This window comes from Sinohyriopsis cumingii, chromosome 4 (assembly GCF_028554795.1).
Source record: "Sinohyriopsis cumingii isolate HCF-2022 chromosome 4, ASM2855479v2, whole genome shotgun sequence".
NCBI lineage: Eukaryota > Metazoa > Mollusca > Bivalvia > Unionida > Unionidae > Sinohyriopsis > Sinohyriopsis cumingii.
The window spans coordinates 45,003,544-45,075,632 of record NC_142964.1 but is presented as its reverse complement, the minus strand read 5'-3'; the positions used below and the strand labels follow the sequence as shown (position 1 = coordinate 45,075,632).

The 72,089-nt window shown below is 39.0% G+C and overlaps 1 pseudogene across 1 annotated transcript; it reads right to left on the bottom strand.

The window, feature by feature from the left end:
- Positions 1–43,162: 43,162 nt before the first annotated feature.
- On the bottom strand, positions 43,163–68,887 carry LOC149801075 (uncharacterized; annotated as a pseudogene). The gene is made up of 5 exons (XR_016420806.1): positions 68,608–68,887; positions 54,182–54,282; positions 53,018–53,198; positions 46,288–46,411; positions 43,163–43,347 (listed from the first exon to the last, which is right to left on the bottom strand). The product of XR_016420806.1 is annotated as an uncharacterized LOC149801075 (transcript).
- Between the last annotated feature and the right edge of the window lie 3,202 nt (positions 68,888–72,089).

The window sequence follows — 72,089 nt, the reverse complement described above, 5'->3', positions numbered from 1 at the left end:
TGCGACAGCAGATAATAGAAAAAGCAATTTCTGTAAAATACATTGACCGTGTTGTACGTCAGAATAGCCTCGTTACAAGCTAACTGCCGGAGTTTCGCTAACACTTGTCATGCCTGTTTAAGCAGAGGTGGTTCACACTTATGTTCATTCGATTCGTGACCAGCAGGGTATTGGTTATTTCCCACCATCGGATTAGCCCAGTTAGAGAACAACGGTCTTTCTTTTAGCTAGACTCTTTACAGTAGGTTCCTCTGTATGCTACCTCCAAAGTGTTGATGTGCCATGACGAGCAACCGCAGAGAGAGAGAGAGAGAGAGAGAGAGCGATTTTGACTTTTGGTTTCATTCAATGAAATGGGTGTAATAATGCCATTGTTGTATCGGTTAAATTCGTCATTCTAACTAGCGAGATACATCTACCTTAACGCTTATCATGTTTGGTCATATTTACTTGCTTCACTACTAAGATCTATTATTTCTAAAAGCAACGTTAGTTTACATGACCAGAATTAATCATAGCCTTATAATTTTAAGTCATTTACTAGATCCGTGGTCTTCCCTATAAATAAATAAATATTTACTGGCGTTTTCTGACTCGCAATGCAACCAGTCAAACGTTTAACATAAAATAATATTAATTGTTAGATTTGTCATTAAAGTCCGACACAGACTGGTTTGCTCTCTGCGAGAACGTGTGGCAAATTACACACGAATAAGGCAATATCGTTTACTGATAACCTTTAAAACATAACTGACATAATATATATCTGGTTGTTGTGATTCTTTCTATATTTCGTTTTAGCGTTCAACAAAATCTATTTTGATGATCTTCAGTATTCTTTATAATAACGGAATTATCGCACGATAGTAGCAAACAGAGCTTTACAATTACATCGTAAAGGCGACAAAAGATTTAAAAAGAAATGAAATCAATGGAATTTTAAAGGAAATAGATGCATTTAAATGGTATCCACATTTCATGACTTTATATCAGATTCCAAAGTTAAATTTCTTGACAGTGTTTTAATTTAACTGTAATCTTCAGCATACAATTTATCCTTTTCATCGTTGAATCCCAACCCCAACCCCTCTCACACTGTAAGAAAATAATAACCAAAATCTTTGATAATGAATGTTAAACAAGATACAAAGGTACCAGATTCCTAACTGATTATAGAACAATTTAAAGTGAATGTAAGTAAATCAAAAGTCTTATTTTCAGAAAGAGTATAAGAATTTATAAAACAAATTGTCTATAGAATGCGAGTATTTTATTTCGGATGGCATCCTGGTTCTTATCTGGCAACTTTCAATTTTTAGAAAGCTACAAGTAAAACAATAATAACAGTGAAAACAAAACTAGCAGAGAATTTTCTATCTTCAAATTTGCACTGCAGTTTCAGATTTTCGCGACTCTACCCTACTCCACCAGTTGCTAGTTAAGTCAATAAAAAGACAAATGAATAATGAAATATCTGGGCCTACGATTTCCGCTCACAGACAGAATATCGTCTATACAGTGTATGAAAAATACTTCAGATGCTTGTTTTCATTCATTAGAGTCATATCGATACTGGAACCTAAATCAGCAAACTCTGAAACTGATTTCTTTTCCTTTTTAGAGTGTGTACCACAAATACACGTGTAACAAACTGATTCATCAATGCTCGTATATTTACAACGCTGTAGACAACTGCAACTGTTTTAAGTAAGCTCCACAGGGCAGGTCTGAAGCAAACCTAGGCAATAATCGTGTCCAGCACCGGTTTGTCATGGTGTCAAATAAGTTAGTCATGTGTCATCTCTGTCGTGGATTTCGGGTATACTGGCATCATCATATGGGAAATATTTTCCGAAATTATTACAACGCCTTGCCATGCGACTCTGCATTGCATTCATCTGGTAAATCTCTCGACTCCGTTAAAAAAAAATTGACCTCAGCAGTATGTCAGTTTGGTGTCATCAAACCAAAATGTCTATTAGTGTCTCTTAAACGAAGTGATTGACAATAGGAACAAGGCAGCGCCTATAACCTAACATGGATCCACTTCCAAATAAATTGGTTTAGACGTGCCTATTGTCAAAATTAAAAACTTCTTGACATCTACATTGATCAACATCTCAGCCGAAATGCACACATCGATCACCTATTTGCAATGGTAGTCAAAATAAAAACTGTCTTATAATTACTGTCGAGATTTCTACCTGCCCAGTCACTTGAATGTTTTTTCGGGACATATATTATCACTAATAGACTAAGGCTGTATCATATGGGGAAAACATCTAATTATAGTCTGTCCAGAATTGAAAAACGCCAGGAACGGGTAGCCAGTGTAATATTGAAACATCCTATTATGACTACTGTACTTCGAATGTTTGGTCTTCAAGTCTGCCATAGCTACTCATTAGTAAACGTATTCTCTATTTTAAGGAATAAAAACATATGGCTTTAAACGATCTTTCTTAAGATTATTTCTCGAACCTAATTAAATTAGGATCATCAAATACTGAACGTAATCTCAGATCTACAACTAACAGCGATCTCCAGATTCCGTGGTCGAAAATCAATACAATAGGTCATCCACTTAGCACATAATGTATGAAATTCCTTCCAGAGGATACTTCAATCCAATTCGTCACAACAAAACAATGTAAAAGGACCAAGTATTGGAACTATTGTGTTATCCGCTTAGCAATTAGTGCCTTTTCCCTAATGGAATATTGCATTGTCGAAGAGTATAGACGCTAACTGTAGAGTAACATTTTCATGCCGAAGTAAATATATTTAGATCTGTACAAGTTCTGCCTAGTGTGTGGAGCCAAAAAATCGCTAAAGCATCGTGTACGTTTTTACCATACTATACTGACCTATCCTTCTATCCTTTGAGTTACGTGCTCCTTAGTAACTAGTATTAGTATGTGACTTGACGGCTATGAGCGCAATTTCCATCGTTTCCATCTAGCAACCTTTATTTCACTGTGCTAACCATAGCATGGTGATTTTTGGGTGTCCTACCAGCAACCCCTGATAGATTTTTAATGATAATGTCCGTTGCCCGTGAAAACGCTTATAAAAACATTATTTGTATTGCTTGCTAAAAACAAATTGCTTGTAGTTTGGAATTTAGTATCGTACAGCCGTCAAGTCACACACTACTAAAAAAAGAAAAATTACAAACGCGTTTTAACAAGAGTATAACGACTTTATCAACATATGACCTTTCAAAGATAAAATTAAAATATCATTAATATTCCTTAAATATAATATTCTTTAAAACTAGATAATATCCCTACCAACAGCATTATTTAGAAAGAGTTAAAAATCAATTTTGATTGTTCGCCATGAGCTCAATTTCAGAATTTTCCATCCTGAATTATAAGATTTGATTGAAAACACTTTTAGTTTTATAATGACGCAATGCAAATGTATTTATACCGTCAGTACAAATCTTTTGTCATCAAAGTTAACAAGACCTTGATGTAATATTTTATCTGTTCTGATTTGATGTTTGTCAGATCTTATTGCAGTCATCTATACAATATGGTGTATTTCTTCACCGAATGAAACCTGCCTGAATAAATCATGGGTGAAATTCTTCTTAACTACCACCTTTTTAATACCTTTAGCCTTCATCATGCTCTTTTTAGTGTTTAAGGATAGTACAGAGTACATCTTGCTAGGTAATCCAACAAATTCAATAATAGGTTCGAAACAGAATTCATCTTTCATCTTACCGATTACTTTTTTGTTTGTTGGGTCATGAAATCCTGTTTCTTTAGCAACATCTGTTAAATCTAATTCTTCTGTTACTGTAAATATCCTGAGAGACGTCATTGTTTACACAATCAGACCTATCAATTTCATAAGCGAGAGAATCAGTATCAGTAAACAACATTCTTGCACTTGGCCACTTGTTCTTTACAAACCACTTTGAGATTTTACGTACTGATTCACCGATGTAGATTGGTTTATCGAGAACGAAATTTGTTTCATGCTTATAGACCATTTCAAGGTATTTATTCATGTGTGTCATCTTGATAAATCTTTCTGAAGCAACCTGCTTATAACGACGTTTAATGCGCGTGTGAATCAGCTGATTTTTTCAGGACGAGTCGGCTAGATCATTGAGGCATTCGGGTCTATCACGAACACGTAAGTGGATTTGGCGTTGACCACACCAGATAAGCCCCATACCGTGACGCAAAGGTCTGGAGACTTGGTTCCTCCTTGTAGTTTGAGATAAGTCACTTCTGTAGAGATGTCGGACAGAATCAGGACTCCATTTCCAAAGAGGTGTTACTGCCACCAGTACTTTTAGAACAAAGCAAAGTTTGGAATATAATCCCTCAGAAGAGAGTGTTTAGAATAGGCTATACCGCCCCTTTCCGAAGTAGGTTGTCTATTTCCTGCCGTAATGTGTTGCCTTTGAGTGGATCAGAATGGACGTTGGTGAATAAGGAAACTCTGGACACAGATGTAGGATTGTGAAACGTGATGCAGAGTGCCTCGTGAACTACTTGCCTAGTCCAGGTATCGTTGTGGCAAGTTTTGTCCCATTCGACAGCGCAGGAAAGAAGTTCTCCTCCTACGGGGATGACTTTAAATGGCGGTCTTGAGACGGCGACATTTTTCAGGGGATCAGGCTGTCGACGGTAGTAACGCTGAGTCGAACAAAAGACTCCACTTTGTGTGTGGGGGGGTTGTGCTTTAGTTTGCGATGGCTGTGGCTGACGCTGAGTGGATCTCTGGTAGAACTGTTTTTCCGGACGTTTGTGTCCTATGGGTGGCTCATGGATCCCTTTCCTGATTTCCCGTATATCCCTGTAACGGCGCTGTGGTGGCGGATTAGGAAAATCTGTTTCTTTGGTGGCCTATTACGAACCTCTTCAACCTGGCCGTTAAACAAAGGTTGGACAATAAAGATTGTGCGCGCAGTCTGACTTTGTAGTCGTCATTTAGGAATGTGGAGGTCGCGAGTACATAGCCTCGTTCAGCCAATTGTAGACTGGCAGCTGAGGTAAGGAAATTGACAAGGTGTGTTGTGCTTCCCTATTTAAAACACGGGTCATTCATGATACCGACACCCAAGCATGCCTGTAGAATATGTAGTGGGAGGAAAGATGTTATGTTCCGCTTGTTAGAAAATTATCATAGAGACAAAGTTACCACCACAATAATCCTCTCTTAGACACTCCTCTGATTTGGAGTGACCCCTCGGACAGCAGAACTCTAGAATTATGAACAACAACAACAATATTACTTAACTTTACCCACTGTCAGTTCCATGGATGTGTTTCCCAACAACACTGTGCTGTTTCACGGCCAAATTACCTTAGGCCTTCTAATCGGATCACGGAGCCCTTTTGAGAAGTGGCTTTGGTGGAAATCATTCGTACTACACAAGTCCTAAATGTCCTTTCATATCAAACATTTTTTTTTGCGGGCGATGTTCATGACCAGCAAGTGAAAACGTGCTTGGAAACCAATGTAACATATGAGAATAAAACATAACTCACAAACTAAGCAGACCAGGTATAGAATTATAATTCCTCCAGGCTATTATTTTAGTGGTCAACATTTGGTGAGCACGTTTGCTACCAGGTTCAATGCACTCTTTGGTAAGGCTTTAAAGAGTGTCAGAAAAAATGTCACCATTGAGCACCATAAAGCGGTTCCTCGCATGATGCTGAACTATTTGGAAAGCAAAGTGGTGTCCATTTTATTTTGTCTTGAATTGTTTGACATTTTGGGTGGGGACATGGAGATAAGGATGACAATGATCAAGAAAAAAGAATCACCAGTCTTTTTCGACGACGTTATTTGTACCAAGTTATTTGGTTCCCCAGTAGAACTGAACCAAGGACTCAATTTAAATTTTGTGTGCTCCGATGTAGTGGCGTACAACGTGGTGGGACACGCCTCCATGCCGTTACTGCGTGTCATTCCTTTCAATGTGGATTCTGCAAAGAACGCTATAAAATGAGATCAGGGACAAAATATTCCACCACCAAAGGTTAAGTCACGGTGAAACTCAATTTTCGAAAACTATTCTCTAACGACTCGTAAATCATGTATCCAGCGTACGGACGAGTTATTCGACAGCGAGGACATAGTTTAAGAGATATGTTGTTATCGGCTTTTAATTCAGCGGCTCCTGTTTTGAAACCGATGGTGACACAAGGATTGCACGCCTTAAAAGATGCTGCATTGACGCACTGCAAAGAATTTCTCCAAAATCTCATCATCGACAATAACAAGTAGAGAAGCTTTCTTGAGAGCAGGCAAAAATGTCTTGCTTCAAAGACATTTTCGGCCGACGAGAAACTACTAAAAATGCCTTGGACACTGCCGAGTCAGGCATCGCTGCTTCCATGACTCCACAGCAAGGACAATTGCAGAAAGAGACGACGAAGATACAATTCCAGAGGACTTCACACTCCTAGAGCTAAAAATGCTAACTAAAGAAGAACCGTCCGAGATTTAGACGTTTTTGATTATTAAAAAATCACACAGACAACAAGAAAGAAAGAAAGAAAGAAAGAAAGAAAGAAAGAAAGAAAGAAAGAAAGAAAAAGATACACTGAGAGTCTTCCGCCTGTTCCAAGTCGGAACTGGATATGTTAGCCATGCCACCCACCATGACGACGATGCAAGAGTCCCAATGGGTAGAATTTCATCCCGTCTTCTCTTTGAATGATCTATCTCCCATCGAATTTGAAATCAAAGGAAAGCTCGAAGATTGCATCTATCTGAATATCAGTTACTTGTATTTGAAAGTCAAAGTGATCAAAATGGACAACAACGATCAAGAAGCCAGAAACGTTGCCAAAAACACTCATCTGGATGCTTGCGTGGTATGGAAACCTGACACAGCGGGTGAAAACACGTTTAATGACACAGTCCTGACAGCAGATGACCATCCTCACAATGTGGGATTTAATGACCATCGAAAGTAAATCCTGCAAGGACGTAGTTTAGAACTGTCGGATCCTTTGCATTGGACATGTGATTGCAAGAAAAGTATTTGCTGAACGGAATGTATTCCGCCTGAGACTGAGACTGAGACTGAATCGTAGCAGTGCCGCTTTTCGCTTGATGGTCCATGCCAACGAATACAAAACCATCATCCAAGAAGCCAGGCTCTACGTACGTCATGTGGAAGTGTTCGCGGCCGTCTTTTTAGTGCGTACGCATGGAGGCGAGATAGGGGTAACCCAAAAGCATACGCTTGCATATAGGGGAGGGGTCTACTGATGAAGTACGTACGCACGGGAAACGGTGTGGTGATGGTGGTTGAAACCTCGATAATAATTTGTCTAATACGTAACCTGTTCGTTTGAATTTTAGCGAACACTAGAGAAACTGTTTAAAGTTATGCAGCTTATTTTTTTGATGCAGCCAGACATTCAACGTCGGTGAACTGTTTTATTAAACAAGTTAATACTATTATTATGGTTTCTGCGTAGATTAAAAAGACTGTTCTATATGATTGGGGGTGCGTCAAGCGTACATACGCAGGTGGGGTGTAAAAATTACTCATATGTACAGTGAGGGGGGACGGGTCACGCTTTGCCAGATTTTTGCGTACGTATTAAATTTATGGACTGTTGCCTAAAGTGGGAGGAGCCCCGAGTGGCCGTGTGGTCTAAAGTGCTCTCCGTTACGGATAACTGACATCTCACCTCTGTCTGCGTAGGTTCGAGTCTCGGATTCAGTTGTTGTTGTTATAGGGTTTAACACCATTTTTCAGCGCAAGATAGGCTATACATGGCGGCCAGTATTAATGGTGGAGGAAGAACCCAGGAAAACCCAGGAAAGAACCACCGACCCACGAGAAGCTACCGGCAAGTTTTCTCACATATCCACATTGGCCGAGCCCGAGATTCCAACCCACGCAGACAGAGGGGAGATGGCAGTGATCAGTAACGGATAGCGCTTTAGACCACTCGGCCACTCGGGGCCCCCTCGGATTCAATCAATGTAGGTATGCGAGAAAGCTTGCCAGTAGCTTCTCGTGGGTTGATGGTTCTTTACGGGTTTTTTCCCGGGTTCTTCTTCCACCATTAATACGTGCCGCCATATATAAGCTATCATGTGCTGAAAAGTGGCATTAAATATATACAACAACAACAATAACAACAACAACCTAAAGTGGGAAAAGACATCAGTCACACAGAACGACTGCCAAGTGTCTGATACGACGAATGAAACTGAAAGCTTTCACATTCCCGCTGAACAGCGATCCATGATCGAAGATTATCTGTTTCAAAGACAATTACCCAAGCGTTTGATCATTGGCGATAATTCAGCCTTCAACGGACCTCAATCAAAAACCAATCGAGTTTAAGCATTAAAATGTGACCAATATAGAATTCGGTCGCGATGGCAAGACACTATGTACCAGACCCTTTGTACCTAAATTTGATGACAAGAATTATTTGAGATCGTACTTATCCCTGTACGAAGCCACCGGACAGTTTGGGACCAAAACCAGCCACGGCACTGCGTGCGATGATTATGCAGGAGGTTATCTTTTGTGGGCTTTTGAGTTCACTCCAGACCAAGGCAGCGACGAGGGACATTTCCACCCTATAAAATCGGGCCAGATTCGTGTGGAACTTCAGTCTGCAAATCCTCTACCCCCAGATAATAAGGTGAACGTCATCTTGCATTCAGAATTCGACAATATGATAGAAATTAACAGTTTGAGAGAAGTCATTCTTGACTATTAGAAACTATTGAAGCCTATAATCCCTCATTTGAATAGTGGAGAGTCTTTGAAAATGGAATGGGAGGATACCGTGGAAGTAGAACCCCAAGACAAAGACGAAGAGGACACAGTGATGAAGTCCAGATGGCCAGAACAACAACAAGAATTAGTTTCCTGTTTTGCCAAACACCTGGCAGAAACAATTACGGAATTCATCAAGGAAGATTGCTATGAATGTCAAAACAATCATCCCAGTCAAATTCAAAACGATAAATGTCTGATGCTGTGTCAAGAAGACAAATTTGATGAGTATCTGGACAAAGCTTGGAGTCTCATCCCGGAAGAAGACGTCTTGCATCAGTGGTATAAAGACCTTCGTGATCATTCCTCTCCTCCATTGATTGCTCTAGAAATCCATCACATCGAAGCTTTCTTGGCTCAAAGTGTGGAGACGAAGCGAAGAAACGGTTACTTGTCAGAGATTTCCAAGCAAAAAGTTCGGATTGAATTGATGACCTATTACCTCTGAAAAAACAAGATAGATCTACCTTCATTCGGGAGGCTCGGAATCAGACCAAAACAGAAAATGCAGACCCTTCATTACCGAGCAATTCAAGTGCCAAGGGCGTAAGCAAAGCAAGTTACATAAATGCGCCCCCACACGAGGTATTCTCACATGCCACCATTATTCACTACCTAAAGGACCTCATGGTGGGAATCACAGACATCTCTCAAAATTATCATGACATTTGCATTCCATTCTACGAATTACTATCTGATTTATTGTAAAAACACCTCTAAACCAAACGCTAATCTGACCTTTATAATCTACAAAAATACATTAACTATAACATCAAGAATGGATAAAACGAGGAAAAAGAATTTAATAATCTGGAAATGGTATAGCCAGGCATTAAGTATCAATAAACAACTAAATTAATTGCATATTTAACATCGTTATCTCGTTCAATATACTCCTTTATCATGTTTATTTGGAAAAGTTTTTTTTTCGCCTCCCAGGATTATTTATGATGTAATTTAAATAATTTAGTTTCCTGTCAACTGTGCAGGGACCAAAATACTTGACCTTAAGAGGGTTATGTGGCGGGGGCAAAAGAGCCAGGACTCTATCACCAGGTTGAAAACCTCTTTCCTGCAAGTTTCTATTATATTTTGAGTTCACTTTTGATTGAATAGAGTGCATATTTGCCCTTGAGGCCTCACAAGCCTTTGACAACTTGTACTTAAAATTGGAAACATAATGAAGAAGATTGATTTCAGTATCTTCATTAAAAAGAAGTTTCTTTTTCCACAACTTCAATGGTCCACGTATTGTATGTCCACAACCAAATCAAAAGTTACTGATTCTTGAACCGATTCCCTAACAGCAAACAACAGTAATGGAATGCGTTCATCCCAATATTTACCCGTATCAAAACAATATGACCGAATCATATTTTTCAAACTCTGATGAAATCTTTATAATGCCCCTTGGCTCTCAGGGTGATAAGCAGAAGATTTGAATTGTTGAATGCCTAATTCGTATATAACTTACAGGAAAACTCCATACATGCAATGTGAGCCTTGATCAGGCTGGACAGATTTGGGAAAGTCAAATTGATTAAAAAAATAAAAACTTTATCAAAGCTTTTACTATTGTTATAGATTTAGTATTCCCTAAAGGAATTGCCTCTGGAAACCTTCTTGACGCACACATAATGGTCAACAGGTATTGTAAACCCGACTTAGTCTTACGTAAGAGACCAATACAACCTACCATAATTCTACTAAATGGTTCGCCAAAGAAAGGAATAGGTTCCAGATCAGTCTTTGGGTATCTTCTGATTGGGTTTGTCTACCATTTGACAAGTATGACAAGATCTACAGTATTTTCAAAACATCACTTTTGATTTTCGGTCAGTAGAAGTGAATCACGATCTTGTTTTAAGACTTATTAATCATTAAATCACCAGGAAAAATAGTTTCATGGGCCAGACTAAGTATTACCTGTCTGTAAGGTTGTGGAACTACAATTTGATGTTTGGCTGACCACTCATTACAGCATTTATCTCGGGAGGTCTCCATTTTTTTATACATAATTCCATTTTTAATGAAATAACAGACAGGAACTTCAGTGGCTTCCATTTCACTAATGCCCCTTCGAAACAAATAAGAGATCTCATGATCTCTTTCCAGTTCGACAAGGTTGTGGTTAATCCACTTGTAACTGACAAGCCTTGCTTGGATCAGAAAGTCGATTCAAATGAAAATGAATTCCCTGATTTATTCCCAGCTTGTGCAGTTACACTGGACAACAAATTTTTACAAAAGTCATGTTACTGAAATAAAATTAGTCAATTCTTATCAATTTTTATGTGCTGAACACGAATATGACAGTCAAATTGCAAAATTGGCTCTAGTTTTTTTGTAATCTGCAAGAAATTAATGTTTACATAACGAAATGCATTCCAATAGTAAAAGGTCAACTGTAATAGCCTACCTATAAAAAATCAAGTCATTGACTACATCTTAGATTTCTTCGCCTGTCTCTTGTACAGCTGTTCGGGAGCATCTCTGAGGAGTGTCCAGCAGTAGTCAGCCAGCATTGTAGTGGACCATTTTCCCTGGTATCTTTGTTCCATTGTTGCGATATCTTGATGAAAACGTTCGCCGTGTTCATCACTAACAATACCACAGTTGCTAGGAAAGAAATCCAAATGGGAATGAAGGAAGTGAATCTTTAGAGACATATTGCAGCCAAGTTTCTTATACTTCATCAACATGTCTTCTACTAGTTCCTTATAGTTTTCTGCCCTAACATTTCCGAGGAAGTTTGTAGAAACTAGGCGAAAAGCATTCCATGCTTGTTTCGCGTCACCTTCCAGCAAGTTGTTGAACCGGTCATCTTTGAAAAGCTCTCGAATCTGAGGACCCACAAAAACTCCCTCTTTAATCTTTGCTTCGCTGAGTCGAGGGAATTTTTCATGCAGGTATCGGAATGCTGGCAAAGTCCGGTCAATGGCTTTCACGAAGTTCTTCATCAAACCTAGTTTGATGTGAAGGGGTGGTAGCAAGATTTTCTGAGCCTCAACCAGAGCTGGGTGTTGGATATTCTTCTCTCCAATGGCTACATTCTGCCTGTGAGTCCATTCCTTCCTCATGTAGTGCATTTCCCTTGCTCGGCTATCCCACTCGCATAAGAAACACATGTATTTTGTATATCCTTGCTGCAGTCCCATTAAAAGGGCAACTACCTTCAAATCACCACAGAGGTGCCAGCTGTACTTGTTATACTCAATGGAATTCAGTAGCTGCCTTAAGTTATCGTATGTCTCTTTCATGTGGACAGCATACGCTACTGGAATAGATGGAAGAATGTTTCCATTGTGCAAAAGCACAGCCTTGAGACTCAGTTTCGAAGAGTCCACAAATAGTCTCCATTCTTGTGGGTCATGAGTGATTTTTAAAGCATTCATGAGGCCCTCAATATCGGAACAGAATATCAGATTACTTTCCTTTCTGAAGAAAGGCTCCAATTGCTGGTGGCGCTTTCGATATGCAGTAATTGTGACATCTTCTTCTAGAAGATTCCATTGTTGGAGTCTTGATCCTAGCAATTCTGCCTTGTTCTTTGATAAGTCCAAATCACGAATCAGGTCATTTAGTTCTTCCTGTGTTATTCTGTGTGGGGTTGATGATGCACCACAGTGAAAATCTGGATCACTGCATGCTGATGGACCAGGAGAAGAACAGGTCGACTCACCTTTGTCTTCGTCAGATGAATCAAGAGAATATTCTGCTGGAGGTTCTGGAATAGGAAGTCCCTCACCATGTGGAACTGGTCTCAATGCAGACGGAATGTTTGGGTAGACTATTCTCGACTTCTTTCGCTTCGTTATTCCGCCGGAAAGAGGAGGAACCAAGCAGAAGTAACAGTCATTTAGGTGGTTGCTTGGCTCTCTCCACACCATTGGGACTGCAAACGGCATTGATGACCTTTTGCAATTCAACCACTGTGAAAGCTGTGTTGTACATGTAGCACAGCATATATGCGGAGCCCAAGGCTTGTCTTGGTCACCAACCTTGCATCCGAAGTAAAGATGATATGCCTTCTTCACTTGAGAATTGATACTTTTCTTCTGGTTGGCAAATGTCACTTCCCCACAAATATAGCAAAAATTGTCCGCGGTATTAACACACTTTCGAGGCATTACTGTTCTTTATTGTACGTAAATGGATAAAATAATAAGTTTTATGTAACAGTAGCTTGAACTGTCTCGCACAACGTCTAAAATATTTTAAATGCTGAACCTATCTGATTGGGCTTTATATAGTACACTGCTTACGTCAGCTTCAGCAGCCGCCTGGCATTAGTATAATAGGCCTACACATGTATAGTACACTGCTGACGTCAACTTACTTCAGCAGCCGCATGGCATTAGTATTGCACTGCATCAGAAAATGATGCAATCAACTGTGGATGATGTGAGCATGATGGTATTATGCAATGTTACATCATTATTCCGGATGTTGCTGCAGTCCTACTGGAGAAATTTACACAGTGAAACATAGAAAATGAGGTATATGAATATCTTCAAAACGAGAGCCAATACAAATTTTTCACGGTTATATTCGTGTTCGGCACACCAAAATACTACAGATTAGGGCCTTTTCAAGTCAGTAATGATTTCACTGTTGACCAGTGTTATCAGAGCTATGACAAAGAAAGCTCTTGAGAAGAATGTTGATCAGGAACGTATTCCTTTAGCTGATACATGTATTGATAAGGTTTTTGATGAGGTCACTTTCACCCCTTGTTTGGATCAATAAAAAGTTATTTATCACAGTCATCCTCGTTTAACTACTCATTCACTTTATTCTAATCAGGTTGACAAACGACAATCACTTGCATTGCCCTTGTCAGTCTCTTAGTCAGTACGTCTGTCCTGTGACATTTGCGTGTAGATTAGTCTCGTACTATTAACACATGTCAAGGGTTCTCTTTATCTACCTGATGGGTTGGTTATTTGCATTCTATACGATAGCGAAACTTAATTTCTATATAATGTAATAAAATGATTTTCAGGATGCGCCACCTCGGTGACTTGAGAAACGAACACGTTGTTCAACAAGACCGTAGGAAGTTATGTGAAGAAAGCGCGCGATAAGGATTTATTTAACCTCATTAACTTCATCATCCGGGTCCTGAAAGTGTGCCTTATATTGACAATATTATTTATTTTGCAACGTTTAACTGACATATCTGTGATCGAAGGTGAGACTTTGGTACAACATTTGAATAATGAGACAGCAGATAACAGAAAAAAGCAATTTCTGTAAAATATACATTGTACGTCAGAATAGTCTCGTTACAAGCTAACTGTCGTATTTTCGCTAACTCTGGTGATGCCTTCTTAAGCAGAGGTGGTTCACACTTACATTCATTCGACTCGTGACCAGCAGGGTATTGGTTATTTCCAACATCGGATCAGCCTGGTTAGGGAACAACGGCCTTTCTTTTAGCAAGACTCTTTACAATACGTTCCTCTGTATGCTACCTTCAAAGTGTTGATGTGCCATGACGAGCACACGCAGAGGGAGAGAGAGAGAGAGACACAGAGAGAGCAATTTTGAATGTTGGTTTCATTCATTGAAATGGTTGTATGAATGCCATTGTTGTATCGGTTAAATTCGTCATTGAACCTAACGAAATACATCTACCTTAACGCTTATCATGCCTGGTCATATTTACTTGCTTCACTATATCAAGATCTCTTATTTCTAAAAGCAACTTTAGTTTGCATGACTAGAATTAATCATAGCTTTATCATTGTAAGTCATTTACTAGATGTGTGGTCTTCTTTATAAATAAATATTTACTGGAGTTTTCTGACTTGCAATCCAACCAGTCAAATTTTAAAAAAAATATACTATTAATTGTTAGGGATGTCATTAAAGTCCGACACGGATTATTTTGCTCTCAGCGAGAACATGTGGCAAATTACACACAAATAAGGCAATATCGTTTACTGATAACCGTCAAAACATAACTGACTGGTTGTTGTGATTCTTTCTTTATTCCGTTTTAGCGTTCAACAAAATCTATATTGACGTTCTTCGGGATTCTTTATAGTAATGGAATTATCGCACATTAGTAGCAAAGACAGCTTTACAATTACATCGTAAAGGCGACAAAATACTTTTAAAAAAATGAAGTCAATAAAAAGTTAAAGGAAATAAATGTATTTAAATGGTATCCATATTTCATGACTTTACATCATATTCCAAAGTTAATTTGTTTGACAGTCTTTGATTTTAATTGCGGGTCAAAAGTATAATCTTCAGCAGACTTTTTATCCTCTTCACCGTTGAAACTCAACCCCAACCCCTCTTACATTCTAAGAAGAGAATGACCGAAATCTTTGGTAATGAATGTTAAGCAAGATGCATAGTTACCTGATTCCTAACTGATTATGGAACAATTTAAAGTGAATGTAAGCGAAGCAGAAGTGTTACTTTCAGACACGATTATAATAATTTATCAGACACATTGTCTATAGAATGCGAGTATATTATTTATTCGGATGGTATCCTGGTCCTAATCAGGCAACATGACAATTTTCGGAAAGCTACAAGGTAAATAGTAATAACAGTGAAAACAAAAGTAGCAGAGAATTTTCAATCTTCAAATTTACACTGCAGTTTCAGATTTTCGCGTCTCTACCCTACTCCACCAGTTGCGAGTTAAGTCAATAAAGAGACAAATGGAAAATTAAATATCTGGGCCTAGGATTTCCGCTCAAGGACAGACTATGGTGAATGCTGATTCCGATAATATGGTGATTTCAACCATTTATTACACAGTGATCAGTGTCTAACGTCATGAACCTATCAAATGAGTCGGCACAAGTGGGCTTAAGATTCATCATGCAAATTCAAATTGAGAGTCTAAATATATATTATTGAGCCATAATCTCAGTGATCTGCCGTTTCTGGCCTGTAGGTGAAACCACTAGGTCTTGCACAATGGTGTAATTTCTAAGGCCATACATTATGATGTTTCAGTTCATGGTCACAACACGAAATTTGTTTGTGAAAGAACATTTCTTAACACTTTTTATAGTCTCGTATCTATTACTTAAGTATATGGAGTGAATCCACCTCAGCTATCATGCAGATAAATACAGGTTTAGGAATAGCCTGACACGTGTTTATTTTAAATACACTACTGACGATATCACAGGAAAACAAATTGTTTCATTTACATTTGATTCAAGAAATTTAAACTATCTATTCATTCGAATAATACTACTTTCGCTGTGCACTATTTTTGTTTCTAGTTTCTTCTCACTCGTACATATTTGATTCTTTTTCCTTGATATTTTCATCGCTATATCACAAATGAAATCCGCAGTTTTTCATATAAATCATTAACTTTGCTAAATTTTCCATTTTTGGGATGAAAAGACGTATATATTTCAAACAACTCACCACTTCACCAACTAGCGATCTTTATAAATCAATGCATCTCCATTTATTTTGCTTGCAGCATTAAAGGCTGATCAAACGTCTATTGAGTAGTGGAGCCTGGCTTTAGAGTAGGAAGACAAAGCAACCAAGTGCGATTCGGTCAGTTCCAGAAGGGTCACTTATTCCAGTCAGTTCAATTGCATCTATTTCCAATACGATGCAGCATAACTTTTGCTCATTGTTTTGTTGGTTTTTTTTTTCTTCAAGGTAAGGCCCAAAAATGTAAGCCATTATTGATGAATGTGAACTTGTAACCAATGCGATCGATTTTTGTAACAAACTCAAAACACATGAAGGATATATAGAAACAACTAAATAGCTGTAGTTTATCCAAAAACCTTACAAGCTAAAATATAGAAACAATGAAATGGATTTCGTACATGGACATATTTCACACTGCCTGCTCGCATGATCCAAAATCTCACATCCTATAATTTCCTCGACAACGGAATAAGATTATCACTTGATATAACCAACTTACTTAGGGAAAAGGTTGTTGATAATAGTTGCGTTACAGATAATTCATAATTAGGCTGCAAATATTGTCTTATAAAAATAATGTTTGAATTCCTGTTTCGAAGAAGATACGTAGTCTTTATATCTATTTTAGTAAGGTAGTTCTTAATAAAAGATCACTCATTTATTTTATATATATATCCAGCATGTTCTCATACGGTCATTCCTGCAAATCAATAAAAAAATGTTTACTGTTGGATTTTTCAGCAGTCATCGTATAGATGTAACTGAAAACTTGTTAAAGCGACGTTAAAAACCTAAATCACACACAAACACACACATTCACAAATGGGCGACGGGACCGACTTTCGTATGACACATGATTGAATGACGTAAATTAAGAAGGGTCAAGACTAGAACTGAAAGCCTACATCCGTAATACCTTGTCAGTTGCCGATAGTCCAACTCCTGGTTTCTTGAACTTCTAGTTTAAGGATAAATTTGTATTTTCCCTTCTAGCGGACAAACGTATTTAGCTCCACCTACATCGATTGTGCTTGAGGAATGCATTACGGGAGAAAACTGTCAGGTTTTGAATATATATTCTGTTTGCTGTTTGTGCAGATGCCCTGGCGTTCATTTTGCCTTCAATAAGACGCGTCAAACGATGGTCATCGTTACTGTATATGTGTCCTTAGGCGCAATGACAAACGGATAGGTATGACATTTGCTCGTGCCTAAAGAAAGTCAATTTCCACGTGAACATGCAGACAGAAAATTGATTAACACTGGGAGTCAATATTTTCCACCGCTTTCTATTACCTGAGTGGATAATAAGCAATTTAATGGACGCACAGAATACACAAATTGAAAATTGTATTGTCTCTCCTATGGAAGTGTGTCAATTGTTTGAGTGGCGTAAGTAATACAAGTATTTCTAAATGACCTCTATTCAAACTTTGATTCGTTATTCAAATTATGTTTTTAAGTCGAACATGATTGAGGATATGTTTTCACCTTTAATCTCATGTTATCATATTAGACAAATCATCGTGTCAACATCAGTTTAATAGAAACTAGTTGAACGCGGCGTAATGAAACATTGTATAAATTGAAGAATCGAAAATATATTTGAAACTTTTAAGGGCGAAATTTGATTTGAATATTGTAGAAGAAAGGATATTGGATACGAGGTCATATTTCAATGCAGATGTGGGCGCATATTCCTTACTGCATGTAGAATACTTGTCAATCTCACTCTTCTCTTTCATCTCAACAATGACAACAGTTTTAATGACATCTACAATATCAACATCATCTCAAGCAAAGATAAATCAAAGCAATAACCGCAAGAAGGAGTATAATGGCCACCTTCCCCTCTCCTCAATCATCCTATCCTTTTTTCTTCTATTCAGAAAACTGTGATAAATAACTCTTCTCTGATGACTGGAGGAGTTATTTCATGGAAAATAACTCACTATAAAAATACTTCTTGACCAGGGGGACGGTCGACGAAATACTTGGGGGCTCAGTCTCTCTGCTGCTAGCTATGTAAATATTTTAGGATTTCTAGTTAAAAATTGTATCCAACCCAACTCGATACCGTGTCCGAGGATCATGTAAATTTATCGTCACAAATCCGTATGGTTTTCGTTGAGCATGACTAAAGAAATTTCTGAATCTATTTATGTCCATGTCACCGCCGCACCAAGTCCGATGAATATTTTGTAACGTGTGTGCGTCAACTCCGTTAAACACTGCAAGAATGTTACAGTTATCTCCGATCACTTTCGGAATTTGTGTATACCGTTGAGTTACATAAATCACATCAACGTTTTTGTGCCTGCCGCGGGAAAATATCCTGGCAGGGTTTGATTGTTTGTCCAGCATGATATCATCGTACACGACTAAATTATTAATACTCCCATCAATATCATCGATACTATGTGCTTCATTGATATCAGTTATAAATTCAATAACATCTTCTTCACTTATCGATTTTGCACTTTCGTTAAAATCTTTTAATACCTGATAACATCGCTGATCGTCCACTGATGGAGCTATCAAATATAATTTATCCCACTTCATCCACTTCATTATTTAATTAAGTAACAACTGCGTCTTACCCGACCCAGATGGGCCTATAATAATCATTCGAATTGAATTTGGTAGCACTGAGTTATGTTTGATTGGCTCTCGTCGCTTTGACGCAGAAAAGTCAGTGATCTCCATTAGATATATCATAAAATAAATATGAATTTATATTGTGTAAAATGCCAAGCACATACCCCAACTGCGGATATGACAACAATTACAACAAAAAATAATCGACAAGCGCTTGCAGGCAAGTGTGAACGATGCGGTATGGCGAAGTTTAGATTTATTAAAAAAAAAACGGAGGTGATATCGCAGCCAAGTTAGGAAAATTACCAGGAACACCGTGGGCTAAATACCCAGAAGAAAAACATATACCAGGATATAATTACTGTGGTCCAGGAACCCGACTTGATATCAGACTTGATGCTCAGGATCAACCAAACCCAGGTGAGTATCCGATAAACGCTATTGATAAGGCGTGTCATGCTCATGATGTAGCTTACCGAATCAAGGATTTACAACAGCGCCATCTCGCGGATGTGAAATTAATTCACGCGTTAAATGCCATCCCTGATAAATCTCTCAAGGAGAGGTTAGCATCCTGGTTAATAAAATCCGCAATGAAATCTAAGCTTGTATTAGGCGCTGGTAATTAATTATAATGGAGTCGATTTATTATTCCCCAAGCGGATACTGGAGAGGTAACGCGGCAATTAGTAAACTCGCTTAAGCAGCAAAAGTTACAAAAGTTACTGCTAAAAATTGGTTATCCCGACAGGCAATATGGCAAATTTATTTACCGCGTCCTAAACAAATTCACTTCGCGCATTTCGATGTTAGTGTGCCAAATGAGGTTCATCAAGCTGATATCTTATTTCTGCCACATGATACTATCCGAAGACGCACATACAAGTACGCGTTAACCATAGTTGATGTTGCCACTAGATACAAAGATGCTGAACCGTTAACGACTAAAACAGCATCTGAGGTTGCTTCTGCGTTTGAAAGAATTTATCGCCGAGGACCCGGACCACAAGGTGGTCTGCGGTGGCCAAATTTATTACAAGTTGATCCTGGCAAAGAATTTCAAGGTGCAGTATCATCGTTGATGAAGCAACATAACGTCACCATCAAACGAGGACACACTGAAATTCATCGTGATCAAGCAATTGTTGAGCGGTTCAATCGAACACTTGCTGAGCGGTTATTTGGATATCAATACGCGAAGGAATTTATTCAAGATACGAGATCGCGCGAATGGGTTGCAAGATTACCAAGCGTGATAACTGCGCTAAATAATGAAATTACCCGAACCACCAACATGAAACCCGCCATCGCGATCACGAAAAAAAAAATATACCCGTACGACGTGATTCTTCAGCACAGCCGATACTGGGTAATGTCACAGTTAGATATTTATATGAACCAGGTGAACTTGAAGGTGGTAAACGAAGAGCAACTGATCCCATCTGGAGTGTTACCACAGACAAGATATCCACCGTGACAAGATCCACTGGCAGACCAGCAATCTATAGATTAGATTCAACTGCTCCTCAACGCGGATTCACACGTGAACAACTTCAGGTAATTCCCGAGGACACATAATTACCACCCAAATCACTGAAGTGATTTCGATCACTTAACTAGCGCTGGCGCCTCTACGTCGATTACACTCAAGACAGGTCAACATGATATTATCACGTGTATGACCGCGACTGTTATCTTTTCTATCTACGGTAAATTGTCTTGAATTTTTATTCGAATACTGCCATAGCATTATACAATTACAACTCGCACAGTGATTATTCTGCTGTTGTTTCAACGCGTTAATAAATTCAACATCAAGATCAAAATCGCGATTATTTTTTTGTTGTCACTCTGTTTGTAACCGGCTAATTTTTTTCTTATTACATCACCATCGCTGTTGTTTTCATTATTAATTTTATCAGCGTTTGATTCATCCAAGATAATTCTTCGCAGTTGAGACATTCTTCTGACTCTGGACACAGCCAACTAAACTAAGTTTGACCATTCGATTCGATCATCAACGATCCAGACAGTTGTATCTGAAATAGTCAGTCCTTGAGATGAATGAATTGTCATTGCGTATCCTAGCCTCCACGGGGATTTATTCATTTTTAGTGCGTCTTTGACAGCATCGATGTCAACTAGCACAATATCATTCAGTACTAAATTCTGTTTCTCTGTCTTTCCTGGAATATCAACATCTATATTCTGTAACCGCGTATCAGCTGGTCTATAAATTAACGGCGTTGGCAGCATTGGAAACTTTTTTTGTTGCAACTGAAATAGATGTTGTTGAAGTGTGTCTCTATCTTTCTACTTGCCACTATCAAATCGTCTGGTTTCCACACGCGTAAAAAGTCACTTATTGAAGTTTCAGGAATCGTCTCGCGCATAATTTCACATTGAATTTTATTCGGTTGTAGCCTGATTAGTGTTTTAAATTCTTTCAACGTTGCATCAAGTGCTCGGTAATCATCAGACACTTCTTCGTAATAATCAACAAAACTCCTCAGCCAATCATGAGGAGATGCGCCGACAAACGGAGGTGGTTGACCGTGATCGCCGCACATAACGACTGCAGCATTTTTCGTCAGCAGTCATTCAAGAAATGTTTTTAACGTTTCCAGCGGTACCGTACATATCTCATCCCAAATTATTATATCACTGATATATTTTGTGCCCAACGCTCAGGAGTCCACGTACCGCCGCTGTATTTGAAACAGCTGTGATAAGTACAAGAACTGACTCCTCGCTGTTTCATCTCTCTGGCAAGCCTGTGTGTATGCGGTAGCACAATTATATCCGATTTTCCACGAAATAATTCAATCGCTCGAGTTGTTTTACCAGACCTACCCGGCCCGTTTAAATAAACGGTTTTGTGTCTAGTGATTGGATCATACACAGATGGTGCGGAAGATATTTCTGGCATCTCGGATTTATAATAATCATCCTCGATTGCAACATCAGCGGATTCACAATACTCGTGTAACGTCTCGGCTTTTATTCTCCACGAACTCCATTCATCTCCGCCGCAGAATTTCATTATATCGGTCAGTGATTCTGAATATTTTTTATCGATATAAAATGAATCCGTGGCAACCCTAACTGCGGTGTCAGGAAATCGATTTACCATCGATAACAAATTTATAGAAACATAAGCCAGCATTGAAGATCTTAGATGTGTCTATTGAGGCGATTCTCCGTCGATATAACTTACAATTGTGCCCAACTTTTTCCCGTCGGACAAGAACACATCCTCTCGATTACAAAATATATTTCTTGCAACAGCGTCAGCAATTATAAAATCCAATTCAGCATCATCGATAATCAACCGCGAGTGATGCATTTTATGATCAAATGCTGCACCCTGAGTAAATTTACCGATTATTCTTCGTCCAAGATCTTTCGCTGTTTTTTCACTATTGCTGAGTTTGATCTTGAGAATTTTAGGAGCCTCACTGACGATGACATCCATCCGGGTATTTGGACACTCTCGTGCATACTCGCCGATAACTTCATCGAGAGTAATACGCTCCGGTGTTGGTAACCAAACTGAGGTCTGCGGTTGATATGATATGATTGCTTCACTGACAGTCAACGATACCAGTATTCGGCTGTCAAGCATATATCGCAATAACACTATTGGTACCCAGCGCTTTTCACTGAAGTGTCTGCCAAACCAAACATAACAAATCTGATGAAGCCCTTTAGCAAATTCAAACGAAGTCACACGAGCAAATTCTGTCAAATCAAAATCGGGTAAAACGCCGTTACGGCGACTCGTGTCATCGAGTTCGTGGGATGTCCGAATCGCTTAAAGTATTCGCTGCACTCGCCGTTTCCGAGAAAGCTTCCTGGGTAGCAGGCAATCATATCCACGGAAATCATATCCCGGTGGTTATACCGGGTATTCTATAACCCGCCGTGTCCATACTCGACACAACTTAATTGCATATCCGAGAGAAACTGACTTCGGGTTGGTCTCCACGAATTTCTTTCTCTGGCGGCGTGAGCGGCAACACTTGGAACTGTAAAACAATTAACCAATGACTGATCAGTGTTTTCTTTGGAAATGCTAGCATTTCTCACATATTGTTCTGCGAGTTTTTTCATTTATTGTTGCAACGATTCCATCCGGTATAATTCCCCGTTGGGTCTCACAAATTGATCATACTCGGAATCTTCGGAACTTTTAAATAACCACACTGACACAGGGTCAGTTTTACTCAGCGTGTAAATAACATCAAATATGTTTCCGGAATAAAGTTTGACAACACGATCTCGTGGAAATATTGTAACTGCATCAGTCCAGGCATGAGAGTTATGATCAATAATTTCAATCGGTGATCCTGACTTTTTATAATGCTTCGAACTATATAATATTTCTTCGGTTAGTGTTTTTACTGTTATTGAACATTTTAATTTACTTGATAGCACAGCAACATCATTTATTGATGCCCCAGTATCTTTGACTTGCTCAGCCCATGATGATATTTTTTCACGTCGCAAATCGGTTAAACCGTTTCCTCGTTTTGCGTTTTTAAAATGTTCCATTACTCGCTCAGCTACACAATTTAACGTAGTCATTGATGACGTCTTCATCGGAGCGAGTTAATCAATTTTTGTTTTTTTTAACAGGATATATTCCGTAAACGACCGCAGTTACAGGATACGCTCGAGCATAATAAGGAATATCAATTCCAACAAGCATTCCTGGTCTGGAATTTCTACTTAACAAAACGGTTTTCCCGTTGGCAAGAACAGGGTCAAGTTTGTCACGGATAATCCACTCATCGGAATTTGTTTGCACAATAAATTTTATTCTGAAAACATATCTCTTAGTACGTCCATCTCTTTCATATCCATCAAACAGATAATCAGTAATTGTTTTTGCTCGGTCATCAGTCATTGTATCATCGATGATAACCTCATCGTTGCGGGTAATTTTAAATGACGACCATACATGAGATGCGCCCTTGTCGCGAAATTCTCTTTTACCCTTGTTGATAATATTAAATAGATCAGCTAGATACCGTCGTCGTGGATCTGGGTTTAACCTGTCAAGATCGAATCTCCCAGCGCCAACTGCGGATAATCTTGAAAACTCTTCCATATTATATTTAAGACAAATATTTAAATAAGAAATATTATATATATATACAATGAATAACTGCAAGTGGTTAAAAGTTGGATCTGTAACAGTCTGTGGTAAGCCCTGCAGGAAGGAATTCTGCGGTGAACATATACAAAGCATCAAACGAGGAAGCACAGGACCTATACCATGCCTGCGAAGTGGCATTGGTGTCAGGGGTAAAACACAATTATGTGCGGGATGCGGGGGGAAACGATACCGGGAACTCAAGCGCTATTACAATAAAAAAAATAACGGAGATGCGTTGAAATCCGAAAGTGATTATATAACTAGGTTTTCAGACAAATTATAAATTAGACAAATATATTATATATATGATGAGCCAAGAATTTGTTCCACATCCAACCATCAAGAATTACGAAGCATCACGTGAGGGAATAGTCAGAAATAGCAGATTGAAAAAACCAGTTGGTGTTGTTAATAATGCTGGTTATCTCCAATTTAATGCTGGAGGTAAAAACTATTTTAATCACAGGTTTGTGTTCGAGTGTTTCCGCGGAGAGATCAAAAAAGGTCTTGTAATTGATCACAAAGATAATAATAAACTTAATAACTCTCTTCAGAATTTTCAAGCCATTACTCCAAGTGAGAATTCTGCACGAGGTAACGCTGGTAAATTTGCAAAAATTTCCAGAGCTGTAAGATCTCTCAATAAAAATACTAATAAGCAAAATATATTTCGCTCAATGTACTCAGCTGCGAAGTATTTTGGTATTAAACCGTGTTCGGTTCATCGTGTTGCAGAAAATATTATCAAATCAACTTTTTCAAGTAAACTTGATAGTTGGATTATATTTTCTTATGTAGATAACTCTACAGCGACTGCGTGAAAAGTCAATGATATAATTATTTCCCCGCTGTCACCAGCGCGCTATAACACTTTACAGGTAACAGCAGACGATTTTCTGTACAAGGAAGTAAATAACTTCCCCTTATTTTATCCGTGACAGCGCAAGAATGATTTTATCCTTGACGCTGTCAGGAATAAACGCGTATTTATCTTTTTTTTTTCACAGATAATATCTTTATTTTATTACACTTGTTCGGGTTTATGGTTCATCTGTATTTTTCACACGATCATATTTAAGAAAATACGTTTTAAACAAATCACGCTGAGCTATTTCTGAACTTTCGGGTATCAGTCGGTTTATATACGATATCGTCCTAATACTGTATTGGGGTTTCGAAACCCAACGAAGTTGCACAACTTTCTCCGTTCAGGGGTGACCTTTTACCCCAAACGGGATTGATTTCGGGGGGTGGGTGTGCAACTTGTTGGACTTAGAATATAACCCCGCATCTGTCTGTGTTGTCTATATGTTTGTACCGTCCCTATTGTAAATATTATAAATACAACTGCTGTAAATATGCTTCTACTGCTGTAAATATACTTCTACTGTAAATATTGTAAATAATATATGTTTGTACCGTCCTAGGATAAGTTATATAATTGTAAATACAACTGCTGTAAATATTGTAAATACAACTGTAAATATGCTTCTACTGTAAATATTGTAAATATTTGTGCCGTCTTAAGATAAGTTAGAATTAAATTATATGTTTGTACCGTCCCTAGGATAAGTTACATGTTATGTGTTGTCCCTATATGAGCCTTGCTAGCATATCAAATGGTAAGCTAGGGGGTTCACAAATGGGAAATGTCCCGCCGTTTGCAAACACACCTTCTGGGTTTTCTAGACTGTTATTTGGCAGTTTAGGAGCTCATATGCGGGTAGTGTTTCCGCTCCTGAGTTTGGTAGGTTATCATGTGATAAGCTAGAAGCTCAAGGAGATGTGATGTTTTTTTTATTTTAAATATATAAAAATATATATAAATATGAATCGAGAAAATATCAATAATGTGATTGATGCTATTAAAAAATTAGAAAAACAAGGATTTAATTTAACACTAAATGTTGAAACTATTCTGTCAGATTTTGAATCATTATACGAAGCTAAATGCGTAGGGCGTTATATTCTTCCTGCTCAATATCGATTCATAAAGATGATCCAAAATAATTTGTATAAATCACTGGCCAGCGTAGCGGAGACACAAATAAATGAATTTGTTCCACAGTCTCGTGCAATAGAAAAGATCAGGCTGGCACTGGCAGCCGAGTATGAAACAAAGAAGATAATAAATAATCGGGTCAGGAAATTAAAGCATTGTATGTCCGCTGACGCTGTCAATGATGAAATCAAGGATGACTTTGTCACGAATGACGAAGTCATTCACGAGGAAGTAAATACCTCACCTTGATTGCATTTTACTTGGAAGTGAAATCGAAAGTAAAAAAAAAAGTAATATTTTTTTTTACTGTGTAAATTATGCAATTGTTCGATTTCGTTGGTTTTCATAGCAAAATACTCCTATGAATCCGTGACTTTGGTCTGTTTCTCTGGTTTTTACTAGCAAATACCCCTATGAAATCAGCAACTTGGACAATTTTGTTGATTTTCATAGCAAAATACCCTATGAAAATCAGCGAAATTGTCAGTGATAAAAAAATATATATATAAAGTAAAATATTTTTAAAGAATTTCTGGGAAAATCCTAAGGGTGGAAATATCGAAGATATTTCTACTGCAGCATTTTATCGAGATGATCCCGTGAAATGCACGAGTGAACATAATTGAGGATTTGGTCTACGTCACAATTAATCATCGTGATATTGTTTTCGCGGAATTGCTTCAGCTGAAAATCTGTCAGTAAAAAATCATCATTGCCGTACTTATCGATGATTATTTTAACATAACCCGGTAAATGGTTTCCGGTAAATAATTTTCGGATGAATTCTTCAAGCGCGCTTTTGTCATGTATGAAACATTTCACATGCTGATACATTTGCTATGTCATTCGCGTTCATTTAATATAATTTATTGCGACAGTGCTGTCATTGATGATGATGTTACCAACAGTGCCATCATCGTTGTCACTGTCACTGTCAATAAAATCACTGTCAGAGACATCCTCATCACTAACAATAAAATCACTGTCAGAGAGATCTTCATCATCATCATCGTACTTCCGGAAATTCGAAGACTTTTTGGACATTATTATGATATGATATTATTAATTGAAAGTCTACGATTTGAAAATCGTTTCACGATGAAAGTCCTTAGGACTTGAAAATCGTTTCACGATTTCACCAGCAAATTAATGCTAATAGTTCCATTTCTCAAGTCCAAAAGTCTACCCTGTTGGTCAGTGACTTTAAAATTCATCCTTGTCAGCGTTGGATTCAAACACTGCAGAAATACTGGATTGATTGGCTCTTGTACAATCAAAAATCCAGGTGGTTCTTTAGGAGTAAATGAGTATAGTATAAACCCTTGCTGGGCTTGATTTGATATTGTTGTGTCTATGTTGTAACTGCCATCAATTGCGTCACATACAAGATTGACCGCGACGACATCAGTGATATTTACGATTCCCGGAGAAATATGTCTGCCATCACCGGTTGTGAAATTATTGTGTCTGAGGATAACGGGTTCTGGTAGTGTTTTTTTCCATTGTGCAAGCATGTCACCGAAGTATTCATTGACGATATCAGTGACGTATTTTCGTAAGATGACCGGGGAAACATATCCTGGTAATTTATAATTCGGTAGTTCAGCTTCGCTCAGGGAGTACTTATTTAGAAATTTTTGTTTATCGGGGGATATACTGTTAATTACTGCCTGAACCACTTGCTGGTTAATATATTCCATATCTGAGGCAAGGTGATTTAATATCTCAATTTGTTTAATAATTTCACTGCATGAACCTGTCACCGAGGATATATGTTCTTGGAAGTGTTGCCGTAGATACCCTCGGTGCGCTCCATGCACCACATTAATAACTTTCAAGTATTCATTAATATCGTTTAGATAAATACTAACTCCAGCACGCACCCACCCTGATTCCATTTCACGAGTAAAATTAAACACAATATCGACACCGCCTATGACAGGAAAAATCTTACCTTGTAAATTATCCCTGCGTATCTCATCAAGACGTTCTTTGTATGACGGTGTAATTCCGTGATATGACTGCGCGTCAGTGATATAATCAGACTTTTTAGGTTCTGGTGGTATCGGTGGTGTCGGTGGTTTTGATTCAGGCCATCCTAATACTGTTCTGATTGAACTGTTATAAATGTCTACGGCGTAACCCGGTGTTGAGATTTTGATGACCGTGGACAGCGTTGGCTCGTGTGCGGTTATTGATATTTTTGCTTCCTTGGTGGTGATACGCTTCATTTGACGCTGTATTTCCTTGTTGATTTCTTCTATCTGATAACTCCCAGTGGGAAGTGTGATAGTATTCCAATCTGGTGTGCCGTCAGGTTTATTCTGATATGAAAATACAAATGAGTTATCTGGCAATTGTCCGTGAAATGATGTCGACCTGATGTTGGGCCAACTGTGATATACTCGTAATTGTGCCAACGCGATTTCTTTTACTGGAATTGCAGTTGGAAAATTAATATTAAACTCTGGCTGCGTCGAAGATATTGTTATCATTGATGTTTTTACCGGAGCTGTATTCGCGGCTATCTCTTGAAGTATCTCCGTCATTATTTATCTTCATCGTTTTCAAATTAAAATTCCTTGTGCGCTCGTAATCGTTGTATGCGCTGGACATCAGCGTGAATTCGGAATCGGATATAACTGTATCGTCAAGGCTGGATGATATCAACGAGGACAATTTCAAGTAGGTGCTCGTGGCCTCGTTGTTTAACTTTTCATATTCGCGTAATTTTGTTAGCGTGCACGAGGATATTTTTTGCAATTATATTAGCAACTCCTGCAATCGTCGTTGATGCTGAAATTGTGATTGTAATCGCGATTGCAGTTGTCACTGGTGTCAGCGCTGATAATAGCACCCCAGTAGATGCAACTACCGCGGATACCGAATACACTATTGTGTCTAATACAGTTACACGCCGTTTGTATTTTTTTTATTTTTCTTGCGCATTTGGCAATAGTGTTTTTTAACTCTGACTGCCATTCGCGTACCTGATCATATCTATATTGCTGAGCATCTAATGTTGTCGTTGACGCTGATTTCATTTTATTAATTTACGCGGTAACCAATTGAGGCGTTTCTGCGACGAATTCCAAACACCACCAGTAAGATGTTGCGGTTAATTTCTTGTCTGCGGCTTCCAGTATAAATATTTCTTCGGTTCCGCTGTTTAATATAATAGTCACAACCCCGGAATATTTATCAGTGGAATGTCTCCAGGGATATGTTGTGAATATTTCAAACTTAGCGGCGGAAAACACAGACAACCTGTACACGCCAGTGGCTGTTGCTGTATATTTGATAGTATTATTTTGTCGGGACCATGTTGCGAATCCCGATGATACCGTGTATACGATGTTGGTGATATGCCCCGGGGTAACTCCATTGGGGACTTTAATCAAACTGGTTTTGGCAACAATCTCAGGAATTCCCACTACGATATCCTGCTGTTCTTTTGTGATCGTGTTAATGTTATTTTCTATTATCTGAATTTGATCTGAAAAAACTTTTATCTGTTCTGACTACACCTAACCGGGTATTAATCTTGTTGATATCGTTGGCGTTATTAGTAAGATTTGGTATGATTTCAGAAAGTGTCATGTCGATGACTGGAGGAACCCCAAAGAACTTATCCACGGCATCATCGGTTTTTGCGAAGTTTCTTCGAAGTCTTGTAAACGCGGTTACATGAACATCATACTCTGCCCGCAACGTGGTTAGTTTACCGTCAACGGCGCTAGTGCTTGCGTCTACATATTGTTTGTTTGCGGCATCTCCGGGACCTTCCGGATCTCTTAACACAGTTATTCTATTTCCGTTCATGCTGAGTTCTCCTGTCATTGTATCACCGGTCTTCGCTACACGTCCTTCTGCAGCTTTCCGTGCATCATCTCGCAGCATCGCAATTGATATCAACGAATCTCTGATTCTGCCGTTGTCAGTGAATACAACGATGTTATCCGTGACAGCTCCAAGGACCCTGCGAATTATGTCATTGAACTTAATGTTGCTGGTTCTTAATTTTCCGTGCCGGTCTTGAAAAATTACAACCTCATCTGGGTCTATTCCGGTTAACGTTAAAAGATTATCAATTTCATCTTTGGTCGCATACTTTGATAAATCGATATCTTTTTTTTCTTCCTTGGTTCTGCTTGATCTTCCGTAAATATCAACCATTATTAGTTATGGGGTTGTTTAAATTTGGAAATCACATCTGTGATTTCAACATGTATTCATGCACGACTTTGTGAGGAGAACTCGCTGATTTCGAGATTGCATCAAGAACATTTAATGCTTCACGACCGCATATCGGAGGATCAGTTAGTGTTTGTGTTGGCAGCGTTGAGTACCAAACCTTACCTGACCCTGTCTTTGACGAGGGGATGTTTTTTGTGTATCTGAGGAATTCAACTGGCGGTGCTAGCCCGTACGAATCGAAATAGATAATTCCACGTGGATCGATCGCGTAAGCAACCCAGTGAGTTCCTGGACCGTTTTTGTTGTCGAGATTAATAATACCGGTTTCTGGATTATTCGGTCGTGCTGGTAATTGATCTCGCATAAAGACGCCTCTGAAGTTCTTTACGCGTAATTGTTTAACAGCATCAAGTAAATCAAAATTTGACATCGGTGTAAAAACGCTAGCGTTGAAAACACTTAAAACCTTTTTGGGTACCATGATGGCGGAGTTCCTGGGAGTCTTAGCCCTGATCCGCGAGTCCCATTTTTTTTGTATCCTCGCCCTGTGGCTTTCTTTACTGCCATTCCAGCAGCGGTTCCAACAGCCCCTAACGCGGCGGCTTTTGCGACTGCGGGAGCATCAGCAGCTATCAGTGCTGGTATCGCGGCGAGAAGAGGAAATATACCTCCTGTTTTAACCATAACTTTGACCGCGACTGGAGGGAGAGCAAGTCGAACTCCAGTCGTTGCCTGCGCTGCTTTATTGAAATGTTTTAGTTGGGTTTTAGTTAATGACAGTTTGTTTGGACCACCCGCTAGCTGATCGTGTTTTAGTGTTATTGTTGTCCCACATGTGCTCGCGTTCTTCGATTGTAATTTCTTCACCTGACCAGGAGTCAGAGTGACATTAACATGACTGTATGACATTTTATTTAATATGAGATTGATCTAATTGTTTACACATTGCTGCTAGCAATGTTACATATTTTCTGAAAATGTTACATATTTTCCACTGGGGCATCAACGACTCTCATTCGTCCACCAGCACCTTCAAGTAGCATTGTTTTATCAGAGAGTATGACCGCGATTGCTCTGTAAGGGTTACCTGAGTTTACATTAGCTCTGAAGTGTAAATCAACAACAGATTGTTTAGCTAAATCAAGATGCTCCAGCGAAAAGTAATAAATCGAATACATACTCGTAAAATCCAACTGTGATATTTGCAAACCAGTATCAATATTTTGATCACGTCCCGTAAATGTCATCAAACGGTGATATACACGTGCTACATTATTGGTGTCAAAATTCAATATTATATCCTCGGATGGTTCTTGATGTCCGTTTATTCGCAAGGATACTGCAGTGATACCAAGTTGATCAAATATCATATGAGAACGTTCTTGATTGTTTACTCGTAAATTAAGTTGAAACGCAACAAAGACATGTCTTGGTGCCGCAACACCTTGCTGTGATGATATATGCCACGTGAATAGCCCATCAACATAATTTTGATTAACGTCAGTGGTTGTTGTTAGCCACGACAGTATTGATTTACCACCTTGATCCATGAAAGAAATTAACCGCTGATCTTCAGCGAGTGACGGAGTCATCACCGGCATCCACAGAGCAAGTCTTTTTATATTTACTTTACCGTCAGCAACGCCAGCTGCTCGCCAGATAGCATCATTGTCATCACCTTTTCTCACAAGAACAACTGTGTGTTTGGCTCCAAAAATGGCCCTTCTGACATTTCTGCAAAATCCAAAGATGTGAGACAGTGGAATCGCACATGAAAATTCTCTATTATCACCTTTCAACATTAATTTTCGTGTTCCAAACCCTAAGTTGTATTCAGTGTTGGGAAAGGGTAAATTTTCCACATCGGCATTAGCATTTCTGCCATTGTTTTGTGGTCGCCTTACGATGCTAGGTCTTCCATCAGGAAAGTTAGAATTGTCTTTGGCGAACATCATAGTTGGGCCAGCTGATCTAGTGTAATCATCTGAATATCTTGCCAGCCCAATAATTGTCGTAGCAACATCAACATTCTCTTGAATTGACTCAATTTCTTTGCCGTCTATGAGATATCTGGCGCTGGAAAATAGTGCCATGATGCCATTATTTACAAAGCCAACTTGGACATCAGCTGCATATGGTGTATTAAGAGCAACATTTGTTACGATTTCACCTGTGACTTCAATGAATGCTTCCGCGGGCAAGAAATATCTACTTGTATCCTGCACTTATAATTCAATTCTGCCCCGTTGATTTGGTTCTCGTGCTTCATAAGAATAGTACTGATAATCGCGCACAGACTCATCCTTGAGTACTGGTGCATCCATATCGAAAGCTGGATCAGACACGCGTTTAAACATTTTATAGTAAATCATAGTCATCTAAAACGAAAACCACTTCCTGATATCATACTTGTATTTATTGGTTGATCCAGTATCTCTGATAGTTTTTTATTTGCAGCTTGATTTATTACTTTACTGACATCTGCAGGCATCTCTGTGGTGGCTGGTAATTTAACTGGTCTGCGTAATCGCGCTAATCTTTCCTTGATTGCAGTAAATGCCTTACTGGCAATATTACCGATAGCACCAGGAGCTTTATCTTTAATAACATCAATAGCTTTCATTGATAGTTGTTTTGCAATCGGCGCTGCCTTGGGTGCTAGTCTTCTGAATAAACCTTGAATAACATCACCTAGTCCATCCCCGTAAATTGCTCTATAAACAGGTAGTCGTGAATTTATTACCCTGACCACGACGGGTCCACGGTGAGCGTTATGTATGATCATTATTATTTATTTTTTTATCCAACTCGACGATTTCAGTCAATGATTTCATCGATAAGTTCTCGATACGCGTGAACATCCATGATACCACCCTGAAATAATCGCTTACAGATATCAGCTGCTTCATTAATTATTTCCGGTGAGTTATTTCCAGCTCGTCTGCCTCCGATGAGAACTTCTAACCGCGATACATCATTGAGAACACTATCAGGACAAGTCATCTGACTTTCCAAACCACTACCGGTTACACCCGGGTCAGGTGATGGTTGTCTTCGTGGTCGAGATCGCTCCTTCGCTGGTGTTGAAATACCCTTTTTCATTTCATTAACTCGCTCAACAAAATCATCATATTCGCGCCTATATTTTTTGCTGATCTGTGAAATACCTTTATACTCACGAAATACTTTAGCGTGCCACTCGTGTTCTGGAGTTTTTTGAAATTCTGGCTTGAGAAGCTGATGACGCATTTGATATCCCGCTGCAGCGACCTTAACAGGATCGGCTATAACTTCTGCATAACCCTGCTGAGCAAAATATTTAGTTTTTAATTCTGGTTTAGATAAATTCTCGACAATCTTTTTAACGTCTTCGATTTCAGCACGTGTTTTGTTAGCAGACACCATTGCTTCGCTGATCTGTTTTGGTAATTCCGCGATAACTCGCTGTGATGCTGTTGTGGCTTCAGCGATCTTTTTGGTTGGTTCAACGATCGGTTTAAATAACTGTTCTGTACCCTCTCTAAATTCAACTTGTGCTTGCTGTCGTTGTTGAAGTTTTTCTCTAAAACTATCACGGACAGGAAGAAATTTTTTAATTGCTTCTAATCGCTCTCGCGCTAATCTAACACTATATGCTTCTCCGATATTTGCCATTATTATTGATTTTATAATTTTTTAATTCACAGAAATCCTTTAGGATTAAAAATATTTACATAGCTAGCAGCAGAGAGACTGAGTCCCCAAGTGTTTCGTCGACCGTCCCCCTGGTCAAGAAGTATTTTTATAGTGAGTTATTTTCCATGAAATAACTCTTCTAGCCATCAGAGAAGAGTTATTTATCATAGTTTTCTGAATAGAGGGTTTATTTTGTGAAATAAGATCCTCTATCAAGAGTGTTCTCGATAGAGGGTTCTGTTTGGCCGAATACTTGGTGGGCTCAGTCTCTCTGCTGCTAATATTGTACAGTAAAGATACCTGTGAGATAACACAGCGAGATGATTTTGACTTTATTCATTCATTTATCATCATTTCGTTATTTAGCCTTTTAAAATAAATCTCAAATAAAGAAATCTACAAATATTCCGATTACTTGCAAATTTCACGTAAATTTCCTGTATAAGACTATTATGTAGACTTGGAATCACTATATCCACGTGTAAGTACCACGGAAGAACTGATGATGAATCGCGTCTGTAACTCTCCCAGACAGCTTAAATAACTGAAGTCGGACTCGCACTTCCATCGTAAGATCAACAGATGCTGGATGATTTCGAAACCGTGACTTCGAGACAGTCGCTGAGTAAAGAGTATCTTCTCTTGAAGAGAAACTATTCGTGTCATCGTGCCGAATATGTGTCTCGAGGTGGTAAGATGGTTAGACTGGTCCTTCCACAAGTCTGTAAAAGTCGAGTTCGACTTACTGGAAGCCGGGCTGTTAGTAATTGAACCCGTAATACTGATGTTTTGGACCTTCGCGATTCCTAGTATATTACCTAGGACGGTCGCAGCGGAAATAGTTCGTCCGTGTGGGGAAGATATCACTTGGATAATCAGTTGGGACTGGTTATGGGATGTTTGTTCCATGTAACCTGTCCCTAAATGTGTTGAATGAGCGAGAGCTTGACTGTTTGTTAGCTCTATCCTTCGATGTTCCGCAATAAGGATCAAGTCGAACCCCACAAAGGCAAGTTAGAAGGAGTTGCCCAAAATGCCGAGTTTTTTGGTGGTGACATGGGTGCGGTAGCTGTTTCATAGGGTGTTAATATCCGGCGCTTCGTGGCTGAAGGGTATATTGATTTATCTCCCTTCTCAGCCACAAACTTTTCACACTGAGGTAAGGTCGGCATACAGGCCACTTGTATCTTCGTCCTAATCTGTGTGTTTTTGCGTTGTCATACTCTTAAGGCAAAATAGAGCAAAATGTATAAAACTAGCCCTACACCTGACTTTTAGAACGCAATGTCCGTGCAGAGCTAAATCTTTAAAAAAAGTTGACCAAGAAATCGAAAACAGAGTCGAATAAAGCAATGAAGCATACGGGCAAAATGTAATGACAATACCACCTGTTAAGGGGAGAAGTTATAAACCTGAACATATGATGTCTGAATACAGTGTCGGAACAAAGCTATACAAAATGATGGTTACTAGAAAAGGGTGATAGCAGACGATCTCAATTGCAAGGCTACCTAGGGGAAGATCTAGGGCGGCAAGCACGGGTAGAATCATTGAAGCATGACGTTCCAAGGCTAAGAATGCCGTGGTAAATGGGGAAATCCTAGGCATGAACCAGAAATGAAGGAATTATACAGATACATGATGTACACCGAACCTATCTTGTGAAGTGGCATAGGCTACCCATGTGTGTGTTTAAGATTTGTAACGTAGCTTTAACGCTTTTTCAGTTATATAGCTACGATATCTGCAGTGTTGCAGTTTATAGTGATGTCCCACCCAGTCACATTATCCTGACACCTGGCCGACCAGTCCTTACACCAACCTCTTAATGCTGAACGCCAAGCGATGAAGATGTTAGTAATATTTTTATATGTCTTTGGTATGACTCGATCAGGGATCGAACCCACCATCTCCCGCATCCGATGCGGGAGCTCTAACCACTAGGCTACAGGAGCGGAATCTTTAAATATGATGGAATGCTTATGCAGATAATCGTGACTCAAGTGTCGCCTCTAGAAACAGGCATGAACAGGGAACGGTCGAATAAACTGTGTATTGAAAATGTACTTTCGTAAGCAATATAGAAATGTGCACAAGTGTATAAATTGCACACAAAAACCCTTCACATCAAGGGAAACTGAGGCACCGTTATAGACATGTACAAAGTAGGTTCACCAATATCAGCTTTCTCACATAATACTTTTGTTAAAAGGGTGCTAACAGTTTTCTGCCGACCCATGTGGTTGTCGGGCAGAGTGATCTCTCCTTACCTATAAGAGTAGGCAGCAATGAGTAAGAATATACCAGTTACTACTTGAGTGGAAGGCACGCTCCCTAAGGATGTCCCAGCTAAGATGCTGAGAGGGTGAATGTGTATCATAGTGAATGTATATCATGACTGGGTAAGTATTTTCCAAGAAACATCTTACTAAATCAAAAATTGGATTTGTCTTCGCATACATTACCCAATCATATTACCTTAGGAGAATAGGTAAGAGGTGGCAGGAAAGACATCACCTTTCCCCTGAGATACCATCTGAGATCCCATAAGTTACTGAGACAGCTTCTAAGTCCATCTCTCAGGGCGCGGAGTTAGATAGGGGAAACAAATTTTAACCGCACATGAAGCGGAAGTCGAGAAGCCGGGTCTTTAAGAAGCTGTCGAACGATATGGAAGTATGACCCGTAGAGATGCGGCGATAGATTCAGCCAGATCGAACTGGGCCTTTTGAGATGAGAGATCTCGAAGATAAAAGCAAGGGAATGTGGACACCGATCTGCAACCGACAGCCTGAATGCTGTCGGTTAGAGAGTTTCGTTCAAATGCTAGGCTGGTAGCAACTGCCCTAACTTCATGAGCCGAGATGCGTAAAACATTCATTTAAACTGAGGTCATTTCCGTATGCTCTGAGCGAATAATCCACTTGATACAAGATAAGATAGTTTTAGCTCATATAAAGTTTTGTGCTGATTTCAGAGGGAGAGAAAGGCGTGATCTACATCGACACCAAGGCTCTATTTAAGGTACCACTTCAAGAATCTGACTGTGTCTTGCAAGTGACCTTCAGGTGGTGTGTCAAGGAGAGACAGAGGTCTCAGAACAAAAGTTTGGTTCCCGTGCAAGGGAAACAGTTTCTGGCGTTCAACGAGGAAGTCGTCATGAGTAAGATCCATCGTACAGGAACGGTAGGTAATTGGGGTCTGTGGACAGGGCATGTGTTTCCCTAATTCTGCCTGCCGTCTCTAAGGCCAAAAGAAAGCAGGTCTTGTAAGAAAGGTGCGTCAAAGATGCGTGTGAAATTGGTTGAATGTGGGTCTTGTTCTTCCGGGTTAATACCCAAGATAAGTTCCACTTGGGACAGAAGGTCAACGCTTTAGGCCCTGTATGCGCAAAGTTTCCGAGTAAATCGGATATGTCCTTGTTTAGTCCAATATATTTGCGCCCACGATGACGAATGGAGCCAGCTATCTTAGAGCGGTAGCCTTTGATCGTACACTGATAATTTTCATTCTTCAGAGAGCCAGAGGAAGAAATCAGCTAAATGTGTTATTGACGCCTGGAGAGGTAAAATATGTTCGTTTGCGTAACACTGGGTGAAAATATGCAGTGTGCCTTCATACGCTTTCAAAGTGGAAGGCCGTCGTTCCTGAGCGATTCTCTTCACGAGTGGTTCCGAGAATTGTTAAGTCTGAGGGCGTGTTTGACACGATTCAGACGTGCAGGTTCGGGAGTTCTGGACAGTGATGAATCACTGTCGTCGTGGTTGTTTGAGAAAATGAGGAAATACCATAATCTGCTGTGGGATTTCTAATGCAAGATTGAGGAGATCGTCGATTCACGACTTCTCCCATCAAAGTGGTCCGATGAGGATGAGACGACATGCTGATTCCTTATCTTTCTGTATCACTTCTGGAATCAGCGGTGTTGGAGGATACCCGTATGCGCTCCGGTTGTTACAATCCAAATATTGAGCGTCTATTTCCCAATCTTTTGGATCCAAGACGGGAGAGACAACGTTTGATTTTCCACCTTGTCGCAAATAAATCCATCGATGTTCGGTCTCACCGGGCACAGATCTGGGTGAAAACCGAGAGATGAAGAGAACATTCCGTCTGAATCAGTTGATTGTGTCAGGACAACTAGTCGGCTAGAACGTTGAAGCGTTCCGGTCTATAATGAACATGTATGTGAATTTGTTGTTGAACACACCAGTTTAGAAGGCCCGATACCATCATGCAAAGGTCTGGGGATTTGGTTCCTCCTTGAGATAAGTCACTTCTTTAGAAATATCTGACAGAATCATGACTCCCTTGCCAAAGAGGTGTTACTGCCACCAGTGAAAACGTTCACAATGGCCATCATTTCAATTAGATTGATGTGCAAAAGTTTTTCGTGAGGAGACCATGCACCGCTCGAGTCCCGAAATGATAGAAGGTAGGCTCCTCAGCCCTCAATGCTGCGTCGGTACAAATTGTAATCTCGGGCGGTAGTAAGTGCAGAGGTATACCTGCCGTAAGCCAATAAAGGTTGCCCCAAACATACAGATGGTGCCCAAGCTGTGAGCAGATGGGCAAAGGTTGGTCCAGTGTGCAAAATATGGATCTCCATTGAGAAAGAAGAAGCGTTTGTAATGTGTGCATAAAAAGGCAACCTAGGACAAGGCGGTCCGCTGAAGCATTGAATAAACCTAGGAGACGAAGAGATTCCCGTGCTTATAGGGTTGTCCTTAAAAGTAAAGAAGCCACCATGTTGCGGACTTTCAATGCCCAATCCTGAGGGAGACGAACCACGTTTTCCTGTGTATGGAACTCCATACCTAGATGAACAAAATGTTGAGAGGGTACTAGGTCGGGTTTGTCCTCGTTCATGAGAAAACCCAAATAGGTAAGTGATATGACAAAGGTTTTCGTGTATTGATGTAAAATAAACCTCACCTGATTTGTTGTAGTCGTTTATGCAACTTGATGTTGCAGCCGTTGCAATGGTCCGGAAAGGTGCCATGACTTGATTCATGAGACGAGTGAAAACCCAGGGGAAGAGATTGAGACCGAATGATAGGGCCCTGAATTGGTATACCACGACGATGTAGGTTAACAGCAGGAACTTCCTGAAAGCCTAGTAAATAGGAACACTGAATCCAGCATCTGTTAAGTCTACACTAATGGCAAAGTCTCTATCTTGGAGAGCATTTAGAATGCACTGTTGTGTTTTCATTGAGAACCAATGAGCGTGAATGAAGCAATTAAAGAGCTGTGGTCGATGAGGAGGCACAGAGTGCCGTTTGCTTTTGGAACCAAAAAAGTCTAGAATAGAATCCCTCAGAAAGAGAGTGTTTCGAACTAGTTCTACCAACCTTTTCGAAGGAGGTTGTCTATTTCCTGCTGTAATGTGTTGCCTTTGAGTGGATATGATTGGACGTTGTTGAATGACAAAACTCTGGACAGAGGTGGAGGATTGTGAAACCTGATGCAGAGTCCCTCGTGAACCAATTGCCTAGACCTGGTATCGTTTTGGCAAAGTTTGTCTCATTCGGCAGCGAATAAAAGAAGTTCTCTTCCTACGGGGATGGCAGTAAGGGGCAAACTTGAGACGGTGTCATTTTGCAGGGGAGTAGATTGTCGAGGGGAGAAACGCTGAAATGAACGAGAAGCTCCTCTCTATTTTATTAGCTTTAGTTTGCCATATCAGCGGATCACGCTGTGTGGATCTCTTGTAGGACTGTTTTTCCGGAGCTTTGTGTCCTATGGGTGACTCATGGATTTCTTTCCTGATTTTCCGTATTATCCATCTTTTCGTTACATCGTAAGTTCCAGAATCGACGACCTTCCTTGAGAACAAGCATTATTGTCCTTAGGTGTATGAGGTAAGCTTGAAGTGTGACTAGATCTGGCGCCCACTAACCTCTTAGTACTTCCCGAATTAGAAACCGTGAACTCCAGACGATCACAGAGAATAGAGGTTCTTCCTGTGGTAGGTTGTCGGGAGATTGGTGAGGTGATGTCTGCAGAAGCCTGAAGAGTATCATGCCGGACGGGAGTCCTGAGGAGGAAAAATTGTTGGAACGGTCCCTTCGTGTGTCGACCTAGATCTGTCTCGACGCACTGGGGTAGGGGCTGTTGTATGATCGAGCCCTAATAGGAAGATGTTGCCGCCCCTGATCACTCGAACATGGCCTAGGCCGGTCGAAACGGAGAAAGGGCATGTGTGGGGGAGGGGTATCATCTGGTTAACGAAGACGGGGCAGATTACGGGATGCTTGACCCACGTAACCTGCCGTATATCTGAAAGTTGAGAGGAACGTAAAGCCTGTTGTTTAAGCTCTTTCCGTCGTTGATAAGCAAGAGAAATAGAGTCAAGTCCGATAGGAATCTCCCGTAACATTGGGTCTTGAGGAGGGGACTTCGGTGACAGGGAAGTTTCCGATTTAGTTGTTTTCTGGCGCTTAGTGGTTGAAGGGATAGAGAACGAGTTGCCTCCCTTTACCGCCCTGTACGGATGAAAGGTCAGCATGTAGACTGATGATGTCATCATCGTTTGAATTCCGTTTCTGTGTTTTGCCCATAGTTTAAATCTGTAAGTATAATAAACAGAAAAGGTAAACATAAGGGGCCTAACCCTGTCACCATGTTAGGTTTTACTATCGGTGTGAGCTAAGTTTAGCGTTGTCCCTGTAAGTGATAACAGGCAGTCTATGTCAACGATCCGTATAAAAGGTAGAATACTTAAAAGTATACCACAATATTCCTGCACCTGTTTTGTTTGGCTATCGATACGGCGCAGAGCTGACCAAAAATAAAAAATTATCGGAAATGTGAGTTAGCAGACGAATTGAGCCAATATCACCGTTCGGAGAGGTCAACGACGTCCTGGACAGATATGATCATGGAAGCGTGATATATAGACACTAAGGATGCCTAGGTTAAAGCATACAACGCAATATATATATATATGAGTGATACCATGAGTGGGTGGGAGAGTGAGTGGGTGAGTGAGTTCTTCTGACAATTAGCATCATATATATATATATATATATATATATATATATATATATATATATATATATATATATATATATATATATATATATATATATATATATATATGATGCTAATTGTCAGAAGAACTCACTCACCCACTCACTCTCCCACCCACTCAGGGTATCACTCAGCCAGACCACCACAGTGTTCGGCAGACAACTTTTGAGCTCCCTTTAGCTAAAAGTAGCATCTGGGAGGGATAGATCTGCGAGGTATTGTTACTACTCTAAGGTATTATGATCGGATAATGTATTAGAAGAAGAAACTCACAAATATGTACTCGTTCGTAATTGAATTGCACATTATATTAGGAGGCTTTCTAAGTGATAGAGACTTGTGCGTGCAAGATAAGTACTGCTCCAACTGAACGTGAAGTCGCTTAGGCTCTCGTGCAAGTACCCAAGTGTGTGAAGACGACAAAAAGTTAGCAAATTGTAATGGCAGAACTTTGCAAACATACGGAGAGAAAAAGTTGGAATTATATATGGAGTTTGTGTATGTGTGTGTGTGTGTGTGTGATTAGGATTTTTAAAGTAGCTTTAACAATTTTTCAGACATATCGCTACGATGTCTGCAGTATGGCAGTTTACAGTGATGTCTAGCACTGGGGCATCATGCCGCAGACATGTAGCATCATGTCCCACCCAGTCACATTATCCTGACACCAGGCCGACCAGTCCTAACACTAACCTCTTAATGCTGAGCGCCAAGTCTTTGTAAGTCTTTGGTATGACTCGGCCGGGGTTCGAACCCACGACCTCCCGCTTCCGAGGCGGACGCTCTAATCACTAGGCCACCTGAGCGGTCATATATGGAGTATACTTTCCTAAGAAGTGGTAAACTCAAACTTATAATGGTATATTGTTCTACGTAGATTCTGCTTTTTGCGAGATCTTTCGGCGGAATTAACTGAGGTATTCCTAGGCTTTGCCAGAGTCTTATACCTAAGGGGAGATAACTGTGCTTGACTGATACATATTTCGGTAGACAATGTTTAGTTCCCTTTAGCTAAAAGTAGCATATGGGATGACGATTTGCGAGGTAGTAATAGTTGTCATATAGTATTATAAATGGGTAAAGTTTTTAAAGAAGAAACATTGTTTTAGGTTGCCTCGGCCTCACATCGCTGTTCTTCCCAACGCAAACACTCGCACACATTATGGGTCCACATTTTGTTAGCATATACAGTGCAACATATTTCTCTAATAAGTATAAATTCTGCCTCGATTTGGGCGAGCTCCGTCTGAAATAAAAAGCATTTCATCCCCTCCTTCGGCCCCTTCTGGAAGACGGATGCAATACATTTTAAAGCTTCGTGAGGGATTTAAACCAAACTATGAACGACGCGCAGACTTCGTATTGGATTATGGGGAGGAGAGGTTCTGTATGGAGCAGCGCAAAAATGCCACACCCCTGCGGATCTTCACCACCAATATTTTAGTCCTGTCACCCTCCTTAACATCCGAATATTTAGCTTCTTGTGTCAACAACTAATCGCCATAGAGATCCCCAGTCATTAACATTGTATGCACTTACGAGTCCAGAGCAGCTCGATCCTATGTATATTGCTCTTTGGGACAAACCCATGAGGGTTCAAAGTTTGTACTAGACGAATAAAGAATAAGCATGGTGTACTTTGCAATAATATTCTAGTTTCCTTTTCTTAGATGGGGTTGATCGCGACCATTGAACTATATATGTAAATCATTTGGTTGATATGTATCATCACGTGCAACTCTGGTCATTGCCCAGAATTAGCTTTACTGTATCAGGTCATTGTAACCTTGGCCACTTGATATCATACTATACAGACTTTTTTATATGTTCCCCTTTTTTCTGCAAAGTTTGTTGAAACAAGTGAAGCTGATAGAAAACCATTGCACGAGAAACATCTTCCTTTAGTGTGTTGACGAGTCTTTAACATTCGGCGATTCGACCGCTAAACCAGTAGGACATCGTTTCCCGCTGGGCATACTACTGCATAATTAGATGAAATAATATGTAATAAAACTCGACTATTGCACTGAAACCCATTCAGTCTCGGACAAAGAAATGGATAAACATGACCATGACATTGTAAATTCATTCGTATAGCAAAGTGTAAAAAAGTAATGAAATGTATTGTTCAACCTACTACGAATAAGTCTAAATTTTCAACTTCCGCATTATGTTTTATTGTTAAAGATCTCTATAACTGACAGGTGAATGTATGGCAATGAAAGACGAGTTACTTTGTATAAATTTGCGAAACGAAAACAATCACACAATATAACTTCAAGTTTTTAATATGCGCACATATCTGATCAATTAAAGCCAAAGCTGTTAAGCCTAGTAGAAGAAGTGCGGTGTTTGCGTTTGCTCGATGATGCAGCATGCAAGACGTGCGCCTGCGTTTCCCGTTGTCAGGCTTCCGGCATCACCACCGAGACCGAGATCATCGTTTTTTGCGTGAAGCTGAAATTTCATATAGAGCAAATATCACACGAATGAGCATTCATATGAAAAATGAAACCGGTTTGTAAGCCGTCGTAAAAAGCATGAGCTATTTTCAAAGAATTTCGTTAAAGAATGTATTTTAAAGTCAGAAATCTAAACAACCAGAGTGCAATCACCGATTGCATGATTCACCTCTACAAAGCTTTTAGATGTCATCATTAGCCAAGGTAAACAATTATTATGCAGAAAAATAATTTGGACACTTTCCCCCAATTGTTTTTGCAGCTTGTATGTTTACATTACACTTTTCAAAAATTTTAAGTTGTTTTAAATGAGCACGATATAGCCAGTAGTGTGCTGACATAACATTAGCGCATACTATACATGTATTCTGTGACAGGGCGTAAAAGAATCCCCCCAAAAAAAAAAAAAAAAAAATCGAACTTTTTTATATCATATCAATGTATCGGTACTACAATGAGATGATTACAAAACAAGTAATGTTGGTTTTGTATTTTTCTAAAAATAAATCATGGTTCCTAATATATGTTTCAAAGGTCATTGTCAGTGTCCATCTCTGGAAGACATATTTATCAGCGTGAAGGTCACAGGTTTTGGGTAACACTGGAGTGAGATTTAATAATCCAATCATAGTTCATGCACCAATAATTACATGTATTAGCTGCTAGATCTATTTGATTGTGTTGCTTTCAAAGACACTTCAAACACATAAATGGTTTTATCAAGCGGATGAAATGAAAGCTAAGAGCCTTTATCAAGGACACACAGAGGTAGACGACACTGGCTGGCCTGGGTGTGTATCGAACCTGCCACATATGAACTGCGAATCCGACACTCAGTTGAGCTACGGCGGCTGCCTACTACACACCAGGCCTCGTATGGAAACCATGAAACACGTTTATTTTGAATAACCATATTTACTTCTAATTCCATATGCATTGGTCAGAAACACTGCCTTCTAAGCAGATTAGGATACACGCAGCATGGACGTCTTGCTTTTCTGAGGGTTTCAGATCATTTTTCAGCACGTAATAGGCTGTACATGGCAGCCAGTATATCTGGTGCAGGAAGAACTCAAGGGAATTAATGGCAAGTTTCTCATATCCAAGTTGGTCAAGCAGAGACTTACGAGAGCAGGGGAGAGAACTGTGGGTAATCTGTAAAATCGAGCTCCATTGACCACCCAACCACAGGGTGTCCCGCATCGTGACATAAAAAAACGTGCTCATGAGTTAAACTACTACTTAACCTATGTAAGAAAAGCATAAGATAATAGACACTTTCGTTTTCCTTGACTGTAATGGTGCATTACTAACAGAGATGCAGCCACGTATCAAGTTACATAATTGGAATATAAGAAGCACCCGATAAATTACATTTGAACACAAATTTAAGCTAAGTCATTAAATATCATGAACAATAGGTTCCAAAACTCTCATTTCGCAATAATGATGTAGAACCTATTAAGATGTATCCTTAATATAAGTATAACATTATTTATATAGAACATATTTAGTCAAGGACTCTACACAAGCTTAACCCAAGCCCAGGAAATTTTGAAATGTAGGTCAAATTAACGTTCTTTCTGTTAGGATGTGTACTGATATAGATGTATAAAATCATTCATTTTCATACTTTTAACATGAAGATAGCTTGCGAAATGAACATAGCTTAAAAAAATATACTTAAATTTTAGTCAAAGTGAGTAAAATATGGATCACACTGATCAAAGTTTGTAATGAGGTTGTAGTCAAGACGCATCCCTTCACCAAGTTTCATGATTTCAGGTATAACGCGATATGTATGGTGTGCAAGAAACCCGACCTAAACGCAAGAAACCTTAACCAGGGATGTTTACTTCATGTACATGTATGTATAAAGTGGGTACCCTTATACTCAGTCCCATAAGGTAGGTGCTGCGAAACCCACATCTTTGCCTGTACGAGGCAAGAGTAGTAGAATGACTCCTTTACTAGAACTTACTTCCAAATGTGTTTAAAAGTTTATATGCAACTGGATTTGATTAGCTGCTTGTCAGATGAATGTGACGTCAGGAATATGAATTCGACAGGTCGAAATACCTATCATGACTGATGAGGCGAAACAATGTGACCTGCTGGTTCATTGGGCGTGTCGATTCGGGAAAAACTTATTCTCGGGTTCTTTAAAGTTGCACAAGTAGTAAATGATTTTGTCTGGCGGGGCAGTAGTTTGTGACTAATAACGTGTATGGCTGTAAAAATGCGTTATGACAGGTTAAGGGAATAATCTGAATGTGATACAATTTGGGTTGACAATTTTTCCAGTCAGGTTGATAAACTGTGTGGCTGGATAATTAAACTATGCTTATAAGATTATGATGACTGATTATGCAACGAGTGATAATTTAAAAATGAGTCTGACTGTATTATGAATCAGTGAAGCTTACGCAAATACCTTTTAATATAACAAATCAAAGCCAGTCAGGTAAAAGATTCCAGATGTTTCAACTGGATTCATTTCTGGTCAGAAAAGCGCCTTTTAATTTTTGAACCGATCAAGAAATTTAACAACTTTTGTGTTTGCAGGATAAATGCATTTTACTGGTTTGAATAATGAATCAAACATCCGACACCATGAAGTCATAATCACCAATTAAATGATCGATCCCTGTTCATTGAACATTTATATTTTTAATAAGGTCCTTGAAGGTCTGACAGTTAGCGAGCACCTGAGCTATATATTGTTAATCAATTGCTTATGAAATATTGCATTATAATCTGTAGGTATGTTTTGCAAAAAAAAAACAAAAAAAAAAACAGAACTACTATTTTTCCCTTTAGGTAGTTTCTTATGATTCAAATTGTAAATGGTATGTTAAACCTGTCATTTTATTTCACTTTAGATCCGTAGCAAATTTCAATACAAAATTTAGAATAAACGACATAAATTGCTTACCACCAGACCACGGCCAATGATACTGTTAGGTCCAACTAGATTTGCTAAATGTTCATTTCTTGACTCAGCCACATGACCCGCCTCATATTGGCGTACGTTTCCAAAGTCACCCACGTGTCGCATTCTGAAATAATTTGGTATACTATGCAGGCAAAATACGTTTCTGTGTTATTGATGGAAATATACTCAGAACATTTTAAGACAAAAATACCGACATTGCCATGCGCATGTCTGTATAAGATGACTTAGCAATTCTTCAATGTTCTACTGTACAAACAAAACACGATATATTTAAAGACTTTGTCCAAAAAATGTGTTTTATATTTTTTGAAAACAACCGTAATATGTAAATACCTACCATGAAATGTGAAGTTACTAAGTAGATCTCTCTTCATTCTCTTTCAGTTGCAAGGCATTCGATAAAGAGATAATTCAATTACCGGTTAACCGCTTGTATAATATATCGATTCATAATAAAACATAGGGGCGCATTTTTTTCAGACAACAGTTCACCGTTAAAAGAATTGCAGTAAACCGATATATTGTGTAATAGCTTTGTTTAAGGGTTCACGACTACTTAATACAGGTTCTGCTCCAAAATAAATCGTTTAACCTCTTTCATAAAGCTATTCACCGCCATTTAAATATCGGTTGGCTAATTTGGTGTGATACCCAGAAAAAGTATTCGCCGTCATTTAAAAACATTCACCCGCTATCTTACTATACTATCAGAACGCAATGTTTCAAATAATGTCTTCAAGTATTACGTAAAGCCTTACACAACTGATACAAATCTCGATTTTCTTAACCAAAGGAAGTATAGATGTGTTCTCTACGGAGCTTTCAAACAAGAATTATTTTTTTACAAATGATAAACATAAGTAATAAATACTTACCGTGATATAAACCTTTAAAAGACCCTAAGTGTTTACGTTTATCGAAGAAAGAAAAAACGAATGCGTTGTTTACTTGTGACAAATTTTACTTTTACGACGGAACACACTGTTTTCGATTATCCGAGAAAATATGCAAATTTAAGCTTGAGATGACCATAGTGTGACAATTTGTATACTAGGAAAAAGACGTGTGTTTAGTGTTAAAACTAATCATTGATGATGAAAGCGGTCAAGAGAGAGAGAGAGAGAGGAATGGAACGGGGATTTTATTGAGTTTTTAAATCCAATATATACATTTCTCTCTTCTTGTGATTATTACACGCAAGGTCCCAGTCCGTACAGTAAGCGCTTATTTATTAAAGGTAAGAATTTAATACTGGTTTGGTTTTGTGGGGTAACGCTTTGTTTGGAACAAGATATATGGCGGTCAGTATATCTGTGGAAGCCACTGTCAAGATTTCTCAAATCTCAAATTTCTCAAATACCCCGTTAGTCGAGACTCGAACGCAAGCGGACACAGGTCAGAAGTACGAGTGATCGGTAAAGGCGAGCACCTTAGATCAATCTGCCACACGGGAGTACTAAGAATTTCGTACAAATATAATCTCGATTCTACGGTAATCATAATTTTTGACCAAAAGTTAACTACGTCCGAAAGCTGCTAGCTCTGACTGGTCTGAATTAACCTTTAACCGCCGATTAGCATAACCTGTTGTCTCGCATGTGCTATGGTATATACCTCTACCATCTACTGTATCAGTGACTTTCAAGCAAAGAGCTAGGGACTCTGGAGCTCTGTAATGGACTCAGAATTGTCAAATATTTATTTTCTTTATTTTAAAATGTGCTTTATGTAGTTCATATTGACATATCTTTGTCTTTAAAAATAAGTTGCAATTTTTATATGTATCGCTCGAGATGACGTCATCGGTGGCCTCGCTTGTGTTGTAGAATGCTGAAAATGTGAAAAATGCAGCTACCTGCAATGCATTAGTACAAATTAAACTATCTCCGCAGTCATTAAACTTTCCAAAAGTTTTCCTGATTAGATGAGCTGAAATGAGGGCTACGTTAATTTTGAAAGAAAATGGTTCGATTCGAATGCTGACATTACTGATTAATGGGCATTAATGCGATGTTTAATGTGATAGATAAAATCGGTATTTGTATTGTTTATTTACCGGTAATTTACAGATCCGAGAAACAAACAAATATTTAAATATATTTCAAGTATGTATCAGAAATTAATTTAGAAACGAATTTTCGTTCTTTTAAATTAATTATGTACTGGATCAGCTGCTTATTCTCAAAAGAGTTTACAAGGGAGGTAATTTTGATATTACAATTATTATGCCCTAAAACAAATTAAATGTAGTTTACTTTAGCAGACACACATTCTTTATAGATTATGGAAACTGTTCGATGGTGCAATAATTCCAGGAGGTATAGATTTGCAGACGATTTGTTATATGACGATACAGACAACCCAGGTTGGTTTATCACATATTTTTGTGTGTATGTGTGATTTGGATTTTTAACGTAGCTTTAACAAGCTTTCACTCATATAGATACGATCTCTGCAGTGTGGCAGATTATAGTTATTTCTAGCACTGGAGCATCATGCCGCAGACATGTAGCATCATGTCACACTCAGTCGCATTATCCTGACACCAGGACGACCAGTCCTGATACTAACCTCTTAATGCTGAGCGCCTAGCGAGGCAGCTGTAAGTACCATTTTTGTAAGTATTTGGGATGACTGCCGTGGTTCGAACCACGACCTCCAGCATCCGAGGCGTACACTCTGACCATTTAGGTCACCGGAGCGCTCTTAGCACATTCTGAGTTGTATCAGATTTTAAAAAGTTTGGTATATTCGGGTAGATTTGAACCTGCTGAACCTATATTTCCTACCTGCCAGCCACTTTTAGCAATATTTTTCCATAGTCTAATTAGTAACTAGGAATACCTCTCTATCATGTACGTTGGGGGGGGGGGAGTTTGGGACATGCAATATATATATAAGCAATTCTTTTTAAGTTTCATAATTTAAGAAAAAAATATTCCGACAAATATGCAGCTAAAACAGTTTGGTAACTAAAAAACAAACAATAAAGAAAAAATTAACTAGAATTAATATGCGGTCAAGAAAATCGTAGAGATAAATGTATTAAAAGAGGTAATAATTTCTCCTAAACCAAAATCATTTTATAATTATATTGAATTAATAACTATATAAGGTATAGTGTAAGCTTCCTCCGCCTTTACAAGCACAAAACCACTTTGGTCATCGATTTTCGGAACATCTGGGTTTTTATTCTTTATTATCCGCTTTTACAACATCCGGCTATTACTAATGAGAATGTTGTCAACACGGCTTTTGCGTAATCATAATACATATTTTCTGTCGATTCTTGGCACGTACGCCAGTCCTAAACATAAACATAAGTTAACGTTTTGAATGAAAACAAAAATAGGTGTTAGAGGTAATCAACTGAGGCAATTAACCGCACTTAAACATGAATATAAACATCATTTAACGATGTTTTGAAAATAAAAGCCAGACTTATAGATACAATCATTCAATATTACGCATAGTGTATACAAATGCATAATGCTAGATGTATCATTTTAGGTCATTATCCTGAAACTGGCTTTTTAGCCATTCTGTACATAATCCACAAATATAGATGCCTTAACAGAGGCGAAATGCCCTGGCTTTGTAATGGTTGGTTTCATTTAATAAAAGTGGTCGTGGATAAGAATTAAATACATATTCAACGAAGAGCGAGGAACTCTTATATCTGCAAGTTTTATCTATCTGACTTGGACCCAATATCGACCCTTATCAAACCTTTTCCTTTTGCAAATAATCTTAAAGTTGACGTCGCTGACGCATTTTTGAGCCAAAAAGGTTATACATGTGTCTAGCCATTCTTACGTAGACGATATAAAAACAAATCACAACTTATTTGAGGTCATTAAAGAATAAGTTTTGAATTCTCTTTTTGACAATAAATAATTTCGTCTCAGATTAATACAATAACTTTTACATTCTTCATTCGATTGGTGTGAAAACTCTGTCAGTATCCGAAAAACATTCATAGACCTTACAACAGTACAAGTAGCAAAATTGACAATGTTAGCTAGAATAGTGTTTTGTATTAAACAAGTAATTTGTATTAAACAAGTGTACAATGTACACAGTATGGGAATCACCTTTGTCACAAGTGTACTTTTTAATTCTTAGTTGAGAGGGAACGTTCATGGTCTAAATTTCAAGAGGATTGGTCTGAGATGGATAATTTTGAAGCCGGCTGTCAATATTTTTAGTCCACACCGGAATCAAGATTGGATGAAATCCTTGTTCATCAACATCATCACCACAACCACCACCGCCATAATCATATTCATCAGCAACAACTACAACAGCAAGTTAGTATAGCCCTGCATTTAAAAATTGAAGTAGAACAACCCAAAGATATTAAAATGACCGTGACCCAAGATGGTGCGACTGGGTCATTAACAAAAGAGAATGCTCCACTCATGAATTTAATGTATTATCAAGGCTTTTATCTACGTGAAGGTGGAGTTATTTCTGCTTCCGTTCAGTAGATGACACATTAAGAAATACGTGGATATTTTGGAGTGAATAAGCACAGTCTATTGTGGCGATCAAAAGAGTATACTTAGCACCATGTTTGCACGCAAGTCTATCAGGACCAAGGACTGTTCTTGTCGTTGCTTTATTCGTTATTCCTATTACAGTTGCAATTTGACCATATAACTAGATTTTCAAAATGGCGGGGGACAGTAGTGTGGATACTGGAAATGGTAGAGATTAATATTTGTGTGTTGATGCATCTTGTTTAGAGACAAGATAGAAGAGAACATTAAGATCAACATGAACCGTTTTAATAAACCCGTAATATACACCCGATATAAGCTCTTCGTATATCAAAGGGCATAACCCCTAACTCTCATTGCCTCAAACAGGAGCATGACTCAACTGCATGTGTGCTATAAATAAGGGAAGTATAGGATGTTACATATTCCACATTTTCCCCCAAAAGTATTGTACTATTTTATTTAATGGTCCAATCCAAGGAAATAACCAAAGTGAAGAAGTGGTAAAGAACGCGATCAGGTTATGCCATAAATATGCATTAAACTAGATAATGCTCTATTGAAATAATAACAATAATAATAATAATAATAATAATAATATTATTATTATTATTATTATTATTATTATTATTATTATTATTATTATACCAATAGGGCCTAGATCTATACCTATGGCTCCATCCAGGGGCATAACCCTGAGGTAACAACATTCAAATAGTGAGACAGGGAAGTGTGAAATAATATTGTTATTTGAACTAAAAAGTGAACCGAGTTGTGGAATGTTTAACTAATAGAAACGAATCCCCGAAAGATGTCCTACTTCTTGACGTAATTCGGAAGGCAATACACCTTAGTGGTAAAAGGCATTTTTTTTTTACCATACCGTGTCCCATCTTTATAGTGAATTGAACAAATGTTCATTGAAACGAAAGATATGGAATCAAACTGTAATCAAAAGGTGTCATCCTTATTGACTCAAGTGTCCCGCCCAGGGACTTGACCCAGGGGTAGGAGTAGTAAAAATATAATGTCGAAGTGTGGTCATACTATATTCTTTCATTAAAATGGTTTCTTTCGTGGTTTTTACAAGTTTTCTTTTGTTGATATTCAGCATTATATTAAATATATGATCAAATAGCTAGCATATGCATACTGCCGCCCGTATAGTTGTAGGGGCTTGACAAACGACTTAAGTATACGTGATCTTTCGACTGTTTTGAAGATCAATGAGCGTCATGGTCATGTGAGTGTGACGTCAGGGACGGGGCAGCTGAAGCAATGGTTGGTTAGCTTTATTCTGACTTTTTAATGCCCGAATTTAGTAATTTTAAGAATAAACATATGGCATCCTTTCATTCCATTATATAGTCTTATCCTTATACCATAAAACCTTCAATAGCGACCACTAACACTTCTGCCAACAAAAAATCATCTTTCACATCTTTCACTATATGTGTTCACTCAAAAGAGCCAATTATTTTAAAATGTGGTTTTAAGTAGCGTGCAGCCTCGAGAAATGGGAGATTCATATTAACATTTACTGTTATATTGTCATTGTAGTACAACCAATGTATTATTCTTTCTTCATCAACTTCTTTCATTGGTGTTTTGTGGTTTGTGTTGGCTCATGCCTACTGGGAGGGAGAATATATTTTGTGACGTTGTGACGTTGTGAATCCTGTGGAATCTGAAAGCTCTTGAGGAGCAAACAAAACTCCTGACAGTGTATTTGACATCTGTACAAACAACACTCTTTAGATGTTTAATTATTCAAGTTTGCAAGGATGGAGAAACGCCAACAACCAGTTTATTAGTACGATCCATTTATTATGCAAGGAACACACTTATTTTGACCGATTTTATAGAAAACAACTGGATGCTTAATGATCAGACCTTCAGCAAAGTTAACATTGCTTTAGACATTTTAAATACAATCAGCAAAAACCTTGGAAGACAACATCTAAATGAATTTGATTTCAAATATAAGTGAAATAATATAAAACGTTACAGTTATTGTTTAGCCAGATGGTTAAGTTGGCTTCGATCCTCGACCATGGTGATCAACTTGGATATACATCCGAGCATGTGCATTGTACACCTCAGCTTAAAATCAGCATCGGCGTACAACTTGCGCGTGCCCAGGTATTTATCCAACGCAAACCCAATATTAGACGAAACATGTCAGGTGACCTGTGTGCGTAACTTACTCAGGTGTATCTGTAGGAGCACCGTGTGTTGCATTAAAAGGATTGAAATGTGGACCCAGTGAATCGCATCCGTTACTCAAGTTATTCAGTGTAAACCATGTAACTTAGTCTGGTCATTCATAGGAATTCCTTGGATTTCCGTACGTATGTTAAGCATCCCCATTCTTCGGCAATCCCTGCTCTGAAAAATATTAATTGAAACATATGAAATTAATAAACACAATTAAAATAAGTGCAAGAAGGTCAAGTTCACACTCGAAGCATGCTGTAATACATGCAAGTCTTGAAATTAACGGTCTCAACTTCATAACGACTCTTTCAGAGTATGAATGCAGCCCTTGAAGGAATTCATGAAATATAACCAAATAAATAAAATAAATAACCAAAACCTTGACAAACTTATTCCACATATAGGAACAAAGTTATGAAATACAAGAAGAATCTTTTTTTTAACTATGACTATGATCTTTATATCCGTAAGAGACTAAGAATTAATTGTCGTGATCGATAAAGAGTCATGCCAAGTATGATGATAATCCAGGGTCTGATCGGCGGGGGTGGGGGGTGGGGGGGTGGGATCCAGGGTTTTCGGACAACCACCAGCCGCAGGTCACTTGAAATTTGACCATCGGTTTATTTTTGCTCACCTTTATGGGGCATTATACACACTTTTGAGTAAACATACAGATTTTTGCTTTCGTGACGTTTCGATGAAAGTTTGTGTCCTTTTGTAATTTTGGAACACATCTCCACCCAAAAAAGCCCCAAAACAGCACTTGACCCAATTCTGCCCTGTAATGTATCGTGGGTTTTTGTGAAATATATTTAAATGAAAAACAAACTTTTAAACATTAATTCCACCGCTGGCTGTAAATGACTAATATGTCTAGCATTGGATACACACACAAAACAAAGTATAAGGCATGGGCTTGGACGATACTTGGTCTGATAAATTATATTCAAGTGACGAGTGACATGAAATTAACTAATATGACTGATGACTGTGATATGGTAGGTAAACATGGATAACAGACTGACTACTACTCATATTTCACATTTTCACCAACACCACCACTAAAGCTGGTGCAGCTATAGCTACAACTACTACTAGCATGCGCACCATAACTACTACAAAATCAACGCAACTACCTCTACCATACTAACCACTTTTTGACGAAAATACACAGTTCCTTCAATTTTACTGGGAAGGTCTTTCATATTTGGATTGGTAGTTAAACGGCATTCGGCATAAACTGAAAGTAAAATGAGTCATGTGATATACATACTAAATGTCAGGAATGCACATTTAATTTATATAAGTGACAGGATTTCTCAAAGTTCTAACACAAGACAAATATAATAATCTATGATCTTAATAGTGTAGGTTGTAGGAAGACAAATATAAGGATCTGGTCTGAAAGGTGAAAGTTGTGGGAACACTAATATAATAGCATGTGGTCTGAAAGGTGAAGGTTGCAATAAGATAAATATATGTGGTCTCAGTGTTGTATCTGCCCTTGATACAGTATGTATTAACCAAACACTCCCAACTTATTTGTTCATAATGTTAAGATAAATATATGTGGTCTCAATGTTGTAGGCTCAAGGAAGGCGAATATAAACACCCGTTATCTGAAAGTGTTAGGCTCTAAGAAGACAAATATAATAACACGTCTTAATGTTGCTGGCTCTAGGAAGGCAAATGTAATAATATGTGGTCTGCATGATTAAGGATGTACGGACAAACGTTAATGACAAAGGTGTGTGTGGAGGTAGGTAGGGACTTAGGAAAGTGAGCAGAATTTCAGGTAATAACGGAAACTGTTCCGTGTCCTGGAATACTAATGAACTTTAAACTGTCACATATCAGACCTCTATCTACGCTTGATACAGTATGTATTAACCTAACACTCCCATATAATTACTAACTTATTTGTTCATAATAGCCTATCGTATGCTGAAAAATGGCGTTAAACCAAACAACAACAACAACCACCATCACCAACATACCGCCATTCCCTTAATCACCAATGTCAACAGGCAAACAAAATGACAGATGCCCCAAAACCACTGACTACCACCAGCATCAAGGGTAAGAAAGTCAAACCGGGAAAAATGGCTCAAACCCCACAATTGTCACAAGGCAAGAACAAAAAGGGGCAGACAGATACCTCAAAATCAAGGAACACAAACCACCACAGTGCGAAAGAAGTCATCCACTCCAGTCAAACACCAGGCCCCTGCAAGGAAAATCCTATAGCGATCCTAAAATATATGACCTTCTATGAACATATAAAGAACAGGAATGCCAACGTTTCCATATGCTGTCACGGGAAAAGAGGAGGGAGAGACCACTAAAGGAGATATTGGACCAAAGAAAGGGTAAGACTCCGATGAACGCAATATCCAAAGGGAAAAATACAATAAAAACACATTCCAAGACAACAACCAAAACAACAACCAAATATCCAAGAGAAATGTGACTACCAAGCAACAAACAGTAAGTAATACGAAAGAAGGGACCAAACAATCAACAAGGAAAATCTATCAACAATAACAGAATTGGTAAAAGACCTAACGATATTCATCGCCAGCAGCAGCTCCAAACACATATACATTAGTACCAATAGCCTAGTATAAATCAATATTAACACTTATGCAGGAGCCTTCGTAATCATTAGACTCAGATATAACAACCTCATAATTAGGTGCAGCACAACAAGACAGGTAGCCAAATACATGGAGATACATCAAATAAACCAACCCATGTCAAAGTTACAAGGCACAAGGCGCTCACAAAAAAGCACCGAGAGGCCCCAAGTGACCACCAATTAAGCGCTTACCGTTACGGATCACTGCCATCTCACCTCTGTCGGCGCCTGTTCGAGTCCCGGATTCAGCCAATGTGGGTATGTGAGAAAGCTTGCCAGTGGCTTCTAGTGGGTCAGTGGTTCTTTCCGAGTTTTTCCTCCATCATTGATACTGGCCGCCATGTATAGCCTATCGTGTGCTAAACAATGGCGTTAAACCCCACAAAAACAGCATAGAGCACGCCGAGCAAAACTCAGCAGGACCAGACCATGATCAAGGAAAAGGAGCAAATACCCGATTCAGCCAAAATAACCAAGATCAAACCGACACAGATGAATGGACCAAAGTCAAATACATCTAACATAGAGGTCATTAAACTCAGTCCAAAATACAATATTTTAAACAACAATGACCATAGAATTAATAAACCAAGAAGCCATATCAAGAGATTCCAGATGAAAGTCAAATCAAGGACAACTGACCAACATAATCCTACTGGAAGTGTAAGCAACCCCACCACTGCTCGTTTAATGTGATTGCTACTCGTACCCACTACTTGAATAAAACGTCAAACCTCGCGTTTGCAGTCATTGCAAGTCATGGGGAGACCACGCCAGCAGTTGCAAAATCAAAAAACAATGCGACAACTGCGGCGGCAGCCACAGCATCAAACGCACATACATTGGACAAAAGTGGGATAATTGCAGCTCACCCCATCATCCCATTTCCAAGGACTGTTCGTACACCAGGAGAGAAGAGGAAATTATCCAAGTAATGACAGAACAAAAATTGCCTTATGCAAAAAGAAAAAGCAACAAGCCTATTGAAACGTACCGTGCAAGAAAAGGAGGCAGTACCATAAATACCTGCTTTACCTAAGCCAAACCCTAATCCGACCACTACCTAAGCCCACCCCAGTCCAACAAACCAGCTGAAAATAGGACGACCCCACTTGCCCTCACGCAATAATAAGAAACAGGTGGAACATAAATTAAAACAAGAAATTAATGTTTATGATAACACTATCCAACCAACTAAATCTGATATATCTACCTTCATTCGGGAGGATCGGAATCAAACCAAAACAGAAAATGCAGACCCTTCATTACCGAGCAATTCAAGTACCAAGGGCGTAAGCAAAGCAGGTAACATAAATGCGCCCCCACATGAGGTATTCTCACATGCCACCATTATTCACTACCTAAAGGGCCTCATGGTGGGAATCACAGACATCTCTCAAAATTATCATGACATTTGCATTCCATTTAACGAATTACTATCTGACTTGTTGTAAAAACACCTCTAAACCAAACGCTAATCTGACCTTTATAATCTACAAAAATAAATTAACTATAACATCAAGAATGGATAAAACCAGGAAAAATAATCTAATAATCTGGAAATGGTATAGCCAGGGATTAAGTATGAATAAACAACTAAATTAATTGCATATTTAACATCGTTATCTCGTTCAATATACTCCTTTATCATGTTTATTTGGAAAAAAAATTTTTTTGCCTCCCAGGATTATTTATGATGTAATTTAAATAATTTAGTTTCCCGTCAACTGTGCAGGGACCATAATACTTGACCTTAAGAGGGTTTTGTGGCGGGGGCAAAAGAGCCAGGACTCTATCACCAGGCTGAAAACCTCTTTCCTGCAAGTTTTTATTATATCTTGAGTTCACTTTTGATTGAATAGAGTGCATATTTTCCTTTGAGACCTCACAAGCCTTTGACAACTTGTACTTAAAATTGGAAACATAATCAAGAAGATTGATTTCATTATCTTCATTAAAAAGACGTTTCTTTTTCAACAGCTTCAATGGTCCACGTATTGTATGTCCACAACCAAATCAAAAGTTACTGAAGCCTAGAGATTCTTGAACCGATTCCCTAACAGCAAACAACAGTAATTGAATGTGTTCATCCCAATATTTACCCGTATCAAAACAATATGACCGAATCATATTTTTCAAACTCTGATGAAATCTTTCTAATGCCCCTTGGCTCTCAGTATGATAAGCAGAAAATTTGAATTGTTGAATGCCTAATTCGTATATAACTTACAGGAAAACTCCATACATGCAATTTGAGCCTTGACCAGGCTGGACAGATTTGGGAAAGTCAAATTGATTAAAAAAATAAAAACTTTATCAAAGCTTTTACTATTGTTATAGATTTAATATTCTTTAAAGGAATTGCCTCTGGAAACCTTCTTGACGCACATATAATGGTCAACAGGTATTGTAAACCCGACTTAGTCTTACGTAAGAGACCAATACAACCTACCATAATTCTACGAAATGGTTCGCCAAAGAAAGGAATAGGTTGCAGATTAGTCTTGGGTATCTTCTGATTGCGTTTGTCTACCATTTAACAATTATGACAAGATCTACAGTATTTTCAAAACATCACTTTTGATTTTCGGTCAATAGAAGTGAATCACGATCTTGTTTTAAGTCTTATTAATCCCTAAATCACCAGCCAAAATAGTTTCATCGGCAAGACTAAGTATTACCTGTCTGTAAGGTTGTAGAACTACAATTTGGTAGTTGACTGACCACTCATTACATCATTTATCTCGGGAGGTCTCCATTTCTTATACATAATTCCATTTTTAATGAAATAACAGACAGGAACTTCAGTGGCTTCCATTTCACTAATGGCCGTTCGAAACAAACAGGAGATCTCATGAAGTCTTTCCAGTTCGACAAGGTTGTGGTTAATCCAGTGGTAACTGACAAGCCTTGCTTGGATCAAAAAGTCGATTCAAATGAAAATGAATTCCCTGATTTATTCCCAGCTTGTGCAGTTATCAGAGCTATGACAAAGAAAGCTCTTGAGAAGGATGTTGATCAGGAACGTATTCCTTTAGCTGATACATGTATTGATAAGGTTTTTTGATGAGGTCACTTTCACCCCTTGTTTGGATCAATAAAAAGTCATTGATCACAGTCATCCTCGTTTAACTACTCATTCACTTTATTCTAATCAGGTTGACAAACGACAATCACTTGCATTGCCCTTGTCAGTCTCTTTGGTCAGTACATCTGTCCTGTGACATTTGCGTGTAGATTAGTCTCGTACCATTAACACATGTCAAGGGTTCTCTTTATCTACCTGATGGGTTGGTTATTTGCATTCTATACGATAGCGAAACTTAATTTCTATATAATGTAATAAAATGATTTTCAGGATGCGCCACCTCGGTGACTTGAGAAACGAACACGTTGTTCAACAAGACCGTAGGAAGTTATGTGAAGAAAGCGCGCGATAAGGATTTATTTAATAGGCATTAACTTCATCATCCGGGTCCTGAAAGTGTGCCTTATATTGACAATATTATTTATTTTGCAACGTTTTACTGACATATCTGTGAGAGGTGAGACTTTGGTACAACATTTGAATAATGAGACAGCAGATAACAGAAAAAAGCAATTTCTGTAAAATATACATTGTACGTCAGAATAGTCTCGTTACAAGCTTACTGTCGGATTTTCGCTAACACTGGTCATGCCTTCTTAAGCAGAGGTGGTTCACACTTATATTCATTCGACGCGTGTCCAGCAGGGTATTGGTTATTTCCACCATCGGATCAGCCCGGTTAGGGAACAACGGTCTCTCTTTTAGCAAGACTCTTTACAGTACGTTCCTCTGTATGCTACCTTCAAAGTGTTGATGTGCCATGACGAGCACACGCAGAGAGAGAGACATACAGACAGACAGAGAGACACAGAGACACAGACAGAGCAATTCTGAATGTTGGTTTCATTCATTGAAATGATTGTAAGAATGCCATTGTTGTATCGGTTAAATTCGTCATTGAACCTAGCGAAATACATCTACCTTAACGCTTATCATGCCTGGTCATATTTACTTGCTTCACTATATGAAGATCTCTTATTTCTAAAAGCAACGTTAGTTTACATGACTAGAATTAATCATAGCTTTATTATTGTAAGTCATTTACTAGATGTGTGGTCTTCTTTATAAATAAATATTTACTGGCGTTTTCTGACTTGCAATGCAACCAGTCAAATTTTAAAAAAATATACTATTAATTGTTAGGGATGTCATTAAAGTCCAACACGGATTATTTTGCTCTCAGCGAGAACATGTGGCAAATTACACACAAATAAGGCAATATCGTTTACTGATAACCGTCAAAATATAACTGACTGGTTGTTGTGATTCTTTCTTTATTCCGTTTTAGCCTTCAACAAAATCTATATTGACGTTCTTCAGGATTCTTTATAGTAATGGAATTATCGCACATTAGTAGCAAAGAGAGCTTTACAATTACATCGTAAAGGCGACAAAATACTTTTAAAAAAATGAAATCAATAAAATGTTGAAGGAAATAAATGTATTTAAATGGTATCCATATTTCATGACTTTACATCAGATTCCAAAGTTAATTTGTTTGACAGTCTTTGATTTTTATTGCGGGTCAAAAGTATAATCTTCAGCAGACTTTATCCTCTTCACCGTTGAAACTCAACCCCAACCCCTCTTACATTCTAAGAAGAGAATGACCGAAATCTTTGGTAATGAATGTTAAGCAGGATGCATAGTTACCTGATTCCTAACTGATTATGGAACAATTTAGAGTGAATGTAAGCGAAGCAGAAGTGTTACTTTCAGACGATTATAATAATTTATCAGACACATTGTCTATAGAATGCGAGTATATTATTTATTCGGATGGTATCCTGGACCTGATCAGGCAACATGACAATTTTCGGAAAGCTACAAGGTAAATAATAATAACAGTGAAAACAAAAGTAGCAGAGAATTTTCAATCTTCAAATTTGCACTGCAGTTTCAGATTTTCGCGACTCTACCCTACTCCACCAATTGCGAGTTAAGTCAATAAAGAGACAAATGGAAAATTAAATATCTGGGCCTACGATTTCCGCTCAAGGACAGACTATGGTGAATGCTGATTCCGATAATATGGTGATTTCAACCATTTATTACACAGTGATCAGTGTCTAACGTCATGAACCTATCAAATGAGTCGGCACAAGTGGGCTTAAGATTCATCATGCAAATTCAAATTGAGAGTCTAAATATATATTATTGAGACATAATCTCAGTGATCTGCCGTTTCTGGCCTGTAGGTGAAACCACTAGGTCTTGCACAATGGTGTCATTTCTAAGGCTACACATTATGATGTTTCAGTTCATGGTCACAACACGAAATTTGGTTGTGAAAGAACATTTCTTAACACTTTTTATAGTCTCGTATCTATTACTTAAGTGTATGGAGTGAATCCACCTCAGCTATCATGCAGATAAATACAGGTTTAGGAATAGCCTGACACGTGTTTATTTTAAATACACTACTGAGGATATCACAGGAAAACATAAATTGTTTCATTTATATTTGATACAAGAAATTTCAACTACCTATTCATTCGAATAATACTACTTTCGCTGTGCACTATTTTTGTTTCTAGTTTCTTCTCACTCGTACACATTCTTTTTACGGTGATGTGTTATTTGATTCTTTTTCCTTGATATTTTCATCGCTATATCACAAATGAAATCCGCAGTTTTTCATATAAATCATTAACTTTGCTAAATTTTCCATTTTTGGGATGAAAAGACGTATATATTTCAAACAACTCACCACTTCACCAACTAGCGATCTTTATAAATCAATGCATCTCCATTTATTTTGCTTGCAGCATTAAAGGCTGATCAAACGTCTATTGAGTAGTGGAGCTTGGCTTTAGAGTAGGAAGACAAAACAACCAAGTGCGATTCGGTCAGTTCCAGAAGGGTCACTTATTCCAGTCAGTTCAATTGCATCTATTTCCAATACGATGCAGCATAACTTTTGCTCATTGTTGTGTTGGGTTTTTGTTCTTCAAGGTAAGGCCCAAAAATGTAAGCCATTATTGATGAATGTGAACTTGTAACCAATGCGATCGATCTTTGTAACAAACTCAAAACACATGAAGGATAGATATAAACAACTAAATAGCTGTAGTTTAACCAAAAACCTTACAAGCTAAAATATAGAAACAATGAAATGGATTTCGTACATGGACATATTTCACACTGCCTGCTCACATGATCCAAAATCTCACATCCTATAATTTCCTCGACAACGGAATAAGATTATCACTTGATATAACCAACTTACTTAGGGAAAAGGTTGTTGATAATAGTTGCGTTACAGATAATTAGGCTGCAAATATTGTCTTATAAAAATAATGTTTGAATTCCTGTTTCGAAGAAGATACGTAGTCTTTCTATCTATTTTAGTAAGGTAGTTCTTAATAAAAGATCACTCATTTATTATATATATATATATATATATATATATATATATATATATATATATATATATATATATATATATATATATATCCAGCATGTTCTCATACGGTCATTCCTGCAAATCAATAAAAAAAATGTTTACTGTTGGATTTTTCAGCAGTCATCGTATAGATGTAACTGAAAACTTGTTAAAGCGACGTTAAAAACCTAAATCACACACAAATACACACATTCACAAATGGGCGAAGGGACCGACTTTCGTATGACACATGATTGAATGACGTAAATTAAGAAGGGTCAAGACTAGAACTGAAAGCCTACATCCGTAATACCTTGTCAGTTGCCGATAGTCCAACTCCTGGTTTCTTGAACTTCTAGTTTAAGGATAAATTTGTATTTTCCGTTCTAGCGGACAAACGTATTTAGCTCCACCTACATCGATTGTGCTTGAGGAATGCATTACGGGAGAAAACTGTCAGGTTTTGAATATATATTCTGTTTGCTGTTTGTGCAGATGCCCTGGCGTTCATTTTGCCTTCAATAAGACGCGTCAAACGATGGTCATCGTTATTGTATATGTGTCCTTAGGCGCAACGACAAACGGATAGGTATGACAAAAAACTGTCATTTGCTCGTGCCTAAAGAAAGTCAATTTCCACGTGAACATGCAGACAGAAAATTGATTAACACTGGGAGTCAATATTTTCCACCGCTTTCTATTACCTGAGTGGATAATAAGCAATTTAATGGACGCACAGAATACACAGATTGAAAACTGTATTGTCTCTCCTATGGAAGTGTGTCAATTGTTTGAGTGGCGTAAGTAATACAAGTATTTCTAAATGACCTCTATTCAAACTTTGATTCGTTGTTCAAATTATGTTTTTAAGTCGAACATGATTGAGGATATGTTTTCACCTTTAATCTCATGTTATCATATTAGACAAATCGTCGTGTCAACATCAGTTTAATAGAACTTAGTTGAACGCGGCGTAATGAAACATTGTATAAATTGAAAAATCAAAAATATATTTGAAACTTTTAAGGGCGAAATTTGATTTGAATATTGTAGAAGAAAGGATATTGGATACGAGGTCATATTTCAATGCAGATGTGGGCGCATATTCCTAATTGCATGTAGAATACTTGTCAATCTCACTCTTCTCTTTCATCTCAACAATGACAACAGTTTTAATGACATCTACAATATCAACATCATCTCAAGCAAAGATAAATCAAAGCAATAACTGCAAGAAGGAGTATAATGGCCACCTTCCACTCTCCTCAATCATCCTATCCTTATTTCTTCCTTTAGGTGATTATTGTCAACATAAAGAAGTGGTACAGCCACGAGAATGACGCGGACATGAGGTACAATTACATACAGAAATCTAAAATTCTTACATTTACTCATCTATAAAGTATTTAGGATTATATTTTTTTTCTCTTAATATATGTTTGCTTCTATGTTACACCTACCATACCAGATTCACCCGATAATGAATGGTTCCAACAATTGACAGCCACAACCTCCAATAGTAGAGATAACGGTCGTCTCCTAGCGGGAAGTGGTCTTACAGAGTACATCCCAACGGATTAAACAATGCAATCAATTAAGGAGGCATTAAGCAAATGTTTAAGTGTCGAGAATTTCCATCCTGTGTGTGAAAACTTATGGCATTTTCTACAACTAAACGGGCCAATCGTACAGTCTCCAGCTCAATACAGTAAAATTTTCGATTTTGAGAACTAGAAGAATGTTACATAAAATGTATTTCCAGTTATGTACTGACATAATTAATATTGTACAGTAAAGGTACCTGTGAGATAACACAGCGAGATGATTTTGACTTTATTCATTCATTTATCATCATTTCGTTATTTAACCGTTTAAAATAAATCTCAAATAAAGAAATCTACAAATATTCCGATTACTTGCAAATTTCACGTAAATTTCCTGTATAAGACTATTATGTAGACTTGGAATCACTATATCCACGTGTAAGTACTGATATATGCCGAACCACGGAAGAACTGATGATGAATCACCTCAGAACGTCTGTAACTCTCCCAGACAGCTTAAATAACTGAAGTCGGACTCGCACTTTCATCGTTAGATCAACAGATGCTGGATGATTTTGAAACCGTGACTTCGAGACAGTCGCTGAGCAAAGAGTATCTTCTCTTGAAGAGTGAAACTATTCGTGTCATCGTGCCGAATATGTGTCTCGAGGTGGTAAGATGGTTAGACTGGTCCTTCCACAAGTCTGTAAAAGTCGAGTTCGATGTACTGGAAGCCAGGCTGTTAGTAATTGAACCCGTAATACTGATGTTTTGGCCCTTCTCGATTCCTAGTATATTACCTAGGACGGTCGCAGCGGAAATAGTTCGTCCATGTGGGGAAGATATCATTTGGATAATCAGTTGGGACTGGTTATGGGATGTTTGTTCCATGTAACCTGTCCCTAAATGTGTTGAATGAGCGAGAGCTTGACTGTTTGTTAGCTCTGTCCTTCGATGTTCCGCAATAAGGATCAAGTCGAACCCCACAAAGGCAAGTTAGAATGAGTTGCCCAAAATGCCGAGTTTTTTGGTGGTGACATGGGTGCGGTAGCTGTTTCATAGGGTGTTAATATCCGGCGCTTCGTGGCTGAAGGGTGTATTGATTTATCTCCCTTCTCAGCCACAAACTTTTCACACTGAGGTAAGGTCGGATAACAGGCCACTTGTGTCTTCGTCCTAATCTGTGTGTTTTTGCGCTGTCATACTCTTAAGGCAAAATAGAGCAAAACGTATAAAACTAGCCCTACACCTGACTTTTAGAACGCAATGTCCGTGCAGAGCTAAATCTTAAAAAAAAGTTGACCAAGAAATCGAAAACAGAGTCGAATAAAGCAATGAAGCATACGGGCAAAATGTAATGACAATGCCACCTGTTAAGGGGAGAAGTTATTAACCTGAACATGTGATGTCTGAATACAGTGTCGGTACAAAGCTATACAAAATGATGGTTACTAGAAAAGGGTGATAGCAGACGATCTTAATTGCAAGGCTACCTAGGGGGAAGATCTAGGGCGGCAAGCACGGGTAGAATCATTGAAGCATGACGTTCCAAGGCTAAGAATGCCGTGGTAAATGGGGAAATCCTAGGCATGAACCAGAAATGAAGGAATTATACAGATACATGATGTACACCGAACCTATCTTGTGAAGTGGCATAGGCTACCCATGTGTGTGATTAAGTTCTTTTTAAAGATGTGTGTGTTTAACATTTGTAACGTAGCTTTAACGCTTTTTCAGTTATATAGCTACGATATCTGCAGTGTTGCAGTTTATAGTGATGTCCCACCCAGTCACATTATCCTGACACCTGGCCGACCAGTCCTTACACCAACCTCTTAATGCTGAACGCCAAGCGATGAAGATGTTAGTAATATTTTTATAAGTCTTTGGTATGACTCGATCAGGGATCGAACCCACCACCTCCTGCATCCGAGGCGGGAGCTCTAACCATTAGGCTACAGGAGCGGAATCTTTAAATATGATGGAATGCTTATGCAGATAATCGTGACTCAAGTGTCGCCTCTAGAAACAGGCATGAACAGGGCACGGCCGAATAAACCGTGTATTGAAAATGTACTTATGTAAGCAATATAGAAATGTGCACAAGTGTCTAAATTGCACACAAAAACCCTTCACATCAACGGAAACTGAGGCACCGTTATAGACATGTACAAAGTAGGTTCACCAATATCAGCTCTCTCAAATAATACTTTTGTTTAAAAGGTGCTAACAGTTTTCTGCCATGTGGTTGTCGGGCAGAGTGATCTCTCCTTACCTATAAGACTAGGCAGCAATGAGTAAGAATATACGAGTTACTACTTGAGTGGAAGGCATGCTCCCTAAGGATGTCCCAGCTAAGATGCTGAGATGGTGAATGTGTATCATGATTGGGTAAGTATTTTCCAAGAAACATCTTACTAAATAAAAAATTGGATTTGTCTTCGCATACATTACCCAATCATATTACCTTAGGAGAATAGGTAAGAGGTGGCAGGAAAGGCATCAACTTTCCCCTGAGATACCATCTCCGATCCCATAAGTTACTGAGACAGCTTCTAAGTCCATCTCTCGGGGCGCGGCGTTAGATAGGGGAAACAAATTTCAACCGCACATGAAACGGAAGTCGAGAAGCCGGGTCTTTAAGAAGCTGCCGAACGATATGGAAGTGTGACCAGTAGAGCTACGGCGATAGATTCAGCCAGATCGAACTGGGCCTTTTGAGATGAGAGATCTCAAAAGCAAAGGCATGTGGACACCGATCTGCAACCTACAGCCTGAATGCTGTAGGTTAGAAAGTTTTGTTCAAATGCTAGTCTGGTAGCAACTGCCCTAACTTCATGAGCCGAGATGCGTAAAACATTAATTTAAGCTGAGGTCATTTCCGTATGCTCTGAGCGAATAACCCACTTGATCCAAGTTAAGATAGTTTTAGCTGATATAAAGTTTTGTGCTGATTTCAGAGGGAGAGAAAGGCGCGATCTACATCGACACCAAGGCTCTGTTTAAGGTACCACTTCAAGAATCTGACTGGGTCTTGCAAGTGACCTTCAGGTGGTGTGTCAAGGAGAGACAGAGGTCTCAGAACAAAAGTTTGGATCCCGTGCAAGGGAAACGGTTTCTGGCGTTCAACGAGGAAGTCGTCATGAGTAAGACTAACCCATCGTACTGGAACGGTAGGTAATTTGGGTCTGTGGACAGGGCATGTGTTTCCCTAATTCTGCCTGCCGCCTCTAAGGCCAAAAGAAAGCAGGTCTTGTAAGAAAGGTGCGTCAAAGATGCGCGTGAAATTGGTTGAATGTGGGTCTTGTTCTTCCGGATTAATACCCAAGATAATTCCCACTTGGGACAGAAGATCAACGCTTTAGGCCGTGTATACACAAAGTTTCCGAGTAAATCGGATATGTCCTTGTTTAGTCCAATATATTTGCGCCCACGATGACGAATGGAGCCAGCTATCTTAGAGCGGTAGCCTTTGATCGTACACTGATATAATTTTCATTCTTCAGAGAGCCAGAGGAAGAAATCAGCTAAATGTGTTATTTACGCCTGAAGAGGTAAATATGTTCGTTTGCGTAACACTGGATGAAAATATGCAGTGTGCCTTCATACGCTTTCAAAGTGGAAGGCCGTCGTTCCTGAGCGATTATCTTCACGAGTGGTTCCGAGAATTGTTAAGTCTGAGGGCGTGTTTGACACGATTCAGACGTGCAGGTTCGGGAGTTCTGGACAGTGATGAATCACTGTCGTCGTGGTTGTTTGAGAAAATGAGGGAATACCATAATCTGCTGTGGGATTTCTAATGCAAGATTGAGGAGATCGTTGATTCACGACTTCTCCCATCGAAGTGGTCCGATGAGGATGAGACGACATGCTGATTCCTTATCTATCTGTATCACTTCTGGAATCAGCGGTGTTGGAGGATACCCGTATGCGCTCCGGTTGTTACAATCCAAATATTGAACGTCTATTTCCCAATCTTTTGGATCCAAGACGGGAGAGACAACGTTTGATTTTCCACCTTGTCGCAAATAGGTTCATCGATGTTCGGTCTCACCGGGCACAGATCTGGGTGAAAACCGAGAGGTGAAGAGAACATTCCGTCTGAATCAGTTGATTGTGTCAGGACAACTAGTCGGTTATAACGTTGAAGCGTTCCGGTCTATAATGAACATGCATGTGAATTTGTTGTTGAACACACCAGTTTAGAAGGCATGATACCATAATGCAAAGGTCTGGGGATTTGGTTCTTCCTTGAGATAAGTCACTTCTTTAGAAATCTCGGACAGAATCATGACTCCTTTGGCAAAGAGGTGTTCCTGCCACCAGTGAAAACGTTCACAATGGCCATCATTTCAATTAGATTGATGTGCAAAAGTTTTTCGTGAGGAGACCATGCACCGCTGGAGTCCCGAAATGATAGAAGGTAGGCTCCTCAGCCCTCAATGCTGCGTCGGTACAAATTGTAATCTCGATCGGCAGCAAGTGCAGAGGTATACCTGCCGTAAGCCAATAAAGGTTGCCCCAAACATACAGATGGTGCCCGAGCTGTGAGCAGATGAGCAAAGGTTGGTCCAGTGTGCAAAATATGGATCTCCATTGAGAAAGAAGAAGCGTTTGTAACGAGTGCATAAAAGGTAACCTAGGACAAGGAGGTCCGCTGAAGCATTGAATAAACCTAGGAGACGAAGAGATTCCCGTGCTTATAGGGTTCTCCTTAAAAGTAAAGAAGCCACCATGTTGCGGACTTTCAATGCCCAATCCTGAGGGAGACGAACCACGTTTTCCTGTGTATGGAACTCCATACCTAGATGAACAAAATGTTGAGAGGGTACTAGGTCGGGTTTGTCCTCGTTCATGAGAAAACCCAGATAGGTAAGTGATATGACAAAGGTTTTCGTGAATTGATGTAAAATAAACCTCACCTGATTTGTTGTAGTCGTTTATGCAACTTGATGTTGCAGCCGTTGCAATGGTCCGGAAAGGTGCCATCACTTGATTCATGAGACGAGTGAAAACCCAGGGGAAGAGATTGAGACCCAATGATAGCGCTCTGAATTGGTATACCACAACGATGTAGGCTAACAGCAGGAACTTCCTGGAAGCCTGGTAAATAGGAACACTGAATTCAGCATCTGTTAAGTCTACACTAATGGCAAAGCCTCTATCTTGGAGAGCATTTAGAATGCACTGTTGTGTTTTCATTGAGAACCAATGAGCGTGAATGAAGCAATTAAAGGGCTGTGGTCGATGAGGAGGCACAGAGTGCCGTTTGCTTTTGGAACCAAAAAAGTCTAGAATAGAATCCCTCAGAAGAGAGTGTTTCGAACTAGTTCTACCAACCTTTTCGAAGGAGGTTGTCTATTTCCTGCCGTAATGTGTTGCCTTTGAGTGGATATGATTGGACGTTGTTGAATGACAAAACTCTGGACAGAGGTGGAGGATTGTGAAACCTGATGCAGAGTCCCTCGTGAACCAATTGCCTAGACATGGTATCGTTTTGGCAAAGTTTGTCCCAATCGGCAGCGAATAAAAGAAGTTCTCTTCCAACGGGGATGGTAGTAAGGGGCAAACTTGAGAAGGTGTCATTTTGCAGGGGAGTAGATTGTCGAGGGGAGAAAAGCTGAAATGAACGAGAAGCTCATCTCTGTTTTATTAGCTTAAGTTTGCGATCGCTGCGGATCACGCTGTGTGGATCTCTTGTAGGACTGTTTTTCCGGAGCTTTGAGTCCTATAGGTGACTCATGGATTTCTTTCCTGATTTTCAATATTATCCATGTAACGGTGCTGTTGTGGCGGATTAAGGAAATTTGTTTCTTTTGTGGCCTGTTCCGAACGTCTTCAACCGTGCCGTTAAACAAAAGGTTCGACAATAAAGGTTGTGTGCGCAGTCTGACTTTATGTTGGTCATTTAGGAAGGTGGCGGTTGTGAGTAGAGACGCGTTCAGGCAATTTTAGATTGGCAGAGTAGGTGAGGAAATTGGCCAAGGTATGTTGTGCTGCCCTATTTGAAAGCTGGCCATGCATGATACCGACTCCCATGGATGCCTGTAGAAGTTATAGTGGGAGGAGAGAGGCTATGTTCCACTTGTTGGAAATTTGGCATGGAGACAAAATCCAGTAAAGAGTCCATAGCAACGATGTTGCGAACTAACTGCTGAGTATCATCAAAGGGCATTCGGTCCATACGTATGGAGTGCGGTTTCGACATCTCCAAAGCGGCGATATCACGATCTTTTGCTGGGGTTTCCAAGTGAACGGCTTGCGTGTAACAACGGTAGAAACGCAGACGAAAGTGAGATGGAATGCGTTTTTGTGTAAAGAAAAGTCTGTTAATGTTGCGATCCTGCAATTGGTGATGAAGACAATTCAGAATGTCTGTAACTCTCCTGACTGCGGTAGTAACTTGAAGGTAGGCTGCTCTTTTTTGTCATAAGATCAACAGAAGGTTGGACTATAGTCCAGTTTGGTGTTGGTGTACGGGAGGTGGACAAAACTCCGGAGATAAAAGGTGGAATATTTTCTCAATGTAGGCCCGAAAGGCTGTATCTTCTCGTTACATCGTATGTTCCAGAATCGACGACCTTCCTTGAGAACAAGCATTATTATCTTTAGGGGTATGAGGTAAGCCTGAAGTGTGACTAGATCTGGCGCCCACTAACCTCTTAATACTTGCCGAATTAGAAACCGTGAACTCCAGACGATCACTGAGAATAGAGGTTCTTCCTGTGGTAGGTTGTCGGGAGATTGGTGAGGTGATGTCTGGAGAAGCCTGAAGAGTATCATGCCGGACGGGAGTCCTGAGGAGGAAAAATTGCTGGAACGGTCCCTGGGTGTGTCGACCTAGATCTGTCTCGACGCACTGGGGTAGGGGCTGTTGTATGATCGAGCCCTAATAGGAAGATGTTGCCGCCCCTGATCATTCGAACATGGCCTAGGCCGGTCGAAACGGAGAAAGGGCATGTGTGGGGGAGGGGTATCATCTGGTCAACGAAGACGGGGCAGATTACGGGATGCTTGACCCACGTAACCTGCCGTATATGTGAAAGCTGAGAGGAACATAAAGCCTGTTGGTTAAGCTCTTTCCGTCGATGATAAGCAAGAGAAATAGAGTCAAGTCAGATAGGAATCTCCCGTAACATTGGGTCTTGAGGAGGGGACTTCGGTGACAGGGAAGTTTCCGATTTAGTTGTTTTCTGGCGCTTAGTGGTTGAAGGGATAGAGATCGAATTGCCTCCCTTTACCGCCCTGTACGGATGAAAGGTAGGCATGTAGACTGATGATGTCATCATCATTTGAATTCCGTTTCTGTGTTTTGCCCATAGTTTAGATCTGTAAGTATAATAAACAGAAAAGGAAAACATAAAGGGCCTAGCCCTGTCACCTTGTTAGGTTTTACTATCGGTGCGAGCTAAGTTTAGCGTTGTCCCTGTAAGTGGTAACAGGCAGTCTATGTCAACGATCCGTATAAAGGGTAGAATACTTAAAAGTATACCACAATATTTTTGTACCTGTTTTGTTTGGCTATCGATACGGCGCAGAGCTGACCAAAAAGAAAAAAATATCGGGAAATATGAGTTAGCAGACGAATTGACCCAATATCACCGTTCGGAGAGGTCAACAACGTCCTGGACAGGCATAATCATAGAAGCGTGATATATACACACTAAGGATGCCTAGGTTAAAGCATACAACGCAATTATATATATATATATATATATATATATATATATATATATATATATATATATATATATATATATATATATATATATATATATATATGATGCTACTTGTCAGAAGAACTCACTCACCCACTCACTCTCCCACCCACTCAGGGTATCACTCAGCCAGACCACCACAGCGATCGGCAGACAACTTTTCAGCTCCCTTTAGCTAAAAGTAGCATCTGGGAGGGATAGATTTGCGAGGTATTGTTAGTACTCTAAGGTATTATGATTGGGTAATGTATTAGAAGAAGAAACTCACAAATATGTACTCGTTCGTAATTGAATTACACATTATATTAGGAGGCTTTATAAGTGATAAGAGACTTGTGCGTGCAAGATAAGTACTGCTCCAACTGAACGTGAAGTCGCTTAGGCTCTCGTGCATGTACCCAAGTGTGTGAAGACGACAAAAAGTTAGCAAATTGTAATGGCAGAACTTTGCAAACATACGGAGAGAAAAAGTTGGAATTATGTATGGAGTTTCTGTGTGTGTGTATGATTAGGATTTTTAAAGTAGCTTTAACAATTTTTCAGACATATCGCTACGATGTCTGCAGTATGGCAGTTTACAGTGATGTCTAGCACTGGGGCATCATGCCGCAGACATGTAGCATGATGTCCCACCCAGTCACTTTATCCTGACACCAGGCCGACCAGTCCTAACGCTAACCTCTTAA